Here is a 72,089-nt window from a genome sequence, read left to right on the forward strand (position 1 = left end):
TTTCCCTTTGAATTCTGTGATATTGGTAATGTTCCTTTTATTTCTGAGTAGACTAACTCTTGCTGTATTTGTTATGGCAGCATATTTTTATATCTTATCAACAAAGGCCATTAACTGAGAAGACTAGCCAACAAGTGCCAATCCTAACTCTGCTAGTGCCTAGTTACTTAGCAGAGCTCAGCTCAAGTAATTTCTCTATGTTACACAAATAGCAATGAAGATACTCACTGTACATTGTGGAGAGGCTACTGTGAAGATGGAGTTAGATAAAATGGTATTTGTTAGTTTCCAAATATTAAATATAAATAATTCCACTTAAAGTTTTGGAAGGATGTTCCCAAATTATGAGGTACCATAGAGGCCATCTGTCTTAGCATAGATTCAGCCTCAGAATCTCCATAAAATATTCCTAGATAGAAGTTATTCAAATGTATGTTAACATTTCCATGACAAAGCAATCTCTTTTTCCAGGGTGAATGTCCATATATGGATGATATGTTCATTATACTAGTTTTTGTTGATGTTGTCAGAGGTAACTGGAAAATTCTCTCTTTATTATTTTAACCTTAATTTTGTCTTTTGCCTTCAGAGGAAGATGAAATAGCATCTGACAATATATTTCAGTCACCCAAATACTTTCAACATATGAGATCAATAACCATGCATAAGTTCTCTGAGTTAATGCATAATTCTTTTCTTTTTTTTTATTCATATGTGCATACAATGTTTGGGTCATTTCTCCCCCCTTCAGCCCCCCTTCCTTACCTCCCCCGGTCCTCCCTCTCTTACCCACCCTAACCCCTCACTACCACGCAGAAACTATTTTGCCCTTATCTCTAATTTTGTTGAAGAGAGAGTTGAGGGCAACAAATGCTATCTAGTTTTTTGGGTGTCTTACCTATCCTCATACCTCGCTTTATCATGTGATCAAAGTCCAATCCCCTTGTTGTGTTTGCCCTTGATCTAATGTCCTAATATGAGGGAGAACATATGATTTTTGGTCTTTAGGTCCAGGCTAACCTCACTCACAATAATATTCTCCAGTTCCATCCATTTACCTGTGAATAATAACATTTCATTCTTCTTCATGGCTGCATAAAATTCCTTTGTGCATAAATACTACATTTTCTTAATCCATTCATCAGTAGTGAGGCATCTTGGCTGTTTCCATAACTTGGCTATTGTGATAGTGCTGCAATAAACATGGGTGTGCAGGTGCCTCTGGAGTAACCTATGTCACATTCTTTTGGGTATATCCCCAAGAGTGATATTGCTTGATCATATGGTAGATCTATGTTTAGATATTTAAGAAGCCTCCAAAGTTTTTTTCAGAGTGGTTGTACTAGTTTGCATTCCCACCATAAGTATAAGAGGGTTCCTTTTTCCTCTGAATCCTCACCAACACCTGGTGTTAGTGGTGTTGCTAATGATGGCTATTCTAACAAGGGTGGGGTGGAATCTTAGTGTGGTTTAGATTTGCATTGCCTTTATTGCTAGGGATGGTGATCATTATTTCATATGTTTTTTGGCCATTTGAATTTCTTCTTTTGAGAAAGTTCTGTTTAGTTCACTTGCCCATTTCTTTATTGGTTCATTAATTTTGGGAGAATTTAGTTTTTTGAGTTCCCTACATATTCTGGTTATCAGTCCTTTTTCTGATGTGTAGCTGGCAAATATTTTCTCCCACTCTGTGGGTGTTCTCTTCAGTTTAGAGACCATTTCTTTTGTTGAGCAGAAGCTTTTTAGTTTTATGAAGTCCCATTTATCTATGCTATCTTTTAGTTGCTGGGCTGCTGGGGTTCCATTGAGAAAGTTCTTGCCAATAGCTATTAGTTCCAAAGCTTTCCTACTCTTTCCTGTACCAACTTTAGAGTTTGGGGTCAGATATTAAGATCCTGATCCATTTTGAGTTAATATTGGTACAGGGTGATAAACATGGATCTAGTTTCAGTTTTTTGCAGATTGCTAACCAGTTTTCCAGGCAGTTTTTGTTGAAGAGGCTGTCTTTTCTCCATCGTGTATTTTTAGCGTCTTTGTCAAAGACAAGTTGGCTATATTGTGTGGCTTCATATCGGAGTCCTCTATTCTGTTCCAGTACCATGCTGTTTTATTGTTATTGCTTTGTAATAGAGTTTGAAGTCAGGTATTGTGATACCTCCAGCGTTGTTCTTTTAACTGAGTATTGCCTTAGCTATTCATGGCCTCTTGTGTTTCCATATAAATTTAATGGTAGATTTTTCAATCTCTTTGATGAATGTCATTGGAATTTTGATGGGAATTGCATTAAACATGTAGATTACTTTTGGGAGTATAGACATTTTTACTATGTTGATTCTACCAATCCATGAGCATGGAAGGTCTCTCCACTTTCTATAGTCTTCCTCCATCTCTTTTTTCGGAAGTTTATAGTTTTCCTTGTAGAGGTCATTCACATCCTTTGTTAAGTTTACACCTCAGTATTTGATTTTTTTTTGAGGCTACTGTAAATGGAATTTTTTTCATATATTCTTTGTCAGTTTGTTCATTATTAGTGTATAAGAATGCTAATGATTTTTCTATGTTGATTTTATATCCTGCTACCTTGCTATAGCTCTTGATGTTGTCTAGGAACTTTTGAGTAGAATTTTTTGGTCTTTAAGGAATAGGATCATATAGTCTGCAAATAGGGATATTTTGACAGTTTCTTCATCTATTTGTATTCCTTTTATTCCTTCTTGCCTAATTGCTCTGTCTAGGAATTCCAGTACTATGTTGAATAGGAGTGGAGATAGCGTGCATCTTTGTGTCATTTCTGATTTTAGAGGGAATGGTTTCAGTTTTTCACCATTAAGTATAATGCTGGCTGTAGGTTTGTCATATATAGCTTTGATAATGTTGAGGTACTTTCTTTCAATCCCTAGTTTTCTTAGAGCTTTTATCATGAAATGGTGTTGGATCTTATCAAAGGCTTTTTCTGCATCTATTGAGATGATCAAGTGGTTTTTTGTCTTTGCTTCTGTTAATGTGGTTTATTGCACTTATTGATTTTTGTATGTTGAACCACACCTGCATTCCTGGGATGAAGCCTACTTGGTCGTGATGAATGATCTTTTTGATCTATTGTTGAATTCGGTTTGCCATTATTTTATTGAGGATTTTTGCATCAATGTTCATTAAGGAGATTGGCCTATAGTTCTCCTTTGTGGAGTTGTCTTTGCCTTGTTTTGGGATAAGTGTAATACTGTCTTCATAAAATGTGTTAGGCAGTTTTCTTTCCCTTTCTATTTCATGGAACAGTTTATGGAAGGTTGGTATTAGTTCTTCTTTAAAGGACTGATAGAATTCAGCAGAGAATCCATCAGGTCCTGGACTTTTCTTTTTGGGGAGACTATTGCTGCTTCAATTTCATTTTGTGTTATAGATCTACTCAGGTGATTAATGTCCAGTTGGTTCAGTTTTGGATGATCATAAGTATCTAGAAATCTGTCCATTTCTTTATGATTTTCAAATTTATTTGAATATAGATTCTCAAAGTAGTCTGTGATGATTTCCTGCACTTCCATGGTGTTTGTTGTTATCTCCTCTTTTGCATTCCTGATTTTGCTAATTTGGGTTTTTTCTCTCCTCATTTGATCTGTTTACTTTTTTCAAAGAACCAACTTTTTGTTTCATTAATTCTTTGTATGGTTTTTTTGGTTTCTATTTCATTGATCCAGCTCTTATTTTTATTATTTCTCTCCTATTTGTTTTGGGATTTGCTTGTTCTTTTTTTTTAGGAGTTGGAGATGTATCATTAGGTCATTGATTTGGGATCTTTCAGTCTTTTTAATATATGCACTCATGGCTATAAACCTTCCTCTCAGAACTGCCTTTGCTGTGTCCCATAGGTTCCGTTAGGTTGTATTTTCATTTTCATTGACTTCCAGGAACTTCTTAATTTCCTCTTTTATGTCATCAATGACCCATTGTTCATTAAGCAATGAGTTATTCAGTTTCCAGCTGTTTGTCTCTATTTTTGTTGTTGAGTTCTACTATTACTGCATTGTGATCAGATAGTATGCACGGTATAATTTCTATTTCTTATTTTTGCTGAGGTTTGCTTTGTGCCCTCGGATATGATCTATTTTGGAGAAGGTTCTGTGGGTTAATGCATAATTTTTAACTATTTCTTAGATATATGATGGCAACTATCGTTAAAATCTGTATTTTTTTCTAAATTAAATTTTAATATTTATTTAAACTACTTTTATAAGTGAATTTTGTTGTTCAAGGTGGTTTACCATGCATATAGTAAGGTGGGCTGGAACTGTCTTTTAAATTCCATGAATATCTTTTATTAAAAGCCAACTCAATTTTAAAATGGAGCAGTTACTTTCCAATTAGTTCTTATAGGTATTCCTGTCTGTTGGCATAGAAAGGAAATTGACCTTTCTCTTACCATGGGCGAAAAGGGTCTGCAGCCGCAGTGAGCCAGCAGTGGTCACTATTGCATTGAATCCCCACTGCACGGGTGTCATACCACCTGGTCCAGACCACCCATGAACCTGAAGGCATATTCATCATTTTTCCACCCAGTATGGAAACTATTTTATCAGGTCCATGTGAAATTGACAATTTAAATAGGAGAAATTAATTATCATCTAAACTGTTAGAGTTTCCTCTTTCTACTTGGTTGTTTCAACTACAGCTGCCAATGACCCCTTTTCTTTCTTAAGTTCTATGTCAGTTCAAATCAGTCACTAAGTCCCACAAATGTTCCCTCTCTTTAGTATCTTTCATGTTAGTTTCTCATTATTTATAATCTCATTTAAAAGAGAGTTCCACTGCATGCATTTGAGTGAAGGAAGAATTGTCAAATAATTGAACAGACCAAATTAATAGATTGGAGCTCAGGAAGGTGCATGGGCAGCAATTTTACAGAAAACAGTCTCCTTACATTCACAGCAAGAGCAAGCTAAAAGTATAACTTGTTCAAATAATTATTTCATGATTTTGAATAGTACATTATATTTTTCCTTATTTTATAATATTGATCTGTACTACTGAAAGCATTTAGTACTAGCAGTGATGGAATGTCACCTTCTTGTTTTAGTCTTAAATATGTTCAAGTATTTTGACCAAATGTAACATTACAGACAGATTTTAGCTAGCATTACAGGCACATGTCACCATATAGTTTGTTGAGATGGAGTCTCTTTAACTTTTTGCCCAGCACCTCGAATGCTGATCCTCCCAATTTTCAGTTCCTGAGTAGCTGGTATTCAGGCAGATAGGCATAAACCACTGTGTCCAGCCTGACTTTGGTAATAATTCTTAATAGAGATGGGAATTTCCTTTCATTTCTAGTTTTCTGAGACTAAATTCTAACAGATATTTTGTATTTCAAATTTTTGTAAATCTTTTTTCTTCAACTATTGTTTGGATAAATTATATCCTTACATTTACACTAACTTTGGAAAATTGGTATAAATCATATAAGATCATGATTTCTCAGAACATAAATGTTTGAATTAAGTGAATGTTTCATTTGTAGACTTTCAGTAGATGTTAATAAGTACTCATTATATAGCACTTTCCTAGAAATATAATCATGATTATCAATGAAAAATATCATAGAAGATACAGTCTTCTGCTGAAGACAATCAAAAGATAATTATAAAATAATAAAAAGAGAAAGAGAATGATAGAGGGGGAGTTATTGTAATGGGGGAGTTATAGGTAATGTGGAAAACTGACAATGTAAGAAATATTAAGGTATTCCCACAGGAAATTATATTTAGTAAAAAACTTGGATAATAGAATGAAATTTGGTGTAAGAAAGAGGAAATCTACACAAGGTTGGTTTAAGCAAAGATTGGACTCAGTGTTTCTCAGGGAGCTAGTAGTCTGGTGATGTAGAGGGCCAATGATATGAGTAAGAATCTTTCAGGTAAATGGGAGATGCTGGCAGGTAGGTGAAATCTTGTTGGTTGGTTGAGATGGAGTGGTTCTAATGAAAGTACAACTACTCATTTGAGTAGGACTGTGAGAATAAAGTAAGGATGATGACACACCCAGAGATTAAACACAGGGAAGCATATTCTCCCTTCGACCTGGAAGGATGGAAAGAAAATTCAATTTGAGGGAAACTGGGAAATGTGGACAGGGCTAACTTGAGGGTTACTACTCCCAAAGATTTGGCTTAGGCAAGCAGAAAGTAGGGGTATAGAAATGGCCTGGGGGCTCTTTGATTCCATGTTTTCTGAACTCCTTTTTGTGTCTTTAATTGCTTCAAATATAGAACTTTAGTTGGAATTCAGCAAACAAATGCATCTGGAAGAAGTGATCCATAGGGATCAGCTTCCTCTGACACAGAGCAGAAAAGACATTTATGTCTAAGAATGTTAAACAATTCTTCATTCCTTTACCAGTCATTTGTACTTTTGAGAACTGCATTTAAAACTCGTTTACCCAGTTATTAGTTGTATAGTTTTGATGTTCAATTTTTGAACTCTATACATTTGAGATATTAGTCCCTCATCAGATGAATAACTGGTAAAGGTTTTCTCCCATTTTGTTGGTTGTCTTTTTAATCTGAGGATTGTTTCCTTTGATATGCAAAGGGTTTTTCATTTGATGCAATCCCATCTGTCAATTTTTGCTGTTGTTTTCTGACCTGTTGGAGTCCTATTCAGAACTCAGTCCTATTCAGAGTCCTATTGTTGCCTGTGTCTGTATCATTGATGTTTTTCCCCTATATTTTCCTCTAATAGTTTCGAAGTTTCAGTTCTTACATTAAAGTCTCTGAATTGCTTTGAATTTATTTCTTTTTTCTTTTGGTGAAACTGTGATTTGAACTCAGGGCCTTCAACTTGCTAGGCAAATGCTCTCACATATTAGCCATTCCTCTAGCCCTTTTTGCTTTAGTATTCTTTTTCAAGTAAGGTCTCACTTCTGGCATTGAATCACAATTGTCTTGCTTCCAGCTCCACATAGCTGGGATTACAGACATGCTCCACCATACCTCTCCTGCAGAACAGGGTGATAGATAGGGATCTAGCCTCAGTATTCAACTTTCTAGAAGCCAAAATGATTGCTGAGTAGTCGTTCTGCAGTTCCAGCAGTCACATCTCAGAGTTTGTGCTTGTCTACAACCCTGTCTGTACTTCATGATGTCAGACTTTTAAATTCTTATAAATCTTACATGTAGGTATGCAATGATATCACATGGCAGTTTTAATTTATATTTCCATAAGCAGCATTCTTGTAGTGATTGACATATCATGAATTACATATTTAATTATTTTACTCATTTTTTCCTACTGGACCAGATGATTTCGATGATTTCTAAGATAAGTTTGTATATGCTGGATAAGCTTGTTGTTATTAATATTACTGCAAATATCATGTCTAGTTAGTTAGCTTCTCTTTACATTACTTCATAGTGTCTATTAATGAGAGAATTTCTGTACTGTCTGTTCATTGAATTTCTCAATCTGTTTTTGAGCCATGAGTACTTTTTGTGTCATGTTTAAGAAGTAAAATATGATAATAAATTCCAATATTTTCTTAAATACCTTTATCATTTTTCCTCTCAAATTCATATTTACAATCAACTTAGAAATTTCATGTATAATACTGAGACAGAAAGAAATTTCAATTTTATTATGTAAATATGTAAAAACATAAAATTTACCATTTTAATCACTTTTAAATGTACATTTCAATGGTACCAAGTTTAACTGTCAACATTGTTTAACTATTGGCTCTACCCATTTCCAGACGTCTTCATCATCCCAAAGGGAAAGTCTTCATCGTCCCAAAGGGAAATTCTTCATCAGTTTCATTTTTATTATTTGATTTTCTAATTACCCCAGAACTATTCATTTATAAGATTGCCATTTCTTCATCACAAATGGGTTTTGACAATCTGGTCTTGAATCATGGCTATGTATTCATATGTCTGGGTCCTTCTTTCTGTTTTTCTGTTTGTGTATTTGTGTTTTCATGTAACACACTCTCAATCATTATTTTAGGAAGTCTTGATAAAATGGTAAAATAGTGTCTCCAACATTTTTCTCTTTTTTCTAGAGATTTTTAGAAAAATATTTCCCTTCCTATTGAATGCCCATTTTTTTCAGAATTAGCTTGTGATCGGTCACTGAAGATTCTTTTATTTTGATGCTGTATCATTGAATTTATAACTTATCCAAACATTTTTCATCCTCCCCTTCTCTTTTTTCCTTGATTAGTGCCTCCAGTGTCTTTTCTAAATCAGATTTATTTCTTGATTAATACATGAGAACATAAAGTTGTACATATTAATGGGTACCATGTGATATGTCAATCCATGTATGCATTGTGGAATGTTTAAGTCAGATTAATTGTGTCTCCTCAAGCATTTATCATTTCTTTATAGTAAAGTCTTTCCAAACCCTTCCTTCTTGCTTTCTGAAATGTTTTCATGGTCACCTGCTAAGCAATAGTACACCAGAGCTAAATATTCCTAACTAAGTGTTACTTAGTACCCATTGGTTAACCTTTCCCTACCCCATCTCCTATCCCCCAACTCCTCATAACCACTATTTTACTCTCAGTTTCTATGAGATCAACTTTTTTGTCACATTGCAGGTAGTTGAAATAAATGTATGCTCCCTATCTGGTGTTTGCCTTCAGTTCTATATTATTTTTCCAAATGGCCTTATGCACAAGCAGTTTTTTATTTGTTTATTTATTTATGTACTTATTTTTAACAGCATTAATGGTATGATTTATTTTAATTTCAATATACTATGTTAGCATGCAGATAATTTCTGCACTTAAAAGATACTTTTTGATGTGAGAGAGAGCAAGTTGGAAGAAAAAAGTAAAAACAGAGAGCAAAGTATAGTTTAAGGACCAGAGATAACTTTTCTTTGTGAGAGGAAAGAAATCAAAGTTCTTTTATGCAAGATAACTATGAACAAAATCTGACCCCATCTAGTATCAACTCCTGTCTATATTCAGGTCATTAGCTTTCTCAATAGAATGACAACATGAAGAAATCCTTTCTACTGATTCTACCAGGCACCTGCAAAGGAAGAAGTTCTTTAAAATAAGCTAACAAATTAACATTGTCAGTGGACCAAATATGAGGAAGATGTTGAATGCTGCCCCGCCTGTTCTCTAGAGGTTTGTTGTTGACTTTTAAAGATTTCACAGAAATTGGCTTCAAAGAAAATCATTTCTTGATTACTGTCTGAAAGATAGTTATGCACATTATCAACTAGGAAGGTGACTGAAAGATGAAGAATAGTTTTGAACCATTCTCTTATCCTGAATGGCTTGTCTGCCAAGAGAATGTCAAGAGACCCCATTCTTATTCTACAGCCTGGCCACATGGACAGGCTTCACCTAAGGTTTTCAAAACACAGATTCCACATCACCCATCTCCACATACAGTCTTCAGCTGTGAATAATATTCACTTGTTACACAACCATTCTTTCTGCCAAATCCTGACTTCTTGATATAAGAAGGGCAACTCCACTGGGCTGACACTGTAGTTGTTAATGAAACACATTCCAGTCTGAAGCTCAGCCATCACTCTGTGAGCCTACTGAATGACCCTGGTAAAGACGCCAACTGCTAGTCCAAAAGTGGTATCATTGACCCTTTCCAGAACCTCTGCTTCTCTGCTGAATGACAAAGTGGACATAACTGGTCTGATGATATCTCCTTTCACACAGGTCATGTCATCTCTGCAATTAGTTAATGCACAATGTCTCATGTAATATCCGTAATTTAATTTGGGATCCTCAGATACACACAGCTCTCTACCACATAAGACTTTAGCACCCTGTTCTTTTGCCAGTTTAACAAACCCAAGGACTAGCTCCAGATGTGGTTGATGATGAATGGACACACCCTTATTTCTTCAAGAAGGGGCTCTCCAATTTTTATCTTTTGGGTCTGTTTCACTACTTCTCTAAATTTATCAAGGATTTCCTTTCGCACAAATACTCTTGTGCATTACAGCAAAACTGGCTTTGTGTGAGGAAGTTGGTCATCAGTCCCTGCTTCACATTCTTTCTCCATATTGCAATCTGAGAAGATGATGAGATGAGATTTTTCTCCCAAGTTTCATGGTAACAGGTTTGATTCCTTTAGTTGACAACTCCATGACCTTCGTGCTGGTGGGCATGCTTCCAGTGAAGGACACCTTGTTCACATTGTGATGCTGGCACAGAAACTGGCCCGTGGTAACCCCTCCTTTGCCCATGTTGAAGAGCCCAGGAGGTACATCAGCCTCAGTGTAGATTTCAGCTAGGAGAAGGTTTGAAGATTCCACAGGCCAAAGCTGTTGGTGACTTCCAACATGCAGTCTGGAAGAGGTAGTTCCAAGCTCCTATCCCCACGCATACCCCAGTGGTTCTCATCTGCTGTAACCAAATGATACACCTTGGAGATAGAAGTGTTCACCAGCCATGGATCCAACTAAGTTGGCCTAGTATTCCAATCTCTGCCAGAGATTGTCAACATTTAAGTGGGCCTGGGAGATGGACTTACCATTGTTGATAGTCTCCACAGTAGCAATTTCATCCTTCCTCTCCCTTATTATCCTGGAATCCTCCAAGGGGATTTTTTATTCCATATTTGATAGACAGATTTTATACTTTCAACAGCCAAATTTACTTCCTTTTCCCCTGAACATGTGAGGCTGGTGGCTGGCTGAAATGTCTTCTGTGTGCACTGGCACCTCATTGTGGTAAATGAGCGGTTTCAACATGGTAAAGGTGTCAGGAAGTAGAGAGAGCACAAAGAGGCCAGCTCTGAGAAACTAGGAGGTCTTCACATGCAGTTTTAAAATCCAATGTGGCACTTTACAGCAGGAGCCACATAGAAAGAAGAAAAATAGGACGATGAACAAATTTGGGTTATAATACATACATATATGGAAATGTCACAAGGAAACTCCCTGCATAACTATATTGAACAAATAAAAAGTATCATTTTTCTTTTTCTTTTTTTTTTATTTACAAATACTGGAGAACAGGAGGCAGAACAGGACCTGCCTAGGGGGGTTGGTACCAGTGGGAGGTAGGAGGCGGTAGGGAAAGGGTGTAGGAGGATGAATGTGTCACAGATACTATGTACACATGTTTGTAAATGGAGAAAAGAGACCTGTTGAAACTATTCCAGGAATGGGGTGAGGGGTGATTAAGGAGAATGATGAAAGGGTGAATTCAAGTATTTGATATATTGTAAGAATTTTTGCAAATGCCATGTTGTACCCCCCTCAGCACAACAATAAACAATAAAATAAAATAAAAACCAATGAGGCTACTGAGGCCAATAGGAAAAGGGGAACAGGGACTAGAGAAAAAGTTAGATCAAAAAGAATTAACCTAGAAGGTAACACCCACGCACAGGAAATCAATGTGAGTCAATACCCTGTATAGCTATCCTTATCTCAACCAGCAAAAACCCTTGTCCCTTCCTGTTATTGCTTATACTCCCTTTACAACAAAATTAGAAATAAGGGCAAAATAGTTTCTGCTGGGTATTGAGGGGGTGGGGGGGAAAGGGAGAGGGCGGAGTGGGTGGTAAGGGAGGGGGTGGGGGCAGGGGGGAGAAATGAACCAAGCCTTGTATGCACATATGAATAATAAAAGAAAAAGAAAAAAAAACCAATGAGGCTTGTGATTTAGCTCAATGTGATACAGTATTTGTTTTGCATGCACGAGGTCCTGGGTTCAATCCTCAGCACTGGAACAACAACAAGAATGACAACAACAAAGACAGACAAATAAAAAGCAAAGATATTAATTCCCACTACCCAACTCAATATTCACAGCATTCCTCATGGCTTCCTGGTTACAAGAGTCCTTCTCTTCCTTTCATCAAAAGTGAAGTGCCAATGTTCCATTAAAATGTGCCAAAACTAGAATCATATTTCTACTTTGCTTCAAATTCCTAATATGCTTACTTTCATGGGTGGAAAGAGAAGGGTAAGAGAGAATAATCAGTGGTAAGTATGATCAAAATATATAATATTCAAGTATGAAGATGTCATAATGAAATCCAGTATTCTGTAAAATTAATAATAATGACAAAATTAGTAATAAAGTAAAGAGAGACAGAAATAAATTTAAAAAGATGACATCCTATGGGATGAGAAATTTTATGCTTTGATGGTGATCCACCCACATGTGTAATGACTGTACCCTGTGACCTCGCACCATGTACTCATGCACAGACAATGCCACAGCCTTTGAACCACTTGCAGATATCTCTGATGCTCTTTTTCAGGATTTTTGTCCAGCCACTTTCTTTTTCTTACAACTTCTTTGTTTCCATTTTTCATATAGAAATATGAAAGTTAATTAATTTCTACCTGTTTTCCAAAACCTGGATCAAGCATCCCTCATTTGGAAAGTTCTTTCTAATCTATATTAAATACTTGTTCTTTTCCTTTGCATGGTAACCTGATGACTTGATTCTAAGTTAGCATCGTATAGTAGCTTTTATCTTCTACCATTAAGTGGTCTTTTTGAGAGCAAGTTTACTGTTATGTCTCCATTTTCTAACACTCTGACTAAAAGAAGACAAGTACTCAAGCAATGGCTATGGAGTCAACCTGTGTATAATAATGGATGGATAAAGTTTACATGTTTAGTATTGGATTTCATTCAAGATATATTCATTGCTAAAGAGAAGTTAAAGGGATTAATAAGATGTGATCACAGGGTTTAATATGTCATTACCATATTATTAAATTTTATTTAATTACGTAACACTATTTCAAATCTGAATATGCTTTGATGGAGATACTTTAAGTATAAATGGATGAATTAAAATAACTTTCTCGTTTAACAACATTTACTGCATATAGATATGTGTGTGTCAGATCCTCAGCTAAATGTTAATGGTATAATTGTCATCTTTCACCACAAAGTTCAGAATCTAGGGTCATAGACAGAAATTTAAAAGTAATTATGTAATTAAAATTGTTTTTAGATGCTGTAAAGTAAATTAAAAAATATGGTTAATCTCAGGTTGAAAGTTTGGACAAGATTTCTGAGGAACAAAGTGCAAACGCAGTGGGATTGTGAGAAGAATATTCCTGTGTAAGAGAAGACCAAGAAATAATGCCCCAACATGGGGCAAAATTGAAATGTGACAAATATGAAACAAAAGAAAAGAAAATGCCAGAGTGGGAAAAATAGAGCTGGGACAAAACATGACAAACACTGTAGTCAGTATAAGAACTTTGCAATTTTTTAGACTCTAATGAGCAAACATGATGGAGTAAAGGCTGACATGGAAGCCTGTAGAAGTGGCTGGATGAATGGAAAGGTGGGTGAGTGGAAGACTGAAAATCTGATCCACGATGTCTTGAATGTTTCTAGAGTCACTATCAAGCTTTCTAGGCTAAAGAAGAATGCTGCACATTATGAGGATGATGACTTCAGGGATTATATCACGTTGTTCTCTTTGGCCATCTTGTTTTTAGTAAGTATTTCCTGGTGGGGCATGATGTCTCAAAGGACCAACGTGAGCCCTCTCTGGAGTGTGCAAGCATCCTTGCTTCATTACATTTACAGCTCCCTGATAAAGTGTGACTATGGCCTGGATACAAAGAGAGGAAGAGCCTCTTTATCTACCACAAATATGTCTCCTATTTCTAGATAGTATTTTTATTGTCAAAATTTCTTCAAAATTTCTAGGATATTGCATAACGTGGAAGGATAAATCTAAAATATATTTCCTATAATTCTGCTAGTAGAACTTACATGTTGATCAAAAGGAAATGTCCCTGTTTTGGGATTAGATAAAATGATGGTCTTGACTGGATTGGTAGCTAGTTATGAAAACAACTTTCTTACTTCGGAGACATCCTTCTGAGGTATTTGCATCAATTTTATTTACAAGCCATAAATATGATTTTAGTACATAGTTTTTTTTGACTTAATATCATTTTCAAATTTAGAATGGAGATTACTGAACTCTGGGGAGAGTAGGCAGTAGGGATGGATGGGGTAAACTGATCAAAGTTAACTAAGTTGTTGTGAAATGGGAACAAGAAGTTCTGGTTTGTTATTGCAAGTAGTGTGACTATAGATAACAACAATGAAATTTATGTTAATAACCCTAAAAAGAGAATTATGAAACTTTTCACCACAAGGAAACAAATGTTTGAGGAGACAGACATGTTTAACCTGATTTAACAATGTACACATGCACTGAAACATCACATTAATCCCTCCAATATTTACAATTTTGATGGTTTTATAAATTGGCTAAAATATATCTAAATTAAAAATATAAACTTAATTTTAGTATGTCTTTAGAAAATGTCTTGAGGTATTTTGATTTTAATTTTCTTTTTCTAGAGGTGGAAATAGAAACATAGAGATAAAACTTAAGTTCAAGGATGTATGATATGTTTGTAGCAGATTACATTGGATTAGTGTCACCATAGAGCATAGAAAAAGGAGCAGGGTAATGCATTTCTGAGAAAGAGACTAGCAGCTTGTTAGAAATTGGCTAATGAGGTGCTTCGGAAAATACCAATGCTTTGGTGAACTGATGGAAATTTAGGATCCTCTCATTCAGTTTTGTGGGCTTAAAATACTATATATTTAAACTGCATCTCCTTAACAGTGATGGGCACAGTGTTTAGATCAGATAGAAGCAGATAGTAGCAAAATGTCTTTGCCCATGGAGAATGCTTAAATTTGCATCATAATAAAATTTAATTTTTGTAACCCAACCCTTTCACAGTTCAATTTTCTTCTCCATCTTTTCATGCCACTTTTGAATAAGCAGAATTAGTTAATAAAAGAAAAAAAAACTAAAGAGAAAAACGTGTATGAATTGAGTTAGTGAGTGAGTACTCTATGCCCAAGGATCAGCTATGGGCATCACACTGGGCAGTTCAGAGAAACAAATACATGTACAGACTAAGTATTAACAGAAGTTTAATGATAGCTTTGAAGACTTCCAATATTCCTTTCTCCTATAAGTAACATTGAAGTGCTTTATAATGCCTAACCAGAAGGCGCTAATGCACATCAATTACACATATGCTTATGTATAGCTGGGTCCATCCTTTAGATGATAAAAGCATTCTCTGCACTTCTTTCCATATCCCACCTGTCCTCAGGTCTGCATCTGACCCAGAATCACTATCCTGAGATTAAACTGTAAACACTGGTGCTGTCCATTTCTCAGTTGGTCTAATTCAGTGAATATCCCCAGACCAAAAGCTACATCACAGCTTGTAGTTTCCAATGATTCTATTTTTAGTCCTTTCTCAGCATTGTTGTCAGCCCTTACTATTTATCACACATCTACCTGTTATTGGCACCATCTGTATCTTCCTATTGTAACCCCCTTCTCCACCTACCTCCAGATCAGAGCATTCAGATACATTTGCCTGAAATAGGAATGGATTTTTTGGGGGGTGAGATGGTGTCCTACTTACATTAACTTGGTGCAAACATCAGGCATTAAATATCTGAGGACTTTTCACAAGACCTGTGAAAAGGTCTGGAAGTTTGAAGCTATAAATAAAAATAGCAGTTCTCATCAAGGCAAGTAGTTTAGGAAAAAGTTAAAAGTTATGAATGTCACACTGAAGAGCTGACTTATAAGGGGGAGTGATCATGTACCAGTGACTACACATGTGCCATTTCCTACCTTTCAGTCTAAACCCACGAGATCTGCAGTGAGGAGTACTGAACTGGAAGCACCTTGGCTCATATCCTGGTTCTGTCACTACAGCTTCTTGGGGATATCACATCTCCATTCTCAGACTCAATTTCTTTCATCTGTGATAGTAGGAATATGGATACCATCAAACTTATTGTGGAGATAATGAAATATGTTTATGAAAATCATACCTCCAGAGCCAAGCTGGCCACCTGGTGAGTCCTCTGTAAGTATCTTCTCTGATTTTATCATGGTCAGCAGAGTCCCTGGCTCTACTGTTGTCTCAATGTTCAGATAATCATATATTTACAGCAAATGTGATCTCACTTCCTTATGACAACATATCTGAAGTGCACAGAGAAATCTATGGAAATATCTAATTCTAAGGACACAGAATTATTTCCCAAGGTGAACGAGAGGGTCAGTGATCACCCTGAGAGCAGATCCCTTACTTCAGTTTTCAGTGTTCATCGCTGGAATCCCTAGATGGCTACACATAGATCACAGTTCTGGCATTCTCTCTGGATAAATGCATTATAAACAGGTAGGTAGGTGACAAGGCTTTTGACCGTGAAAGTCATGTCTTTTCATTTCATATCCTTAATATGTAGCATAAGGTCTGAGACATAGTTTGTATCCAATAAATATGGATAATAATAAATAATACAAATGGATAGAGCAATAGAAATAATAGCCAATAAGAAATATTTAAATAATAGCCATTTCTCTATACACAAAGTTAAAAATTTGGCAAATACTGGGCATAGTGTTAAATGCCTGTAATCCCAGCACTCTGGAGGCTTGCAAGTACCATGCCAATTTGTGCTACATAGTGAGACCCTATCTCAAAAACAAAATACAGAAAAACTAAAACAAGCAAAAAGCTTAGAAAAATTATCTTCAATATGTTTAAAATTGAATGAAATAGTATGTGAAAATTAAATATATCTCTGTATAGAATATAAAATAATGTAAAACTTTTCATTTTTGTTTTTATTCATGTGTATAAACACATACATACACACTTCATTTATTTTGACACTTGATCTTATGCATAGCAGTGCAGTCTTTGTGTATGCTCACTGAAGTAGCACTGAGCTTAATGTGGTTTTCAAGTGTCTGAGAAATATCTTTTATACACATGTCTTTAAGCACTACTCCTCATTGATTTTGGTATGGGGCATACATACATTTTGAAATAGTGCTGTGTTCATTATGGCTTGTGAATAGCTCTCATAGGAGCATCTTTTTACCTTGCAATTAAACATCTCTCTAAAGGCATTGCATGTATTGCCCATATCCTTTCAGAGAAATAATTCTGCTCACTAAACAGAATTCATTTAACAAACATTTTTGAAGAATATGGTAGATATTAGTGGCATAAAGATAAATAAAACATTGTATTCCATATGCCTTGTGTTAATATTGCATAAGTAAACAGATTTTGTCATAGAAAGTGAATGGAAATGTGACTTTTCTTTGAAGATTTGTTATTTGAATAACATCTGAAAGGATGCGTAAACATGTCCAGTCAGATACAGTGAGTGTATATTATGAAAAGACTTGGCAATGAAAAACCATGGCTTAAGTTTGGGAATTGGGTCTGGTTTTGTGTGGTTGGGAATAATGGGCTCAGAAGCAGGCAGAACAGGCTTGCACATGATGCTTAGGCACTATCATTGAAGTGCTTGAAAGCCATATGAAGGCTTTTTGACTGTACCGTTTAATACTCCAAGACATACACCAAACACACTGTTCACACACGTGTCTTGTCTCTACCATAGGAGAGGCACTCTCTCATCATATCTCCCCACTTCCTACAGGATGAGAAGAGCCACTCATCTCCATATCACCAACAGAAGCACAGTGGAATCCTGTAATTCGTTCAGGGAACACAGGTATGACCCCTCAACAAGGCTTGTACTTTCCAAGTAATGTCTACTAACATTTATGATCCTTGAGAAAATGATTTTAATTTGCATTCAAAGTGCCTTGTTCTATTACATGGTACAGTCAATACATGCAATAATTGCTCCCCAGGTTTAGTTCCTGTTTTGTCTTTGACCTCAATAACATACTTCTTTAATTCTGTATTCAAGCAGTGCTTTATGCCAAGGCTGCATTCCTTCTCATCCTTTTGAGCAAGATATAGGAACTGTCCTGTCTCATCCCAAACTCTCACCCTACAGATTGCTCACCCTCCTGTGTATTATTGCAATGCAAGGATGTTAACATGTGCATTTTGACATATGCCATCATGAATCTACTTATTCATGCATTTGGTATATTCTATGAGTGTACTGTATTCTTATAGTTTTCATAGTTCCAACGTTTCCTATAATATTTCAATGCTTTTACATTGAAAAAATTGATGTTGATAAAATTGGGGAAAACTTCATTCCTGGTTGTTTTGTAAATTTTGATTTATCCTAAAGGTATATGGAAAATCTAAAGCCACCAGATTGGATATGACACATGGTGGGATAATCAAGGATAGCACAGTGATATTCTGTATTTTGACCTATTCTCTTCATATATTTCCAACTATTTCTCAATACCTAGCTCTGAATAGTCAAGGGTTTGACATAAAATCCCTGGTGTTTCAGCCTGATGTGATTTCATCTCAGGAATGAATAATCAAAGTAAGGGTAATGTGGTGGACTAACGACAGTGCCTTCCCGGGGTTCGTTCTGGTTGGTTTTTCAGACCGGCCTCACTTAGAGCTGGTTCTTTTTGGGCTAATCTTGATCCTTTACCTTATGACCCTTTTTGGAAATACTGCCATCATTCTAGTGTCCCTCATGGATGCTAAGCTCCATACTCCCATGTACTTCTTCCTCTCCCATCTTTCCTTCCTGGACCTCTGCTTTACCAGTAGCATAATTCCTCAGCTTCTAGTCAACCTGTGGGGCCCAGATAAATCCATCACCTATGGAGGCTGCGTGGTTCAGCTGTATGTCTCCCTTGCATTGGGATCCACTGAGTGTGTCCTCCTGGCTATGATGTCCTATGATCGCTATGTGGCTGTCTGCCGTCCCCTCCATTACACTGTCTTAATGCACCCCCGTCTCTGCACAACCCTGGCGTCTATGGCATGGCTCAGTGGAGTGGCCACTACTCTGGTACAATCCACTCTCACAATGCAGCTGCCTTTCTGTGGGCACCGCCAAGTTGATCATTTCTTTTGTGAGGTTCCTGTGCTCATCAAGTTGGCTTGTGTGGATACCACTTTCAATGAAGCTGAGCTCTTTGTGGCTAGTGTCTTATTCTTGGTGCTGCCCTTGTCACTCATTCTGGTCTCCTATGGTTATATTGCTCACGTGGTTCTCAGGATTAAGTCATCCACTGGACGACAGAAAGCATTTGGGACCTGTTCTTCCCACCTCACGGTTGTCATCATCTTCTATGGAACCATAATTTTCATGTACCTGCAGCCAGCCAAGAGTCTATATAAGGACCAAGGAAAGTTTGTTTCCCTCTTTTACACTGTGGTAACCCCCATTCTTAATCCTCTTATTTATACTCTGAGGAATAAGGAAATGAAGGCAGCACTGAAGAAAATTCTTGGAGAAAATTATGATTGAGTGGGACTTTCTGATTATCAACAGACAATTTGGGAGAGCCATGTTAAGATTTTTCTTTTAATGGATAATGATTCAGGAAATGACTGTGTCATGTTCTTGACCCTGCAAATGAGTTTCTCTAGAAAAATTTTTTAAATGGAGCTTGGATTTCAGATTTGGACATATTGAGTGATCTGAATATTTTGGATATCCTTGAGTCCCTTTCATATGGGGTTGCATATTAAGCAACATAAATTAAAATGAGATTGCTCTTCTAGACTGCTTACTATTTATAATTTGTTCTGTTTCATAGTTTTAATCAGATATTACTAAATGAATATTACTATAGTTTTTCCTTTGCAGAGATTGAAATATTTTGTGTTTAAATAAATAATGCAAAGTGCAAATTCTAAACTTCATTAACTATGTTTTTTCCTTTCGACTAACCATGGATTCCATTTGGGCTCCATTGCATACTGAGCTGACCTCCATGGGTGCACATCTTAGAAGTGTCTGAGCTTTTGTATTTCTCTCTTCACTGTGTTTTTGACCATAGCAACTCCGTTATGACTTACTTTTAAAACAAAATCTTTACACAGGTGACTCGCAGATTTACATTTCAGCGTAGGCATTTTCTGCCTATATCCTCATATTCAACCATGCTCATTCAACTGTTCTGCCTGTGTACAGTAAGAGCAACTTGAAATATCACATCTCATCTAAACTACAAGCTCCTATTTCTGTTTTTTTCTTATGATTTTTAGTATATGTATCTCTGGCCCTTTCTCTCACCTGATTTATGTAACATATGCAAATTTGTGAACCATACATTTATTGTATCTTACTTGACTCACTTCCTTTCCATTTTAACCATCATCTGTCATGGGGAACCCTGACCTGGCCTCCCCACTAGATAAGGGGCACTCATTTAATGACTTAATAAGCACCTCTTTCATACCTTTGTTCTTCCATACATTATGAAGTTTGTACAATTTTTAGTATCTTGGAACTTAAGTGTCTCTTAAGAACTGTATTAATTTATTCAACAATTATCGAGATATGGGCACAGATTTTACAAAAATCAGTACCTACACTTTTACAGAGTTTATACACTAAGGGTCCAACTCAATTTTTGGTAGCTTTTCTCTATGTGAAAGCATCTATTATCAGATGATCAAAGTCAATGTTATGGAAAATGTTACCCTAATTTTTAGCAAGTTATTTATAAAATTAAATCTGTATCAATTGAACTAAAAGAGTAATAGCTACACATTCTTCTTTTCTATGGATTATTGGCACTAAATTGATAAAGGTACAAAGCAACATTATCTGGGCAGTGACAATTCACTTTGAAGAAGGATGACAAAGTTTTTATTATACTCTAAATTACAAGTATATTAATAAGTGCAAGAGAAAGGAAGGAATCTATGGGTGACATTTAAAAGGATGGTATCTTGTAACTGAACTCAAATATTCTTCAAATGGTACTACTCAATCAACCCAGAAGACACCGCCTTTGAAGTTAGTAGATTTATCCACGTGACATAGTACAATGTGGTTGGAAACAGAGTTCTTCTTTGTACTGAAGAGGCCACAGAGTATCTCTGAACTGCAAGTAAAATGGGACTTAGTGACCTAGACAAAATATATCACACAGGAAAATGAATCAATTAATCAAGATACAGAGTTTGGAAATTGTTGGCAAGCATGATCACACAGGCAATGAAGGGAAAATGAGGACACTTGATTTTAAATAATAGTAAAACAAAAGTTAATTTTGTTTTACTATTTTTTAAATAATTTTTGAATTTAAAAAATTTTAAATAATAAATTTTAACATGTTATATTAAATTAGTTTTAACTGGTACATAATCACAAAAATTGTATATTTTGATGAGTTATCATTTGATGTGTCAAATTTTTTTACCCTTCTTCAAAAAAGTTGAGGTATCATAAGAGCAGAAAGTAGGAATAGGAACAGAAGTATTAATTCATCTTTGTGAGCATGTATAGGGGCAATTTAGTATGGCAGGAGTAGCATGGCATACTAGATGGAAATGATGACTGTGGGGCATTTTTCCACGACACACCCAGAATACTGTGCTTTAGACATTTTCATCAGTTACATTTCCATGGAGGAAAGATGGTAATTCTCTAATCCTTCTGGGACTTAATGATGTCATGTCAACACTCAGCCATTTCTCCTTCAGAGCACACACTCTCCTGACTGAGGAGGTTGTCCCTGGAGTTTCTCACACTCAAATGATTTTTTTGACGTATGGAGGGACTGGAGTGGCTCACTTTCTTCTGACACATTGCCAAGCAAACTCCATCCCCTAATTTAGAAGCCACAGAACTTGGTCATTTGAAGGAAGTGGGTCCATGCTATGTCACAGACTGCATGTATAGTATGGCATCTTCTTCAGCTATTGCAGATTAAGCCCCTACAGAAGCAGCTTCTAGCCTCTGTGATACTACGCCAGTGTGCCACACTCCCAGAAGATGGTTTTGACATCTTCACATAGCCTTCCCAATAGAATAGAACAATCAGGTATTATCATCCTACACTTACTGAGGTCTGTCTGATTCATGTGGTAGTCAATCACAGGACTCCATGCTTCACTTTCTCAAGACACCAAATGTGTGTCTTAGTTTGTTCTTTCTTGAACAGCGCCAGTGTCTCTGGGACCTTCACCTGGGAATGTCAGCTTATTTCACTCAGTTCACGGGCATGTGGAGATACGGTGGAGAAGGAAGTAACTCTCAAGGGTTGAAAGAACGTTCTTGGCCAGGAATAGGTATGTAAACAGAAGTTACCAGGTCGAGTCATGATGGTCATCTGTATGTTTTATTACATGCAAATGGTGATATTAAAGTGATCAAATAGAATTATGAAATCTTTGTATTTCAAATTAGTCCTTTCATGATTTTTCTATTTTAGAGCATGCCTTCCTTCCTTCCTACCCAGTAAGAGTGAGGCCTTGCCTTTAAACTCTGGTGCTGAAAATAAAAAGGTAAAAACTTGTTAGCTAATAGTGTTTATGACTTTTGGCCTAGAGTTATCTTTATTTTGCTTGAAAGAGAAAGTTGTATTTAAGACTAGTTTCACATTTGTGTTTTGTTGTTGGATTTTGACAATGAAAAAAGAGTCTGCAAGAATAAAGTTTAAGTTACTGTCACATTTTATCCCCAGTAGAAATGCCTTCCTAGTATATTCCTGTCATTTGCTGTACTGTCTCATTCAGCATGGTGAATTAATTTGCTGTGAAGTGTCACATATAAACGTCATATAAAATATATGAAGCCAAAAGGTAATTAAATGTAAAGTTACATGTAATAGTGTGAAATAGATAGTCATAATAGACCGAAGCATCTAATTATAAAAATGTTTATTTTTATTTTGTTAGTTGTGTGACATTTGTGAGTTTTATGATTTACTCTCTTACTAAAAATAAATATATACTTGGACACACATACACAAAAGAATAGAGTGAAGGATGAATGATTCACAGTAATATTTGTATTTTTAAGTGTATTTTAAGAAGCATAATAATTTATGGGCTCAGTATGGTATGCACTTTCAATGCCCATACTTTAAACACAGTGACATATTTATGATTGACTGAAAAAAATCAACAATAGATAGGAAGGACAATATAGGGGTTTGCATCATTTACTGACTCGTGTTGTGTTTCTAGAGTACCAGGATCATGAGTGGGCATGATCTGAGTAGGTTGGGGAAGATATGAGTGCAAGCGTGTGATGAGCTGCACAGGGTATCCATCAAGAAAAGGGGGCAACAGATACTGATGTTCCAACCAGGAAGGACACTGTGTAGCAGGAAAACATTTGGAAGTTTGCAATATTTTAAGAGATATTTTTGGGCCAGAAGTACACTCAAGTTTTATCATGACTATCTCAGTTTTGAAAGGTAGAAAATAATCAGTGGGTGGGAATTCAGGAAGGAATTGGACAACTGTATCTTCAAGGTTTTAGAGGATTCTATATCATGGGCTGCCCTGGGGCCATTGTGTATTGGTTCAGGAAAAAGTCCAAATAGATCCATGTGAGGAGATCATTTCAGCTTCTGGTTCCAAAGGTCTGCTCTCACAGTGGTTTAGAGTGCATATCATATACATGTGAGATAAAAAGAATAGGTTGCACAGAAAGAAGAAACAAACTCAAGGGTGCATCAGCATTTAGGGAATGCTGGAAGGAAAATTAGTTAGACCTTTGGTTTTGGTATTTTTAATGTGCTATTAGATTCTCCCCCAAGGTTTAACATAGTGATTTTAAGAATCATAATCCATGATTATTTTGTTAATTTAAAAAATTTTAGATGTTATTTTTGTTTTTATTTTCCCACACTTGAGTAGCTTTTGTATGTGGTATTTTATTTCCCAGAGCTTGCTACATTTTTTACCTAGTTTTCCCAAGTTTAGTGATTTGTAGGATGGGTTACAGAAAAGGACTTTGTGATGGGTGCAGTGGCATATGCCTGTAATCCTAGCTACTTGAGATATAGAGATAAGGAGAACCTTGGCTAGAGGTCAACCCAATGAAGAAAGTTAGTGAGACCCCATTTCAACAAACAAACTGGACATGGTGGCATATGTCTGTAACACAGCTTTGTGGGAGGAGTAGAATAGGAGGATTGCATTCCAGGCTGGTCTGAGGAAAACTTGTGAGATCCTATCTGAAAAATAACTAAAACAAAAGGACTAAGGCATGGCTCAAGTAGTAGAGTGCCTGCCTAGTAAGCATGAGTCCCTGAGTGTCAGCTCCAGTACTGCCAAGAAAGAAAAGAAAGAAAGGAAGGAAGGAAGGAATAAAGAAAGAAAGAAGGAAGGAGGGAGGGAGGGAGGGAGGGAGGGAGGGAGGGAGGAAGGAAGGAAGGAAGGAAGGAAGGAAGGAAGGAAGGAAGGAAGAAAAGGCTTAGTGCTCTGTATTCATGTGATTTCAAGTGGCAACTTATCAGACACATAATTTGTGGAATATGTGATAAAGGCTTATAAGCATTCCATAATTTTAGGAATATTCCTGTTTATACTAATATTCTCTTATTTTGGTGAACATAGCAATACTGCATCCACTAAAGCAATATTTATATCCTAAAAACTTGTTTCTTAGAACTGATTTAAAACTGTGCAATGTACCTTGGAAGATATTTTCTCTGAGTCCACTCTTGGGTATTCACCAAAGCTCATCATTGAAAGGCCAGAGGACATTTTGCAGGGCACGGATATGCATGACCAAGAGAGGGAGTAACAGGAAATGTTGCACATGTATTTGAAGAAAATGAAATTATAAAGGAAACACTTGACTCAGTAATAGACAGACAATTGTGTAGTACAATGAAGAAAGCTGGGGACAGAGTGTGGGATAGTAAGGAGGATGCTTCAGGGTGTTTCCATTTTCTCATTGGAAGCTTGTTAAGGAGAGTCTATGTGGCTGTGACTCCTAGTAACCACATTATTAATTTACTAGTGCTATTAATAAAGCCATATTAAACTGGATGATAGAATCACACATGTTTGAGGCAGGTCCATTTTGGCAAAAGATCAGGCAGTTCACAGTGGTAGACCTTTTCATTTGTTCATCTGATAATGATATCAACTATATACTAAGTGACTACATCTGTTTTATGCACTCCAGGGAAAACAAAAGAATTATAAATAAATAGATATAACATGGGTGAATGACTTTTGAGAGGTTATTCTGTTCTGAATGCTCTATGGGCCACAAACTCATGTTATGTATGCTCCTTGGCTTTATGAATTACACAAACTATTGTGATTAACACACATACAATTTACACAAAAGCAAACAAAGCAAAACAAACAAAAAACATTAAAAAACAAAATTATTTCCTTATCAAGTTTTCTTCTTTTTTTGTGGTACTGGGGTTTGAACTCAGGGCCTTATATTTATTATGCAGGTATTCTACCACTTGATCCACTCCACCACCCTCATCAAGGTTTCTAAACTATGTACTATGAACAAAGGTTAGGGAGTGTACAGTGCTGGGGATCAAACACAGGACTTCATGCAGACTTGACAAGCACTCTGCAACATGGATAAATTCCTAGCATATAAAAGACCATACATTGAGAGAAGAATCCTTGTAAAATGTGGGCAGAAAGGAAGGAGTGACCTCTTTGCAGTTACATCAAAGCCATATTTTCATAAATCTTTATTGGAAATCAAGCATCTCTTTAATTACATACTTACAAAAAAGGTCCCAATTTTGAGGTCATGTTTATAATGCAAATTATTCCAGGAAGTAGAAGTTTATGATTGTACCCTAGAAATAATATTTCTTTATTAAAAACTACTTTGGGTACCAGAAGTATTTTGGGTCCTCATAAAAAGAAGCAAGTAAAAAAATAAAAACAAACAAGAACTGAGAGAAGGAAGAGGAAAGAGACAGAGTACTGAAGGAACAGAGGCAGGGAGTCAGAAGAAAAGGATTAAGACACAGCTGTCATCACTTACTTAGTATGTGCCTTTGAGCGGCCAGGTCACATAAGCTCTCAGGAGTTGGTTTTTAATTAATGACAATAATATATGCTATATTTCAGTCATGTAACCTGATAATAGATTTTCAAATATTGGATATGATTATGTAGTTGGTAAGTACCGAAGTTAAACTTCAGGTTCCTGTCTCTAGACAGAATTACCTGAGTTTCTACTTTTCTGTATCTAGAAAGACAATAATGTACAGAGGTTAATTTTATTAGATTGAAAGGATGATTTATTTCTGAGCATCAGAGGATAGGTAAAAATTAAGAGGTATATTGTACATTTCTTCAGAATACACATATTACAAAAATAGATAAATATATAAATAGATGATAGATAAAAAAATATATAAATATCTTCTAAATCTGTAATGTACCATATGTTTTTTGTGGGTAATTGTCACTTACTGACCTTCTGTGATATGTCATCATTCTCAGCTATGCCTCAGCCTTCAAGATCATACTTTGTATATGGGGATGGTGAGGAGTGCCAATGAGAGCAGCTTGACAGGTTTCATTCTGTTGGGATTTTCTGACCATCCTCAGTTGCAGAAGATTCTATTTGTAGTCATCCTGATCTTGTATTTACTAACTATTTTGGGGAACACCACCATCATTTTGATCTCTCGCCTGGAATCCAAGCTACATACACCAATGTATTTCTTCCTCTCCCATCTCTCTTTCCTAGACCTCTGTTTCACCAGCAGTGTTATTCCCCAGCTGCTGATAAACTTGTGGGATCCCATTAGACCCATCAGTTACGGAGGCTGTGTAGTTCAACTCTATGTCTCCCTCGCATTAGGATCCACTGAGTGTGTCCTCCTGGCTGTGATGTCCTATGATCGCTATGTAGCTGTCTGTCGTCCTCTCCATTACCTAGTCTTAATGCATCCCCATCTCTGCATGACCCTGTCATCTGTGGCATGGCTTAGTGGAGTGGCTACCACTCTGGTACAATCCACTCTCACCATGCAACTACCCTTCTGTGGGCATCGCCAAGTGGATCATTTCATCTGTGAGGTCCCTGTGCTCATCAAGTTGGCTTGTGTGGATACCACTTTCAATGAGGCTGAGCTCTTTGTGGCTGGTATCCTCTTCCTGATAGTGCCTGTCTCATTCATTCTGTTCTCCTATGGCTACATTGCTCAAGCAGTGTTGAGGATCAAGTCAGCTGCTGGGAGAAAGAAGGCATTTGGGATCTGCTCCTCTCACCTCATAGTTGCCATCATCTTCTATGGAACTATCATCTTCATGTATCTGCAGCCAGTCAAGAGTCAATCCAAGGACCAAGGAAAATTTGTTTCACTCTTCTATACTGTGGTGACCCCCATTTTTAATCCTGTTATTTATACTCTGAGGAACAAGGAAGTGAAGGCATCACTAAAGAAAGAATTAGGGAAGATTCTGGGAGTAAATTTCACCTGATTGTTAAAATAATTTTTAAAATGATACTGCAGTGAACATCTTTTGTGTGGAAAAATGGTATAGCATGTTTTTAAAAAGAGATTTTTTTTTTGATTCAGAGAATTATTTATTTATTTATTTTCCTTTTATTATTCATATGTGCATACAAGGCTTGGGTCATTTCTCCCCCCTGCCCCCACCTCCTCCCTTACCACCCACTCCACCCCCTCCCTCTCCCTCCCACCCGCTCAATACCCAGCAGAAACTATTTTGCCCTTATTTCTAATTTTGTTGTAGAAAGAGTATAAGCAATAATAGGAAGGAACAAGGGTTTTTGCTGGTTGAGATAAGGATAGCTACACAGGACATCGACTCACATTGATTTCCTGTGCGTGTGTGTTACCTTCTATGTTAATTCTTTTTGATCTAACCTTTTCTCTAGTTCCTGGTCCCCTTTTCCTATTGGCCTCAGTTGCTTTTAAGATATCTTAAAAGCCAGTACCATGCTGTTTTTATTCTTATTGCTTTGTAATATAGTTTGAAGTCAGGTATCGTGATACCTCCAGCATTGTTCTTTTGACTGAATATTGCCTTGGCTATTCGTGGCTTCCTGTGTTTCCATATGAATTTCAAGGTAGATTATTCGATCTCTTTAATGAATGTCATTGGAATTTTGATGGGAATTGCATTAAACATGTAGATTACTTTTGGGAGTATCGACATTTTTACTATGTTGATTATACCAATCCATGAACATGGGATATCTCTCCACTTTCTATAGTCTTCCTCAATCTCTTTCTTCAGAAGTGTATAGTTTTCCTTGTAGAGGTCTTTCACATCTTTTTTTTAGGTTTACACCTAGCTATTTGATTTTTTTGAGGCTATTGTAAATGGAATTGTTTTCATACATTCTTTGTCAGTTTGCTCATTGTTAGTTTATAGAAATGCTTATGATTTTTCTATGCTACTTTGCTATAGCTATTGATGATGTCTAGAAGCTTCTGAGTAGAGTTTTTTTGGGTCTTTAAGGTATAGGATCATGTCGTCTGCAAATGGGGATATTTTGATAGTTTCTTTCCCTATGTATATTCCTTTTATTCCTTCTTCTTGCCTAATTGCTCAGGCTAGGAATTCCAGTACTATGTTGAATAGGAGTGGAGATAGTGGGCATCCTTGTCTGTTTTCTGATTGTAGAGGGAATGGTTTCAGTTTTCCTCCATTAAGTATAATGCTGGCTGTAGGTTTGTCATATATAGCTTTTATAATGTTGAGGTACTTTCCTTCTATTCCTAGTTTTCTTACAGCTTTTATCATGAAATGGTGTTGGATCTTATCAAAGGCTTTTTCTGCATCTATTGAGATGATCAAGTGGTTTTTGTCTTTGCTTCTGTTAATGTGGTTTTTTACGTTTATTGATTTTCGTATGTTGAACCACCCCTGCATCCCTGGGATGAAGCCTACTTGGTCGTGGTGAATAATCTTTTTGATGTGTTGTTGAATTCAGTTTGCCATTATTTTGTTGAGGATTTTTGAGTCAATGTTCATTAAGACAATCGCCTATAGTTCTCCTTTTTGGAGGTGTCTTTGCCTGGTTTTGGGGTAAGTGTAATACTGGCTTCATAAAATGTGTTAGGCAGTTTTCCTTCCCTTTCTATTTCATGGAACAGTTTAAGGAGGGTTGGTATCAGTTCTTCTTTAAAGGTCTGATAGAATTCAGCAGAGAATCCATCAGGTCCTGGACTTTTCTTTTTGGGGAGACTCTTGATTGCTGCTTCAATTTCATTTTGTGTTATAGATCTATTCAGGTGATTAATTTCCTCTTGGTTCAGTTTTGGATGGTCATATGTATCTAGAAATCTGTCCATTTCTTTAAGATTTTCAAATTTATTTGAATATAGGTTCTCAAAGTAGTCTCTGATGATTTCCTGGACTTCAATGGTATTTGTTATTATCTCCCCTTTTGCATTCCTAATTCTACTAATTTGGGTTTTTTCTCTCCTCATTTTAGTCAGGTTTGCCAGGGGTCTATCGATCTTGTTTATTTTTTCAAAGAACCAACTTTTTGTTTCATTATTTCTTTGTATGGTTTTTTTGGTTTCTATTTCGTTGATTTCAGCTCTTATTTTTATTATTTCTCTCCTCTTTGTTTTGGGATTTGCTTGTTCTTGTTTTTCTAGGAGTTTGAGATGTATCTTTAGGTCATTGATTTGGGATCTTTCAGTCTTTTTAATATATGCACTCATGACTATAAACTTTCCTCTCATTACTGCCTTAGCTGTGTCCCATAGGTTCTGGTAGGTTGTGTTTTCATTTTCATTGACTTCCAGGAACTTTTAAATTTCCTCTTTTATTTCATCGATGATCCATTCTTCATTAAGTAATGAGTTATTTAGTTTCCAGCTCTTTGCATGTTTTTTTTCTACTTTTGTTGTTGAGTTCTACTTTTACTGCATTGTAATCAAATAGTATGCATGGTATAATTTCTATTTTCATATATTTGCTGAGACTTGCTTTGTGCCCTAGGATATGATCTATTTTGGAGAAGGTTCCATGGGCTGCTGAGAAGAATGTATATTGTGTAGAAGTTGGATGAAATGTTTTGTAGACATCAACTAGGTCCATTTGATCTATTGTATATTTTAGATCTTGGATTTCTTTATTGATTTTTTTTTATTTGGAGCTTTCCTGCTCCTGGTTGCTGGGCGTGCACTTCCACTCCCACCAGAGGCTCTCCAGCCAGGCCAGCTTGTTTATTTACAGTATCTGGAAGGATTCCTTTCCCCCAATCTTCAGCGCTCAGTGCACCTCACCCTCTTTCCTGTGTGTCTTTATTGCTCTTATTGCTTATTACTCAGTTTCTCTTTTTTTCCCAGGGAGGTGGTTGGTCTGTCCAGGGGGCTATGCTGCTCTGGCCCAAGCTAGTCTGTGGGAGTACCGCATACTGCAAAGCTCACTTGGTCCGTGTCTTCCCAAGCTGTCTGGGCGCCAGCAACTGGCTACCCTGGGGCCCTCCTGGTTTCTCCATTTAATGTAAAGTGGAGATTCTCTGCGCCGGCTGGAGGTGTGGAGGGGTCAAAGTTATGCCTCCTCTCAGTTATTATGCCTGCAAAGTGTGTCTTCAGCGTCTCTCCAAGATTTCACTATAGGAGGCTCACTTTCTGCTTCCTCCCTCTAGCCACCATCTTGGAATCCTCTGAACCCAACATTTAAAGAAGGTAGACAATAGGAAGAAATTGCCACAGCATCAGTCACTCTAAGAATTTTCTTCAGATAATTTTAGTATCAAGTTCCTTTGGAGCAAAGAAGGATGCTTATAGTTAAACCAAGTTATGACCAAGTTATGTGTTTTCCAAGGCACAAGTAAAGGAATTAACTTTAGGTAAAAGAAAAATGTTCCTTACCGTGTCTGGAATAAAGGAAGAAGTGTATAATGGAAGTAAGTTCTTTTAAATCTACATCAGATAAATCTTCATATTTTCTATATGAAGAGTTCACAGGATGATATTAAAGAGAGAAAAATCCTTCACACTAGGGAAATAAGTGATTCATTCTTTCTGGATCATCAGGAGAAGTTAGTTTTTCTACTAATTGTATACTGAGGTCACAAGCTTTCCCAGAGGACAGAATAACCATCAACAGTGGCACTCCCATTAGCTTGCCAAATCTGCCATTTCTGATTCACTTTTCTCTCCATGTTTTTATTACCACTAAAATAGTCCCTCAAGGTAAGAAAATTAGCTCATGATACATGTTAGATATTGTGTTAGAAACATGATTCTTAAACATTATTCTGAGTTGTTTGCAACTCAGTTGTGTGTCTGAGAAACTTGTCCAATACAAAATAACAAAGCTAAGAAAATATTATATAACTTACTTCCTGAATGTGGGAAAAATAATGACAAGTTTAAATAGCCTTGATTGTAAGAATTCAATCTGCTGGAGTCTAAATTGAATACATATTATTTTGAGAGTTTTTTTAATAAAAATTAATATCAACCAAAGAGTTTCCATTACTTTTTAGTTTGTCCTATCATTAAGGGTATGGCGTTACTGAGTGAGGTAGGAAAAGTCTCTGGATTTTAGTTTTTATCAAATTGTGGATGGGACAATTTTTTGGTATTCCTTATAAGTACAAGTTGATATCATGCAATTAGTATAACTGATTAACATATTTGAATTAAGCTAAATTTTATTTATAGAAACAACATAACTGATAGATAATGGATATATAAGTATTGATAGATAGCCAGAAAGAGGAAAAATGAGAGAAGTATACATTCAATTCCATAATACCATAACTCCATAACTCAAGTGAAATACTCAGTTCCAGGTGATTTCATCCTGTTGTTAAAAAATGTTACTGATCAGAATTTTCATAAAGAAAAGGAGCATATATAAGTTTTCAGCCAAAAAGGGTACAGGTAATAAGCCAAGTGCCATGCACCAGATCAAATGGAAAGATGCTTTCAAGGCATCTCAAGAATCAACAAAGCCATAGCTATCATAATCTCAAAGATTAGAATAACAAATGTGTTTCAAAGACCTTCATTTAATAAATGAGACCCAAAGAGCCCTGAATGCTCAGCAAGACCAAGGGATTAATTCTCACATGTTTACTGAGCAAGTCACTCACAATTCAATGCAGCTGTAGTTCAAGAAAGCCCAGGAATAGAACACACTAGTGGCAGACTTTGATATTGTTCACATGATGCTGACTTTGAAGGTATGCAAAGATACAAAAGTTATGGGACCATAGACGCTTCCACCAAAATTTCTAAGGAAAATCTGGGAGACCAGGTGGTATGGTGCAATGTTGGCTTCCCTGCCAGCTTCCTCTGAGGATGAAGCCTGGAGCCATATGAGTGAAGCTGCATTGGAGATCCTAGGAAGAAAACAGTTGCTAGGAAGATGGAACACTTGCTGAGGTAATATGCAGACAGTGAGCAGAGCCAGCCTAAGAAGAATTGCTGTATGGGCTGTAACAGCCATGGAGGTGGGGTTCTCCAAGCCCTTGGGAGTCCACATTTGATCACAGTGTGTCTCAGATTCTAGACATTGAGACTTAGGGCTTAGTATCTGCCCTGCTGATTTCAATCTAGTTTTGATCTGAGCCCTTCTTCTTATCTATCCCTTTAGGTATAGGAATGCTTATCTTCTGCATGACCCACCATTGTATCTTAGAAGTATGTAACTTTCTCTTTTTTTTTCATTTTTAAAGGGGTTCAAAGCTAAGAGTTTTTCTTGATTCTCAGAGATTTTTGAACTTGTACTTTTGAGCAGTGCTGGAACACTTACGACTTTGGTTATCTGGCAATGAAATTAATAATTTTTTCATTACGATATGGACATGGGCCTTTGGGGGACAGAGGTGGTATGCTGTGGTTTAGATGGTTGGTTTTCAGCAAGTTAATTAAATTTAGAACTTTGGTAACATTTCCCAAGGGCAACTTTAATGAATATTTCAGTACTTTTCCCTAAGGAAATTTAATGAATTAGGTTGTAGTTGTAAATGAGTACTTTAAGTTATAGTTCAGCATACTTGTGTTCTTTTTTGCTTTAAAGAGCTTCCCTTTTACTATTGTGGACTTTAATATTATTTTTTCTATTTATATACCTATTGATTCAAAATCATAGCTGGAGGTACAGTTGGGTTTTCTGGAGCAGAGCTGGAGAATTTTGTGAACCAAGCTGCATTAAAGGCAGCTGCAGATAGGAAAGAAATAGTTATCATGAGGAATTAGAGTTTTCCAATAGTAAAATTCTAATGGATACGTTTTTCTTTGTTTTGTTTTTTCTTTCTTTTCTTCTTTGCCTTTTCCATTCTGCTAGAGAGTAAATTCTCACTCTTTTTGGGGATTTGGTTAGATATCCTATCAAATAGCTAAAGACTCTAGCAGCTTCAAATTTTATCTTCCTCTAAATTTCATTGTCTTGAATGTACAATATTTGTAATAATTTGACAAAGTTTCAATTTCAGAATCAACAATTGCTAATAGGGAGTAGCATTTTCATGGTAGTACCCATTTACCATTGATACAGAACTCAGTTTTTACTGCAACACATTCATTACTATTTAATTTTTCTTAGACTTTTAACTCATATGAAAACAGAAAGATTTAAAAACAGAATGTTGGCCAGATAGTGTAGGTTAGTGGTAGAGTACCTGCCTTATATGGCAAAGCACTGGAAAACCAAAAACTAAAAACAATAAAAGAACAGAGAAAAAAAGAAAAAGAAAGGAAAAGTTATAGGAGTATGAAAATATATTCTTGAAAATAGCATCACAATTTGGTCTCTTAAAGAACAAAGACTTCAATATTTGGGGGGTCTGGAGGCCAAACAAATAAACAAACAAAAAGCATAGTTTATACAATTATATTGATGTTTGTGATAGGGTACTCATGCATTTCCTCCTGAGGAATATTACTAATAAAAATGATTTTTAATTTTACCTATTCTGTTCAATTTTAATTTTAAATCTTGGATTGGCTTAGAAACACGTTAATTATGACATTCTTGCTCAATTGGATGGTTATTTTCTAGAAATAGAATAATTAAGCTTTTCCTTTTGATATGATTAACATGATGGCTTTTAGAGTTTTGATTTATAGTTAAATTGTACTAATTTTTATGTACCATAAACTAAATTCTAATCATTTAAAAAATATTATTCCTTTTTTTTTGGTGGTACTGAGTTTGAACTCAGGACCTCAAACTTGAAAAGCAGATGATCTGCTGAGCTATTCCACCTGCCTTTGTTTGTGTTGAGTATTTTCAAGACAGGGATTCCTGAACTGTTTGCCTAGCCTGGCTTTGAACCACTGGGACAACAAAAACAACTAAATGGCAAAATCACCACATACCTTTCCATATTAACAATGAATGTTAATGGCCTCAACTTCCCAATCAAAAGACACTGATTGGATTGAAAAGGAAGCCCAGATAATCTGTTGTTTACAAGAAACCCACTTTACAGACAGAAACAAACATTCCCTTAGGGTGAAAGGGTAGAAGATTTACCAAGCTAATGGCCCCCAAAAATAGGCAGGAGTAGTAACCCTTACATCAGATAAGGTAGAATTCAAACCTAAAATACTCAGAAGAGACAAAGAAGGTCACTTCATACTAACTACAGGGGCAATACATCAAGAGGAAATAACAAATGTTAACATATATGCCCAATGTTGGTGCACCCAACTTATTTAAACATACACTAATAGATTTAAAAACACAGAAAGACCCCAATGCAGTGATGGTGGAAGGTTTCAATACTCCTCTGTCACCATTGGATAGGTCATCCAGGCAAAAATTCAACAAAGAAACTCTAGAATTGAATGACACCATAGATCAAGTGGACCTGACAAACTTCTACAGAGTATTCCATCCTACACAGCACAATATACATTCTTCTCAGCAGCCCATGGAACTTTCTTCAAAATATTTCAGGTCACAAAGCAAGTCTTAACAAATATAAGAAAATTGAAATTAACCCCCTGCATACTGTCTGACCACAATGCAATAAAACTACAACTCAACAACAAAAGAAACAACAAAAAATACACAAACAACTAGAATCTGAATGCAACATTGCTCCATAATCAGTAGGTTATTGAAGAAATAAGGAAATAAAAAAGTTCCTGGAATTTAATGAGAATAAAACCACAACCTGTCAGTACATATGGGACAGTGCAAAGGCAGTCACAATGGGAAAGTTTATAGCTGTGGATGCATATATTAAAAACACAGAAATATCTCAAATAAATGACCTAATGCTGCACCTAAAACTCCTAGAAAAATAAGAACAAGCTAAACACAAACTAGCAGGAGAGAGATAATAAAAATAAGGGCCAAAATCAACAAAATAGAGACCAAAAACACATACAAAGAATCAATAAAACAAAAAGCTAGTTTGTTGAAAAGATAAATGAAATTGACAAACCCCTGGCAAGTCTGACTAAAATGGGGAGGGAAAAGATTCAAATTAATAAAAGGCACCTGCATGCCCATGTTTATTGCAGCACTATTCACAATAGCTAAATTATGGAAACAGCCAAGATGCCCCAATACTGACAAAAGGATTTAGAAAATATGGTATTTATACATGATGAGATTTTACTTAGCCACAAAGAAGAATGAAATTTTGTCATTCATAGGCAAATGGATGGAATTGGAGAATATTATCTTATGTGAAGTTATACAAGCTCAGAAGGCCAACAGCTGTGTGTTATGTGGATTGTAGACCTAAAACAAATGCAGCAGTATTATGGGACTCTGATCACACTTGTGCAAGGGAGACATAGTGCAAGGGAAGGAAACCAAAAACTTGAATGTGGTTGATGTGCTCCCTGTACAGGAATAAATATAGAAAATCTAAATTAACCAGAGCCACCATGAGAAGCAGACTAGGGAGGAGTGAAGAAGACTGAAAGAAGTGAATCAACTGGAGTTGTAATACACATATGCATGGGAACAACACAGGGAAACTCTCTGTGTAGCTATCTTTATCTCAAACTAGCAAAACATCACATTTCTCATTTTATCTTCATCTTTTATATTTTTTTCTACAAAATGCAGAACAGGAGGGCAGAACAGAGTCTGCCCTGGGGGGGAGGGGTTTAGGGAAGCTGGCACCAGTGTTGGGAGGGGAAATGGGTAGGAAGATGAATATTGTGCAACAATGTGTATGCATATATATAAATGCAAAAATGAGACCTGTTGAAACTGTTCCAGGAATCAGTGAAGGAGCATGGGGGAGAGAATTGGAGGGGGAAATTCAAGTATAATATATTTGATACATTATAAGAACCTTTATAAATGCTACAATGTACCCACACCCCACACAACAATTTAAAAAATGAAGATAAATACCTAGGAATAAACATAACAAAGTAAGTGAAAGACGTCTGCAAGGAATACTATAAATCATTGAACAAAGAAATTGAAGAAAACTAAGAAGATGGAAACATCTCCTACACTCCTGGGTTGGTAGAAATAATATTGTGAAAATGGCTATATTACCAAAACCAATCTACATGTTCAATGCAAATCCCATCAAAAATTCTAATAACATATATCACAGAGACTGAACAATCAACCTTAAAGTTCATTTGGAAGCACAAAATCTATATATAGCAAAGCAATACTGAAGAAAAAGAGCAATGCTGGAGGGATCACAATATCCAACTTCAAACTATACTGCAGAGCCATAGCAATAAAAATGGCTTGGTACCGGCATAAAAACAGATATGAAGGTCAGTAGAATAGAGTAGAAGACCCAGATATGATTCCATGCAGAAACACCCAACTGATTTTTAACAAAGGCAAACAAAATATACCATGGAGAAAAGACAACCTCTTCAACAAATGTTGCTTAGAAAAATGGATATCTGCATGCAAAAAACTGAAACTACATCCATGCCTTTCACCCTGTATAAGAATAAACTCAATGTGGATTAAGAACCTTAATATAAGACCTGAGACTTTGAAGCTAGTGCAGGAAAGAGCAGGGAATACACTGGAATTAATAAGCATAAGCAATGAATTCTTAAATGGAACTCAAATGGTTCTGCAACTAAGAGAAAGGATTGAAAAAATGGGGCTACATGAAATTAAAAAATTTCTGTAACAACAGAAGAAATGGTCTCTAAATTGATGAGTTTGCCTAGAGAATGGAAGAAAATGTTTGCCAGCTATACAACTAACAAGTGATTAATTACCATAATATCTAGGGAGCTCAAAAAACTGAATTCCCCTCCAAAAATCAATGTCCCAATGAAAAAATGGGCAAATGATCTGAACACAAAACTTTCAAAGAAAGAAATCCAAATGCCTAAATGACATATGAAGAAAATGTTCAACCTCTCAGGCCATAAAGGAAATGCAAATCACAACCATGTTAAGATTCCACCTCACTCCAGTTAGAATGGCTACCATAAAGAGCACAAACAACAATAAATGTTGGCAAGGATGTGGGGAAAAGGGACTCTTCATACACTGTGGTGGTAATGTAAATTAGTACAACCACTGTGGAAAACCATATGGAGGCAGTTATAGAACTGCCATAAGATCCAGCAATACCACTCCTTGGGATATACCTGAAGGAATGTAAGTCAAATTACAATGAAGGCACCCTTACACCAATGTTTATCACATTATTCACAATAGCTAAGCTATGGAAATAGCCAAAATGCCCTACTACTGATGATTGGGTTAAGAAAATGTGGTATTTATATGCAATGGAATTTTATTCAGCCATAAACAAGAATGAAATTTTGTCACTTGCAGGTAAATGGATGGAACTGGAGAACATCATCTTTAGTGAAGTTAGCCAGGTTTGTAAGGCCAAAATCAGCATGTTTTCACTCATATGTGGAATATAGACCTAATACAAATGCAGCAATATTATGAAAAACAGGTCACACTAAGGGAAGGTCACATTTGAGAAGAGGATGGTAAAAGAAGGAATTAAGAAGGTGGATATGGTTGGTGTATTCTCTATACAAGAATGAATATAAAATTTTTAAACCTGTTAAAACTACCATAAGAAGGGGGCTAAAGTAGATAGAAGAAAAATAGAGATGAACCAATCCAGATTATAGTACACATACATGGAAATGTCACAACGAATTCCTTAAGCAAACAAAAATGTCTTTTTTTTTATTTACAAAATTGGAGAACAAGAGGGTGGAACAGGTCCTGCTTGGGTAGGGGAGGGGAGGGGGTTGGAAAAGTGTGTTCATGGTGAAATGGTGCAAATACTGTGTACACATGTATGTGAATGGAAAAATGATACTGTTGAAATTATTCCAGGAATGGGGGAGGGGGAATAAAGGAGAATGGTGAAGGGGGTGAATTCAAGTTTGATATATCTGATATATTGTAAGAATTTTTCTAAATGTTATAATATACTCCCATCCAGCACAGTAAAAAATATAAAATAAAATTGTTAACCTAAGAATGAATCTAACTACAATGCTTTATTGTTTTTTGTTTTTTGTTTTTTATTTTATATCAATCCCAAAGCAGATAATTGATTTGCAAAACAGAATGAGTTTCACTGATTCAATACTTTTCTCCCTTTTTTTATCTTGTTCTTATTTTTTGTTGTTGCTTATTTGAGATAGAATTTCACTTTGTAGTCCAGGCTGTCCTGGATCTTGTGATCCTTCTGTCTCAGCTTTCCAAGGGCTTGGTTATAGGTGTGTGCCACCACCACTCCTGACATTTAAGCATACCATTTTAATGTAGTTGTTACTTAAGTTTTTATTACTTTGTTACTTTGTTACTTTAAGTTTTTATAGGGCCTAAAAAAGAAGTTTAAAATTGATAACAAAAGCCAGACCATTACAGCATACCATGAATTTAGTCATGCTATTACTACATATTACACAAAGGATGCAATGCCTATAAAACAAGCTACAATCATGTCGTGAGGGCCAACACTTGGAAACACTTGGACATGTACACTTTTTATAGGTATGATCATCCCTGTCTCCCCCACCTCTACCTCTTCATTATTGGGAACTAACTTAGAGGCTTGCACATGCTCATGAAGCATTGTACCATTGAACCAAGTTCCAAGTCCCAGTTTCTTGTAGTTTTTTACTTACTTTCAAATAGTCTTCCAGAAGGTTATGTAAGAAAGTATTAATTAATTTCTTATGGTTTTGATGTGTCTTAACTTGCTGAGCCATTTTGCAGTCAAATATGTTCGTGAAATTTTTCTCTAAAGAAAGAATATTTTGTTAATGTATGTCAGATGTTATATATTTGTGGAATGATAGTGAACTTTAATTCTTATTTTATTTTTATTTTTTGGTGGTATTGGGATTTAAACTCAAGGTTTTTTGTTTGCTATGCAAGAACTATACCACTTGAGCCATGTTCCCAAGACCTATAAGTCTTATTTTTTTTTTGATCACTGGAGTTTGACCTCAGGTTTTTTTGCTTGCTATGCAGTGCTGTACAACTTGAACCATGCCCCCAGACCTTAATTAATTTTTAATGCTATTTTTCTGCTAGACCAAAGGAGAAATTAGGTGTTATAATGACTACTTCCATTGTTTTTCCATGATTTCTCTCAGTTGGTACATATTTCATTGTCATACCTTTCTACTATATGATATTTAAAAGTGCTTTATACAACTGGGTGAAAAAACAATCCTATCCCAACATCATTTACTCATTGTTGATAACATGCACTTTTGCTATATAAAGGATTTTCCTTATTTAAAACTGATGGTTTTGTCCTCAGTCACTTGATGACCATCTATCTCTATTAAAAATGTCCTTCAGCTTCAGTGTCATCATATTAAAATATTATCTATGGTGAGAGTTAAATGATAATTCTGGTTTTGAATGGAGCTACTTCATAATTATATCTGACTAGCTTTTTACTATTCAGTTTTCTAAGTATCACTGTTGCCTGAGAATGACCATGGGAGGAAGAGTGGCAGAAGAATAGACCACATTACAACAGGATGATTTTTAAATAATGCCTTTGTGTCAAATATGTTTGTTGATTTGAAGATATTTGCAAAAAATTACTGCTTCCCTCAGGCTGTACTGGACCCCAGCCCCATGCTAGATCCACACACCACGAGGATCCCCACACCTCCAGCCACACCAGGCCCCAGGCCCCCACCAGATCCATGCCTCACCTGGATCTTCACCTCCTGGGCCATGCCAGATCCATGCACCACCGGGATCCCTACCCCTTGATCTCCCCACCCCCCAGGCCCTCCTGGGCCCAAGATCTGTGTGTGGGATGACCAGAGCCACACTCTGCTGGGATCCCCACCCCACTGGGATCCCCGACCCTCAAGGCAGGCACCAGCTTGGTGTGAGACAGCTGCATTCTCCAGCCTACTGGGATCCCTGCCTTTCAGGCAGAGCCAGGCCCCAGCTCTACAGGCTTTCAGGATAACCACTCCACAAGGCTCCCACTCAGGCCACCACCAGAGGACTCTAAACCTGCCTAAGAGACAAACAGAGACAGGACTGCATGTTAAAGGAATAACATCAGAAAAACTAAGACTGCAATTCTACTGTTCCAGAACTGGTGATTTTTTTTCTCCCTTCTTTAAGGGCTTAGCTGCCTGGTTTGCTGTTTGAACACCTACCAACTCTCCCATTTTTTCTCTTTTCTCTCTTCCTTTTATCTTTCCTTCTCTTTCTCTTTTTTATCCTTCTCTCTTGGTTTTGTTAGTATTAATATTGTTACCCAGCTAATACTAAATTACTAGGGACAGAAATGGTACCTAGTAGAAATATGGGAAGAAGAAAAAGGGATGGAAACCATTCTCCCCCCCAAAATTAAGTAGTACAGGATTTAGAGCAAAATGAAGAAAATGGATACCCAGATCCATACTCCAACAAAACAGAGATAAATTATACCAAGGAACCCAATGAAGCCCACAAGAACACTCTGAAAGAAGAAATCCTACAAGTAGTGAGAATTTCATAGAGATGTTATTAGATATAGTCAACAAAAACATACAGGAGGCACTCAAGAAATTCCAAGACAACAAAAACAAAGAATATGAGAAAACCCAGAAACAAATAAATGAAATCATAGAAGCCCTAAATAAACACCAAACTGAAACTGAGATCTCATAAACAGAGAGATAAATGAATTAAGGGCAAAAATTGACAATATTAAAGAGAAAGTAACCCACGATATGGAAAACCTCAGAGAAAAGAATGAAACAGAAATACAAAACAAAATGGAAGGCCATTCCAGTAGAATAGAACAAATAGAAGACAGAATTTCAGAACTTGAAGGTGAAAATGGCAATAAAAGGAAAAAATGAAGAACTATTAATTAAACAACTCAAGACCTGTGAAAAGAAAATGAAAGAACTCACTGAATCTATCAAAAGACCAAACCTGAGAATCATGGGCATTGAAGAAGAAGAGGTACAAGCAAAAGGAATGTTTAATATATTCAACAAAATAATAAGAGAAAATTTCCTAAATCTAGAGAAAACTATGTCCATTCAGGTTCAGGAAGCCTCCAGAACACCAAACAGAAATGACCAAAATATAACTACAAGTTCTATTTTCTATTCTCTGAACAACAAGTTCAGAGAATAGAGAAAGAATATTGAAGGCTGTAAGAGAGAAAAAACAAATAACATACAAAGGTAAACCCATCAAAATCACAGCAGACTTCTCAACAGAAACATTAAAAGCAAGAAGAGCATGGAGTGAAGTCTTCCAAGCACTGAATGAAAATAACTTCAATCCTAGGATACTCTACCTAGCAAAACTATCATTCAAAATAGGTGGAACAATAAAAGTCTTCAATGATGAGCAGAAATTAAAACAATATATGACCACCAAGCCACCACTACAAAAGATTCTCCAAGGAATTATGCACACAGAAAATGAAAGCAAACAAAACCGTGAAAGGGTAGGTAATACCAAAGCACAGGAGAAGAAAAGGCAAGAAAGTAAAGAATAACATTGATTCAGCTACACATAATCAAACTCTTAATCCACAAAGACAACTACATGACAGGGATCACCACATATTTAACAATACTAACAATGAATATTAATGGACTAAATTCCCCCTATCAAAAGACACCGATTGGCAAACTGAACTAAAAAGGAAGATCCAACAATCTGCTGCCTACAGGAGACCCACATTACTGCCAGAAATAAGCACTGACTAAGAGTGAAAGGCTGGAAGAAGATTTACCAAGCCAATGGTCACTGAAAACAGACAGAGGTAGCAATACTAATCTCAGACAAAGTAGACTTCAAACCTATGTTGATCAAAGGAGATAAAGAAGGACACTCCATACTAATAAAAGGGGAAATACACCAAAAGGAAATAACAATTATCACACCCAATTATACACCCAATTATATACACCCAATTTCATCAAACATATTCTGAAAGACCTAAAACTATATATAAATCCCAACACTGTGGTAGTGGGAGACCTTAATACTCCTCTATCACTAATAGATAAGTCATCCAAACAAAACATCAATAAAGAAACCTTACAACTAAATTACACCAAAAATCAAATGGACCTAGCTGATGTCTACAGAATGTTTCATCCAACTTTTGAACAATATAAATTCTTCTCAGCAGCCCATAGAACCTTACCAAAATTGATCATATCTTAGGGCACAAAGCAAGCTTCAGCAAATAGAAAACAGAAATAATCCCATGCATTCTATCTGACACAATGCATTAAAACTAGAAATCAACAACAAAAACAGCAGTAAAAAACATTCAAACAATTGGAAGGTGAACAACACAATGCTCAATGATCAATGGGTAATTGGTGAAATAAATGAGGAAATTAAAAGTTTCCTGGAAGTTAATGAAAATGAAAACACGACCTACCAGAACCTATGGGACACAGCAAAGACAGTCCTAACAGGAAAGTTTATAGCCATGAGTGCATATATTAAAAGGACAGAAAGAACGCAAATCAATGACCTAACACTACAGCTCAAACTCCTAGAAAAACAAGAACAAACAAATCCCAAAACAAGCAGAAGGAAAGAAATAATTAAAATAAGGGCTGAAATCTATGAAATACAAACAAATGAAAAAAAACATACAAAGAATCAATGAAACAAAAAGCTGGTTCTTTGAAAAAATAAATAAGATTGACAGACTCCTGGCAAACCTGACTAAAATGAAGAGAGAAAAACCCCAAATCAGTAAAATCAGAATTGCAAAAGGAAAGATAGCAACAAACACCACAGAAATCCAGGAAATCATCAGAGACTACTTTGAGAGTCTATAATCTAATAAATCTGAAAATCTTGAAGAAATGGACAGATTTCTAGAAACTTACAAGCTTGTTGTACCTCAATAGATCTACAACACAAAAAGAAATTGAAGCAGCAATCAAGAGCCTCTCAAAAAAGAGAAGTCTAGGACTTGATTCAGGATTCACTGCTGAATTCTAACAGACGTTTAAAGAAGAACTAATACCAACCCTCCTTAAACTGTTCCATGAAACAGAAAGGGAAGGAATACTGCCTAACTCTTTTTATGAAGCCAACATTACTGTCATCCCAAAACCAGACAAAGACACCTCCAAAAAGCAGAATTATAGGCCAATTTCCTTAATGAATATCGATGCAAAAATCCTCAATAAAATAATGGCAAACCAAATCCAACAACACATCAGAAGGATCTTACAGCATGACCAAGTCAACTTTATCCCCAGGATACAAGGGTGGTTCAACATACGCAAATCTATGAATGTAATATAGCACATCAATAGAAGCAAAGACAAAGACCACTTGATCATCTCAATAGATGCAGGAAAAGCCTTCAAAGAGATCCTACACCACTTCGTGATAAAGGCTCTAAGAAAACTAGGAATAGAAGGACTGTACCACTACATTGTGAAGGCTATATATGGCAAACCTACAGCCAACATCATTCTTAATGGTGAAAAACTGAAATTGGAACTAGACAAGGGTGCCCACTATCCCCATTCCTATTCAACATAATACTGGAATTCCTAGCCAGAGCAGTTAGGCAAGAAGAAGAAATAAAAGGAATACAAACAGGTAAAGAAAATGTCAAAATATTCTTATTTGCAGACGATATGATCTTATACTTTAAAGACCCAAATAACTCTTAGACACCATAAAAAGGTACAGTAAGATGGCAGGATACAAAATCAACTTACAAAAACCAGTAGCTTTTGTATACACCAACAACAACAAACTGAGAAGGAATATATGGAAACAATTCCATTCACAATAGCCTCAAAAAAATCAAATACCGGAGATTCCAAGATGGTGGCTAGAGGTAGGAAGCAGAAAGCGAGCCTCCTATAGTGAAATCTTGGAGAGACGCTGGAGACACACTTTGCAGGCATAATCATTGAGAAAAGGCATAACTTTGACCCTTCCACATCTCCAGCCGGCACAGAGAATCTCCACCTCACGTTAAATGGAGAAACGAGGGCCCCTGGGGCTGCCAGTGGCCGGCACACAGATGGCTTGGGAAGACGCGGACCAGGTGAGCTTCACGGTACCGCGGTACCCCCACAGACAAGCCTGGGCCAGAGCAGCATAGCCCCCTGGACAGACTGACCTCCACCCAGGGAAAAAAAAGAGAAACTGAGTAATAAGCAATAAGAACAATTAAGACACGCTGGAAAGAGGGTGGGGTGCCCTGAGCGCTGAAGATTGGGGGAAGGGAATGCTTCCCAGGACTGTAAATAAACAAGCCGGGCAGGTCGGAGAGCCTCTGGTGGAAGCGGGGTGCACGCCCAGCAACCAGGAGTGGGGAAGCCTGTGAGAGTGGCAGAGGGAGGAAAACTCCACAGGAGAGGAGGGAAGACCCACTTCCCACGTGAACTGTAAGTAAACATGGCAGCCGGCAGGAGCAGCAGCACCACCCAGTAAGCAGAAGCAGGAAAGCTTGTGAAAGTGGCAGTGGGAGGAAAACTGCACAGGAGAGGGGGGAAGACCCACCTCCCACATGAACTGTAAATAAACATGCAGGCCTGACAACATAGGTGCAGTGTCACATTTCCAACTGCTTGGAAAGGGGAAAGACTGTAGCAGAGGCTCCCACATAGGAGAACTCTGAACAAACAAAGCCTGTGGGACCAGGTGAGTGCTAAGTTCACCCCAGAGATCTGCAAAAATAATGCTGCCAGCTATAGCAGGCTGAGAGCAGCAGGCAGGCAAGCCACAGCTGCAGATACCATTGTGAGAACTGACTCCAGGCTCTTTTTTTTTTTTGCATTTTCTTCCTACCTTTGATGAGAGAACAACCGAATTACACCTGCAAGCCAAAAAACTTACTGAAACTGTATTGCATTTGAACTTGGGACACTTGGTGGGGCTGTGTGTGTGTGTGTGTGTGTGTGTGTGTGTGTGTGTGTGAGTGTGTAGTATTGTTCTACTTTATGCATCCCCTTCGATGAGACAACTACAGAACATCTGAGGCACCAACTCCAGGACTGGAGATTGAGACCGACACCCAAATTATTAAGACTGAAACTGCATTGTATATAAACTTGGAAGTTTTTTGTTTTTTGTTTTCTTTTTAATTTTCTATTTTCCATTTTATTTTAACTCATTTTTATATATAGATATTTCTTTCATTTACTTATTTTTTATTTTTTTATCTTTGATTTTCAATCCTCTCTCTGTCTCTCTAATGTCTGTTCAGCTTACTGTCAATTAGTACACTAACACTCCCTGTTTATACCTTTGAAACTCTCTTGTCTGATACCTTGTTCTGCTTTCTCACTCTTGTCTGTATATTTGTTTTCCGCTTTTCTTTAACTTCTTGCTTTCCATCTCAGCTGACCCTTCCATTCTAAATATTACCATGGATATTATTACAAGCTAGAAAATACGTAATTGCACACAGTACAGGGACAGTAACAACACCAACTACAATGATAGGAAGACAGAAAAAAACAGGGAAGACAGAAAAAACAGGGAAAACAGTTTCCCCACAGCAAAAAATTAGTACAGGAACCAGAGGGGAATGAAGAGAACAGAAACTCAGATCCAGACTCCAACAAAATGAAGATAAACTATGCCAAAGGACCCAATGAAGCCCACAAGAATAATTTAAAAGAAGACATACTACAAGTACTCAATGGGAATTTTATAGAGATGATACTGGATAGGGTCAAGCAAAATGTACAGGAGACACCCAAGAAATTCCAAGACAACAAAAATAGAGAATTTGAAAAAGCAAAAGAAGAAATATAGGAAACCATAGAAGCACTGTATAAACACAAAGTGAAAGACAGAACACAATGAATAATGGATAAATGAACTCAGGACAAAAAATAGACAACATTAAAGAGGAAAACTGTCAGGATATGGAAAACCTGAGAAAAAAGAATGAAACAGAACTGCAAAACAAAATGGAAGGCCAATCCAGCAGAATAGAACAAACAGAAGACAGAATCTCAGAATTTGAAGATGAAATGGTAATTAAAGGAAAAACCAAAGAACTATTAAACAACTCAAGACCTGTGAAAAGAAAATGCAAGAACTCACTGACTCCATCAAAAGACCAAACATGAGAATAATGGTCATGGAAGAAGGAGAAGAGGTGCAAGTGAAAGGAATGCGTAATATATTCAACAAAATAATAACGGAAAATTTCCCAAATCTAGAGAAAGATATTCCCATACAGATGCAAGAGGCTTCCAGGACACCAAACAGACCAGATCAAAATAGAACTACTCCACGACATATCATCATTAAAACAACAAGTTCAGAAACTAAGGAAAGAATATTGAAGGCTGTAAGAGAGAAAAAACAAGAAACATACAAAGGTAAACCCATCAAAATCACAGCAGACTTCTCAACAGAAACATTAAAAGGAAGAAGAGCATGGGGTGAGATCTTCCGGGCACTGAATAAAAATAACTTCAACCCCAGGATACTCTACTCAGCAAAGCTATCATTCAAAATAGATGGAGCAATAAAAGTCTTCCATGATAAGCAGAAACTAAAACAATATGTGACCACAAAGCCACCATACAAAAGATTCTGCAAGGGATTCTGCACACAGAAAGTGACACCCAACTTAACCATGAAAAGGCAGGCAGCACCAAACCACAGGATAAGAAAAAGCAAGACAGTAGAGAGTAACATCAAGTTAGGTACACACAATCAAACCTTCAAACAACTAAGATAACTAAATGGCAGGAATCACCACATACCTATCAGTACTAACACTTAATGTTAATGGACTTAATTCACCCATCAAAAGACACCGTTTGACAAAATGGATTAAAAAAGAAGATCCAACAATTTGTTGCTTACAGGAGACTCATCTCACCGACAGAAATAAGCATATGCTTAGGATGAAAAGCTGGAAGAAGATTTACCAAGCCAATGGCCCCCGAAAACAGGAAGGAATAGCAATACTTATCTCTGACAAAGTAGACTTCAAACCTACATTGATCAAACGAGATAAAGAAGGACATTCCATACTAAAAAGGGGAAATAGACCAAAAGGAAATAATAATCATCAACCTGTATGCACCCAATGTCAACGCACCCAATTTCATCAAACATACCCTGAAAGACCTAAAAGCATATATAAATGCCAACACAGTGGTTGTGGGAGACTTTAACACCACATTATCATCAATAGATAGGTCATTCAAACAAAAACTCAATAAAGAAATCCAAGATCTAAAATATGCAATAGATCAAATGGACCAAGTAGATGTCTACAGAACATTTCATCCAACCTCTACACAATATACATTCTTCTCAGCAGCCCATGGAACCTTCTCCAAAATAGATCATATCCTAGGGCACAAAGCAAGTCTCAGCAAATATAAGAAAATAGAAATAATACCGTGCTTACTATCTGACCACAATCCAGTAAAAGTAGAACTCAACAACAAAAGTAAAGAGAAAAAACATGCAAACAACTAGAAACTAAATAACTCATTACTTAATGAAGAATGGATCATCGATGAAATAAAAGAGGAAATTTAAAAGTTCCTGGAAGTCAATGAAAATGAAAACACAACCTACCAGACCCTATGGGACACAGCTAAGGCAGTAATGAGAGGAAAGTTTACAGCCATGAGCGCATATATTAAAAAGATTGAAAGATCCCAAATCAATGACCTAATGAAACATCTGAAACTCCTAGAAAAACAAGAACAAGCAAATCCCAAAACAAATAGAAGGAGAGAAATAATAAAAATAAGAGCTGAAATCAACGAAATAGAAACCAAAAAAACCATACAAAGAATTAATGAAACAAAAAGTTGGTTCTTTGAAAAAATAAACAAGATCAATAGACCCCTGGCAAACCTGACTAAAATGAGGAGAGAAAAAACCCAAATTAGTAGAATTAGGAATGCAAAAGGGGAGATAACAACAAACACCATGGAGGTACAGGAAATCATCAGAGACTACTTTGAGAGCCCATGTTCAAATAAATTTGAAAATCTTAAAGAAATGGACAGATTTCTAGATACATATGATCATCCAAAACTGAACCAAGAGGAAATTAATCACCTGAATAGACCTATAACACAAAATGAAATTGAAGCAGCAATCAAGAGTCTCCCCAAAAAGAAAAGTCCAGGACCTGATGGATTCTCTGCTGAATTCTATCAGACCTTTAAAGAAGAACTGATACCAACCCTCCTTAAACTGTTCCATGAAATAGAAAGGGAAGGAAAACTGCCTAACACATTTTATGAAGCCAGTATTACACTGATCCCAAAACCAGGCAAAGACACCTCCAAAAAGGAGAACTATAGGCCAATCTCCTTAATGAACATTGATGCAAAAATCCTCAACAAAATAATGGCAAACCGAATTCAGCAACACATCAAAAAGATTATTCACCATGACCAAGTAGGCTTCATCCCAGGGATGAAAGGGTGGTTCAACACACAAAAATCAATAAATGTAATAAACAACATTAACAGAAGCAAAGACAAAAACCAGTTGATCATCTCAATAGATGCAGAAAAAGCCTTTGATAAGATCGAACATCATTTCATGATAAAAGCTGTAAGAAAACTAGGAATAGAAGGAAAGTTCCTCAACATTATAAAAGCTATATATGACAAACCTACAGCCAGCATTATACTTAACATAGAAAAATTGAAACCATTCCCTTTAAAAGCAGGAACCAGACAAGGATGCCCACTATCTCCACTCCTATTCAACATAGTACTGGAATTCCTAGCCTGAGCAATTAGGCAAGAAGAAGGAATAAAAGGAAGACAAATAGGTAAAGAAACTATCAAAATATCCCTATTTGCAGACGACATGATCCTATACCTTAAGGACCCAAAAAACTCTACTCAGAAGCTTCTAGACATCATCAATAGCTATAGCAAGGTAGCAGGATATAAAATCAACATAGAAAAATCATTAGCATTTCTATACACTAACAATGAGCAAATGGAAAAAGAATGTATGAAAACAATTCCATTTACAATAGCCTCAAAAAAAATCAAATACCTAGGTGTAAACCTAACAAAAGATGTGAATGACCTCTACAAGGAAAAATATACACTTCTGAAGAAAGAGATTGAGGAAGACTATAGACTTGGAGAGATCTCCCATGTTCATGGATTGGTAGAATCAACATAATAAAAATGTCAATACTCCAAAAGTACTCTACATGTTTGATGCAATTCCCATCAAAGTTCCAATGAAATTCATTAAAGAGATTGAAAATCTACTGTTAAATTTATATGGAAACACAAGAGGCCATGAATAGCCAAGGCAATACTCAGTCAAAAGAACAATGCAGGAGGTACCACAATACCTGACTTCAAACTATATTACAAAGCAATAACAATAAAAACAGCATGGTACTGGCACAAAAACAGACATGAAGACCAGTGGAACAGAATAGAGGACCCAGATATTAAGCCACACAACTATAACCAACTTGTCTTTGACAAAGGAGCTAAAAATATACGATGGAGAAATAGCAGCCTCTTCAACAAAAACTGTTGGAAAAACTAGTTAGCATTCTGCAAAAAACTGAAAATAGATCTATGTATATCACCCTATACCAAGATTAACTCAAAATGGATCAAGGATCTTAATATCAGACCCCAAACTCTTAAGCTGATACAGGAAAGAGTAGGAAATACTCTGGAGTTAGTAGGTATAGGTAAGAACTTTCTCAATGAAACCCCAGCAGCACAGCAACTAAGAGATAGCATAGATAAATGGGACCTCATAAAGCTAAAAAGCTTCTGTTCATCAAAAGAAATGGTCTCTAAACTGAAGAGAACACCCACAGAGTGGGAGAAAATATTTGCCAACTATACATCAGACAAAGGACTGATAACCAGAATATATAGGGAATTTAAAAATCTAAATTCTCCCAAAACTAATGAACCAATAAAGAAATGGGCATGTGAACTAAACAGAACTTTCTCAAAAGAAGAAATTCAAATGGCCAGAAAACACATGAAAAAATGCTCACCATCTCTCGCAATAAAGGAAATGCAAATTAAAACCACGCTAAGATTCCACTTCACCCCTGTTAGAGTAGCCATCATCAGCAACACCAGCAACAACAGGTGTTGGTGAGGATGCGGGGAAAAAGGAACCCTCTTACACTGTTGGTGGGAATGTAGACTAGTACAACCACTCTGGAAAAAAATTTGGAGACTATACTTAAAAAGCTAGACATTTATCTACCATTTGATCCAGTAATACCACTCTTGGCAATATACCCAAAAGACTGTTACTCCAGAGGCACCTGCACACCCATGTTTATTGCAGCACTATTCACAATAGCCAAGTTATGGAAACAGCCAAGATGCCCCACCACTGATGAATGGATTAAGAAAATGTGGTATCTATACACAATGGAATTCTATGCAGCCATGAAGAAGAACGAAATGTTATCATTTGCTGGTAAATGGATGGAATTGGAGAACATCATTCTGAGTGAGGTTAGCCTGGCCCAAAAGACCAAAAATCGTATGTTCTCCCTCATATGTGGACATTAGATCAAGGGTAAAAACAACAAGGGGATTGGACTTTGAGCACATGATAAAAGCGAGAGCACACAAGGGAGGGGTGAGGATAGGTAAGACAACTAAAAAATTAGCTAGCATTTGTTGCCCTCAATACAGAGAAACTAAAGCAGATACCTTAAAAGCAACTGAGGCCAAGAGGAAAAGGAGAACAGGTACTAAAGAAAAGGTTATATCAAGAAGAATTAACCTAGAAGGTAACACCCACGCACAGGAAATCAATGTGAGTCAATGCCCTGTATAGCTATCCTTATCTCAACCAGCAACAACCCTTGTTCCTTCCTATTGTTGCTTATACTCTCTCTACAACAAAATTAGAAATAAAGGCAAAATAGTTTCTGCTGTGTATTGAGGGGGAGGAGAGGGAGGGGTCAGAGTGGGTGGTAAGGGAGGGGGTGGGGGCAGGGGGGAGAAATGAACCAAGCCTTGTATGCACATATGAATAATAAAAGAAAAAGGAAAAAAAAAACGTACAAGAGTCACTCAAAGATTCCAAGATGGCAACTAGCGGGAGGAAGCAGAAAGCATGCTTCCTAATGTAAAATCTTGGAGAGATGCTGGAGATACACCTGGCAGGAAAAACCACCAAGAAGAAGCAAAACTCTGACACCTCCACACTCTCAGCCTGCGCATAGCATCCCCACTCCATGTTAAATGGAGATACCAGGAGGGCTCCTATACCACCAGATGCCAACTCCTAACCTGCTTGGCAGACCCTCAGGTAAATAAGTGGCACACAGTACTCCCAAAGAGAACTCTGGGACAAATCAGCATAGCCCCCTGGACAGACTGACCCCTGCCCAGGGAAAAAAAGGAAAAAAAACCAAACTGAATAATAAACAAGCAACTGAAAAAAAAACACATAGCAAAGAGGGTAGGGTGCTCTGAGCTCTGGAGAATTGGGGAGGGGAACTCCCTCACATGAACAGTAAATAAACAAGCCAGCTGGAGAAGGCAAGAGTGGCAGCACCCACCCAGCAACCTTGGAGGTGGGGAAAACTTGTAACAGTGGCTGTTGTGTGGAAAGCTCCACCAGAGTGGGGGGAGGAGCACTCCTCCATGTGAACTGTAAATAAACAAGTCGGCCAGATAAGGCAAGTGTGGTGCAACCTCCCCCAGTGTGCTTGGAGAGGGAAAGGTGTCTAAAAGCGGGGCAGCCCCCATGCAAAGTGTAAATAAACAAGCCAACTGGAGAAGGCAGGAGTGGCAGCACCCACCAAGCATCCTTGGAGTGGGGAAAGCTTGTAACAGTGGCTGACATGTGGCATGCTCCACTGGAGAGTCGGGAGGAGCACATCCCCACACGATCTCTAAATTAAAAAAAAGACTGCAATTGCAACAGGTGGGTAGGGCTGTATACTCGAGAAAACAAAAGGGGCATGTGTCCAGGAGAACTCTAAATAAACAAAGCCTGTGGGGTTAGGTAAGTGTAGAGTTCATTCTTGAGATATGCAATGAATAAAGCCTGCAGCAGCAGCTGTCTGACAGGAGGTGGCAGATGAACCACAGCCTCATATAGACATTCACAAAGCTGTCTCCAGACTCTTTTTTTTTTCCTTGATGAGACAATGACAAAACTACTACTCAAACACCAACACCAGGACTGGATGCTGAAGGGTTGATACTGTATTGCATTTGAACATGGGATTTTTTTTTCCCCTTTGATGAGACGACAACAGAACTACTACTCAGACACCAACACCCGGACTGGGTGCTGAACGAATAACACCAAAACTATTAAGACTGAAACTTTATTGCATTTGAATTTAGGGAATTTTTTTTAATATTCTCTCTGTCTCTCTAATGTCTGTTTAGCACAACATTGATTAGTACACTATTTCTCCCTGTTTATATTTTTGGCTGTGTTTTTTCTTCCCCTATTTTCTTTACCTTCTTTCCTTTCCCTTTCCTCTCACCCTTCCATTCTAGATATCATAACAGTTGCTATTACAAGCTAGACAATAATGAATTACACAAAGTACAGGGACAATAGCAACAGCAAGGATAATGATGGGAAGAAAGAAACCCACTTTTCCCCAATAATAAATTAGTATAGGGACCAGAGGGAAATGAAGAAAACAGATACCCAGATCCAGACTCCAACAAAATAAAGATAAACTATGCCAAAGAACCCAATGAAGCCCACAAGAACACCCAGAAAGAAGAAATCCTGCAAGTAATCAATGAGAATTTTATAGAGATGACACTGGATATGGTCAACCAAAATGTGCAGAAGACACTCAAGAAATTCCAAGACAACAAAAATAGAGAATTTGAGAAAGCACAAGAACAATGGACAAAGTAGACTTCAGCCCTACACTGATCAAAAGAGATAAAGAAGGACATTCCATAATAATAAAAGGGGAAATACACCAAAAGGAAATAACAATTGTCAACCTATATGCTCCCAATGTCAATGCACCCAATTTCATCAAATATACTCTGAAGGACCTAAAAGCATATATAAACTCCAACACAGTGGTTGTGGGAGACTTTAACACCCCATTATCATCAATAGATAGGTCATCCAAACAAAAAATCAATAACGAAATCCTAGATCTAAAACATACCATAGATCAAATGGACCTAGTTGATGTCTACAGAACATTTCATCCAACTTCTGCACAATACCCATTCTTCTCAGCAGCCCATGGAAACTTGTGCAAAATAGATCATATCCTAGGGCACAAAGCAAGCCTCAGCAAATATAAGAAAATAGAAATTATGCCATGCATTCTATCTGACCACAATGCAATAAAACTAGAACTCAACAACAAAAATAAAGACAAAAAGCATGCAAACAGATGGAAACTGAATAACTCATTGCCTAATGAAAAATGACTCATTGATGAAACAAAAGAGGAAATTAAAAGTTTCTTGGAAGTTAATGAAAATGAAAACACAACATACCGGAACCTATGGGGCACAGCAAAGGCAGTCCTGAGAGGAAAGTTTATAGCCATGAGTGCATATATTAAAAAGACTGAAAGATCTCAAATCAATGACCTAATGATACATCTCAAACTCCTAGAAAAGGAAAAACAAGCAAATCCCAAAACAAATAGGAGAGAAATCATAAAAATAAGAGCTGAAATCAATGAAATAGAAACCAAAAAAACATACAAAGAATTAATGAAACAAAAAGTTGGTTCTTTGAAAAATTAAACAACATTGATAGGCCCCTGGCAAACCTGACTAAAATGAGGAGAGAAAAAACCCAAATCCGTAAAGTCAGGAATGCGAAAGGGGAGATAACAACAAACAACATTGAAGTCCAGGAAATCATCAGAGACTACTTTGAGAACCTATATTCAAATAAATTTGAAATCTTGAAGAAATGGACACATTTCTAGATACTTAGGAAAAGCGCTTGGTTCTTCCTATTATTGCTTATCCTCTGTCTTCAACAAAATTAGAAATAAGGGCAAAATAGTTTCTGCCTGGTAGGGAGGGAGTTGGGGGGAAGAGGGAGATGGCAGAGGGAAAAGGAGGGGGTGGAGGGAAGGGGGAGAAATGACCCAAACTTTGTATGCACATATGAATAAAAGAAATAAAAAAAAGAGTCACTCAAAGCATTCCAAGACACTAAAAATGAAGAATAATAGAAGACACAGAAACAAATAAATAAACTCATAAGAGCCCTAAATAAACACAAAAATGAAACACAAAACACTAATAATAAAGAGATAAATGAATTAAAGAGGAAAATTGACAATATTAAAGCTGAAATGACCCATGATATGGAAAACCTCAGAAATAAGAATGAAAGATAGATACAAAACACAACAGAAGGCCACTCCACCAGACTATAACAACCAGAAAACAGAATATTAGAACTTGAAAATAAAAATGGAAATTTAAGGAAAACCTGAAGAGCTATTAGTCAAACAACTCAAGACCTGTGAAAGGAATATGCAAGAACTCAATGACTCAGTCAAAAACCAAAACTGAGAATCATAGGCATTGAAGAAGGAGAAGAGGTGCAAGCAAAAGGGATTCATAATATATTCAAAAAAATAATAACAGAAAATTTCCCAAATCTAGAGAAAGCTATGCCCATTCAGGTACAGGAAGCCTCCAGGATGCCAAACAGGTTTGACCAAAATAGAATTATCACACAACATATTATCATTAAGACAACAAGCACAGAGAATAGAGAAAAAATATTGAAGGCTATAAGAGAGACAAAACAAATAACATACAATGTGAAACTCATCAAAATCACAGCAGATTTCTCAATGGAAACTTTAAAAAGCAAGAAGGGCATAGAATGAGGTATTCCAGGAACTGAATGAAAATAGCTTAAACTCTTGGATATTATAACCAGCAAAACTATCATTCAAAATAGGTGGAAGAATAAAAGTCTTCCATGATAAGCAGAAACTAAAACAATATATGAGCACCAAGCCACAACTACAAAAGATTCTTCAAGGAATTCTGCAAAGAGAAAATGAGAGTAAACAAAACCATGAGAGGACAAGCAGTACCAAACCACAGGAGAAGAAAAGACAAGGAATCAGAGAGTAACATTGATTCAGCTGCACACAATCAAACCCTTAAACAACAAAAACAATACATGACAGGAATCACCACATACTTATCAATACTAACACTGAATGTTAATGGTCTTAACTCCCCCATGAAAAGATATCATTTGGCAAGCTGGATTAAAAAGGAAGATCCAACAATCTGTTGTTGACAGGAGACTCATCTCATTGACAGAAACAAGCAATAGCTTAGGGTAAAAGTCTGGAAGAAGATTTACCAAGCCAGTGAGCCCCAAAAACAGGCAGGAGAAGCAATACTTATCTCAGACAAAAGACTTCAAACTTACATTGATCAAACGAGATATAGAAGGACACTCCACACTAATAAAAGGTGAAATGCACCAAGAGGAAATAACAATTACCAACCTATATGCACCCAATGTCAGTGTACCCAGTTTCATCAAACATACTCTGAAGGACCTAAAAGCATATATAGAGTCCAACACAGTGGTACTGGGAGACTTTAATATTCCCCATATCCAACAGATAATTCATGCAAACAAAAAACCAATAAAGAAATTCTAGAACTAAATCACACCATAGATCAAATGGACCTAGCTGATATGTACAGAATATTTCATCCAATTTCTGCACAATATACATTCTTCCCAACAGCCTATGGAAACTTCTCCAAAATTGATCATATCTTAGGGCTCAAAGCAAACCTCAGAAAAATATAAGAAAATAGAAATAATCCCATGCATTCTATCTGATCACAAGGCTTTAAAACTAGAACTCAACAACAAAAACAACAGTAAAAAACATGCAAACAATTGGAAGCTGAACAACACATTGCTCAATGACCAGTAGGTCATTTAGGAAATAAAAGAGGAAATTAAAAGTTTCCTGGAAGTTATTGAAAATGAAATCATGACCACCAGAACCTCTTAGACACAGCAAAGGCAGTCCTAAGAGGAAAGTTTATAGCCATGAGTGCATATATTAAAAGGACAGAAAGATCTCAAATTAATGACCTAACGCTACATCCCAAACTCTCAGAATGAAAAGAACAGGCAAATTCCAAAACAAGCAGAAGGAGAGAAATAAGAAAAATAAGGGCCAAAATTAATGAAATAGAAATGAAAAAAAATACAGAGAATCAACAAAACAAAAAGCTGGTTTTATGAAAAAATAAACAAGATTGATAGACCCCTGGAAAATCTGACTAAAATGAGGAGAGAAAAAAAACAAAATCAGTAAAATCAGAAATGCAAAAGGGGAGATAACAGCAAACACTACGAATATCCAGGAAATCATCAGAGACTACTTTGAGAGTCTATAATCTAATAAATTTGAAAATCTTGAAGAAATGGACAAATTTCTAGATACTTATGGCCATCCAAAATTGAACCAAGAGGATATTAACCACCTGAATAGATCTACAACACAAAATAAAAATTGAAGCAGCCATAAAGAGCCTCCCAAAAAAGAAAAGTCCAGGATCTGATGGATTCTCTGCTGAATTCTATCAGAACTTTAAACAAGAACTAGTACCAACTCTCATTAAACTTTTCCATGAAATAGAAAGGGAAGGAACACTGCCTAACTCATTTTATGAAGCCAGAATTATACTCCTCTCAAAACCAGACAAAGACACCTCCAAATAAGAGAACTATAGACCAATCTCCTTAATGAATATCAACACAAAAATCCTCAATAAAATAATGGCAAACAGAATCCAACAACATATCAGAAAGATCATTCACTATGACCAAGTCAGCTTCATTCCAGGGATGCAGGGATGGTTCAACATAGGCAAATCTATAAATGTAATACAGCATATTAATAGTAGCAAAGACAAAATAACTCGATCATCTCAAGAGATGCAGAAAAAGCCTTTGATAAGATTCAACACTACTTCATGATAAAAGCTCTAAAAAATAGAGAAAATGTACCCCAACATTGTAAAGGCTATATATGAGAAACCTACAGCCAACATCATACTTAATGGAGAAAAACTGAAACCACTTCCTCTAAAATCAGGAATGAGGCAAGGGTGCCTACTATCCCCACTCCTATTCAACATACTACTGGAATTTCTAGCCAGAGCAATTAGGCAAGAAGAAGAAATAAAATGAATACAAATAGGTAAAGAAAATGTCAAACTATCCTTATTTGCAGATAACATGATCCTATACCTTAAAAACCAAAAAAACTCTACCCAAAAAATCTTGACACTGTAAACAGCTACAGCAAGGTGGAAGGATACAAAATCAACTTACAAAAATCATTAGCTTTTCTATACACCAAAAACGAACAAATTGAGAAAGAATATATGGAAACCATTCACAATAGCCTCAAAAAATTGAAATACCAAGGAGCAAACTTAACAAAGGATTTGAATGACCTCTATAAGAATAAACTACAAACCCCTGAAGAAATAGATTGAGGAAGACTACAGAAGGTGCAGAGATCTCCTATGCTCATGGGATGTTAGAATCAACATAGTAAAAATGGCTACACTACTTGTTTAATGCAATTCCCATTAAAATTCCAATGACATTCATCACAGAGATTGAAAAATCTACCCTAAAGATCATTTGGAAACACAAGAGACCATGAATAGCAAAGGCAATACTCAGCAAAAAGAGCAATGCTGGAGGTATCACAATACCCAACTTCAAACTATATTACAAAACACTAGCAATAAAAACAGCATGGTACTGGCACAAAAACAGACATGAAGACCAGTGGAACAGCATAGAGGACTTGGATATGAATCCACACAACTATACCCACCTCATTTTTTACAAAGCTTCCAAAAACAGAAAATGGAGAAAAGACAGCCTCTTCAACAAATGTTGCTGGGAAAAGTGGTTATCCATCTGCAAGAAACTGAAACTAGACCCATGTTTATCACCCTGTACTAGTATCAACTCAAAATGGATCAAGGACCTTAATATCAGACCCAAAACTCTGAAGTTAGTACAGGAAAGAGCAGGAAACATTCTGGAAGTAATAGGTATAGACAAGGACTTCCTCAGTAGAACCCCTGGAGCTCAGCAACTAAGAGAAAGGATGGACAAATGGGACTACAAAAAACTAAAAAGCTTATGCACAGCAAAAGAAATGGTCTCTAAACTGAAGAGACCACATACAGAGTGGAAGAAAATATTTGCCAGCTACACATCAGACAAAGGACTGATAACCAGAATATACAGAAAGCTCAAAAAACTAAACCCTCCCAAAAATCAATAAACCAATAAAGAAATGGGCAAGTGAATGAAACAGAACTTTCTCAAAATAAGAATTCAAATGGCCAAAAACATGTGAAAATATGCTCACAATCTCTGGCCATAAAGGAAATGCAAATCAAAACCATCTCCCTGTTAGGATAGCTATCATCTAACATTTATGTCCTCAGTGAAAAAGAACTAATGCAGAAACTTTACAATGACAGAGGCTAATAGGAGAAGGGGATCCGAAACTACAGAAAAGGTCAGTTGGAGAAGAATCAACTTAGAATGTTACACATATGTACATGAAAGTTATGCTAGGAATGTCCCTGTATAGCTATCCTTATCTCAACTATGAAAAACACTTTTTCCTTCTTATTTTTGTTTATACTCTCTCATTAGCAAAATTAGAGATATGGGCAAAACAGTTTCTGCCTGGAAAAGAGGGGCAGGGGAGTGAGGGAGGGTGCAGGGGGAAAGGGAGGGGATGGGGGGAAGGGGGGAGAAATGACCCAAACACTGTATGCACATATGAATAAAAGATATGTTAAAAAAATTAAAATGAAGGTTATGACATGCATCTGGGAAATCAGCATTTGGAATGCCCATAAATGTAGTAACATTACAAAAGCAATTATAAATTCAATTTAAAGTTCATTATTGATTGTAAATTCAGTGTACCCAACCAGAGACATTTTCATTACTAGCTAGAATGAATTCAAGAGTGCTGAGCAAATGGTATTCATAACAAGGTAGAACCCTACTGAGGTGAACTCAATCAATCACTTGCTTATTGAATCACAGATTATTTCTGCATTTAATGAATTTTATTAAGTTTAGCTAGTAGGAATACTATAAAGACACAGAACCTTCTTTTAAGAAACTCAAATCTAATGGAAACACAGAGCTAAACTTTCAATATAGTGTGATAAGTATGACTACGGAAGACAGCGAAGGTCCAGTGGGGACACAGAAAGGGAAGGCTTCACAGAGGAATGGTGTTTGAATAGGGTTATAGAATAAATAGGAGTTTGCCAAATGGGTGAAGTGGTGCTATGAGAATGAGGAGGTTATTCCGGGAAATGTCACATGATATGCAAAATATACATATGAATAAACAGTCTGATTCACAAAGTTGAATGACCATCAGGAATCAGAGAGTGACCATATTAGCTTGCAGAAGGCCTTAGCCCAAGAATTCATGCTATACTCCAGCCAAGGAAACAATGTCCTACATTAACAGAAGGGAAATGCTCCCAGAACTGCTTCTCACTCACAACACAAGTGCTATCCTGTATATACACATCAGCTGTTACAGTGAGGATATTGGCTGCGAAGATCATCTCATCCATTCACCCCTAGGACTACATCCTCACAAAGCAACCTTCTGATTAAGACTTACTTGGTTTCCCATATAGATTTATCTGAGGGAGTTGGGTGAGGCAAATCTAATGATTCTCCCACCCTTTCAGAGTTGGATAAGGAGAAGGTTCAGCAAGAATAGACTAACACCAGAGATAAGCACCAAAGGCTCCTTTTGAGGACAGCCTTTATGTGATTATAGACATTTCTGTGAACTGTGAATTTGTTAAGATGGTTTTCTAAGCACCATGAATCAATGTTAAATTTTATTAAGTTTTCATGCAACTATGAAGATAATCATAGTTTCTCCTTTATCCTGTCAATATGGTAAAATATAGTGATTAATACACAGATGTCAAACTAACCTTGAACTCGAATTGAACTCAACATGGCTGTGAGTCATACCTTTTACATAATGCTAGGTTTGGTTATAATATTTACTTAGGAATTTTGCTTTCATGTTCATGGACACTACTGGACTGTAATCTTCTTGCTTATAACATGCTTGTCCAATTTTCATGTCAAGATGATGTTGCTACATAAAACAGCACTTGGGAGACACAGGCAGTAGGATCTCAAATTCAGGGCCAGCCTGAGACTCTGTCTTACAAAAGAGGAGTTTGTTGCATATTGCATTATTTCTTCTCTAAGTATTTGGTAGGATTTCTTGAAGTTCTTTGAACCTGGAGTCTTCTTCATCATAAGATATTTAGTTAATAACTTATTTAATAATTAAGTGACTTCAGATTTTTATGTTACTTTTTTGTATTTTTTTAAGTGGTGTTAGCGTCTGAACTCAGGGCCTCATGCTTTCTAGGCAGGTACTTTACCACTTGAGTCACTTCACTAGCCTATTTTTTTTTTATTTTTAAAGAATTTATCTACTTTACCTTGTTTTTTTTAAATCATTGAATTAAAATTGAAATTGATGTCCTTTAAAGATCCCTTGAATGTTTGTAAGATTAAAATTTCAGCCACTTTTTACATTCTTGGTTTGATTATGTCTTCTCAATTTTTTAAAATAAGGATTGCCAAAGCTTACCAATTTTATTAATATTTTCAAATTGTGGTTTTATTGATTTTTTGGTTTCATGAATATCTTTTCTTTGCCTTCCTTTGGATTTAATTTGCAGTTATTTTTCTACCTTTTTGAGATAAATTCTGATGACTTTAATTTCTAAACTTTTTCATTTTCTAACATGTGAAACCAAACCTATGAACTTTCTTTAAGTAAAGTTTTAGATGTACCAAAAAATTTATATGTAGCATTTATTATTAATATTGAAATATTTTAAACATTCTTTGTGATTTCTTATTTATTCTGTAAATTATTTAAAAATCTATTTCTTAATTTCAAAATACATAAGACTTGTCTAGTTATCTTTTCATTAGTACTTTCAAATTTAATTGCATTGTGAACAGAGAATTCATTTAGTATTAAGATATACTTTTAAATTTGTTGAGACTGGCTTTAAGGTTCTATGATCATTTTAAAAATGTTTTTGTGTTTATGAAAAGAAGTTATGTCTGTAGTTTTTCAGCTATGGATTACATATGTCAAGTAAGACAGGCTTATTAGTTATGTTATTCAAATCTTTTTATCCTTAGTGATATTTTTATCTGCTTTTTCTAAGACAGAAAGATGCATTAACATTTCCTACTATAATTATAGATTTGTCCTCTTTGTAGTGCTGCTAACATTTCATTTATATATTTTGAAACTTCATTAATAGGTATGTATTTAGAGTAGTTATATCATCCTGGAAAAATTTAACATTTCATCATAATGAAAACCCCTTTATCTATAAAAAAAAAAAAAGAATAGCTATCATAAAAAACACCACCAACTACAGGTGTTGGCAAGGATGTGGGGAAAAAGGAACATTTGTACACTGCTGGTGGGAGTGCAAGCTGGTTCAGCCACTCTGGAAAACAATATAGATGCTTCTTACAAATCTAAACATAGATTTGCCATATGATCCAGAAATCCCACTCCTAGGGATATACCCAAAGGAATGCGACTCAGATTACTCCAGAGGCTCCTGCACACACTATTCACAATAGCCAAGTTATGGAAACAGCCAAGATGCCCACTACTGACAAATGGATTAAGAAAATGTGGTATTTATACTCTATGGAGTTTTACTCAGCTATGAAGAAGAATGAAATCTTATCATTAGCAAGTAAATGGATGGAACTAGAGAACATCATTCTGAGCAAGGTTAGCCAGGCTCAGAAGACCAAAAATCATATGTTCTCCTTCATATGTGGGCTTTAGATCTAGGGCAAATGCAGCAATGTTGTTGAACTTGGGTCATACACTAAGGGGAGAGCACATATGGGAGGAATACGGATAGGTAGGAAATCCAAATCTTGAAAATGTTTGATGTCCCCACTGCAGAGTTGCTAACACAGAAACCTTAAAATGAGAGTGGTCAAGTTGGGAAGGTGACCAGGAACTAGTGAAGAGGTCAGGTAGAGATGAATCAATTTGGGTTGTAATACATTTGTGCATGGAAGCAATGTTAGAAATCTCTCTGGATAGCTATCTTTACCTCAACCTTCAAAAACCTATGCTGTTCTTGTTATTGCTTATGTCTTCTCTTCAACAAAATTAGAGAAAAGGGCAGAACAGGTTTGGCCTAGAAGCGAGGGGAGTGGGGAAGAGAGGGAGGGAGTGGGAGTGCAGGAGGGAGAAATGGCCCAAACAATGTATGCACATATGAATATTTGAATAAAAACAAAGAAGGATCTTCCCCGTTTTTGGCTTGAATGTCTTTTTTTTGTTGTTGCTGTTCTTGTTGTTAGGTTTATTTTTCTCAATGTTGTTGATCCAGCCCATGCTGCACACATGCTAAGTAAGTGCTCTTTCACCAGGTCATGCCACCTAATTCATGTTTTATGCTCTTTTGTCCTGTGAATAAGGAATTTTATTTTATTATATAAAATAATGTACTCCACCACAACATTTCATACATGTACATAATTTATATTTACCTCCCTTGTTAACCTTGGCTTCTTTTGCAGAGCCGTTATTTTAAATACTGATGAATTCCTATTTATGTGGTTATTTAAATTATGGATTTTAATTTTTGTGTCATCATTAAGAAACCTTTTTCTCATACAAGGTCACAAAGCGTTTTCTCTATTCTTTCTTTGAGAAGTTTTGTAACCTTTGTTCCTATATTCAGATCTGGTGTCCATTTTGAGTTTCCTTTTGTAAATGGCCTGAGGCATTGTTATGAGTTCATTCTGTGCATATGGTTATCTAGTTCTTCCAGCACCAAGTGTTGAAAAGTCTTTCCTTTCTCCACTGCACTTACTATCATGTTTTTGTCTAAAATAAGTTGGTAATTTGTCTCTGGGTCTTTTTTTGTACTTTCAATTGGATTCCATTTATTTATCTGGCTTTCTTTATACCATTGTCACATGTTTTGGATTACTATAGATTTATAATATGGAAAATACATCCTCCTATCACTCCTATTTTGTTGGTTTTTTGCTGTTATTTTGGCTACTGCAGGTACACTGCTTTTCCATATGATTATTTTTGGCAGTGTTGCTGGAAATTAAAACCAGGGCCTTATGCATTCTAGACAGGCACTCTAACACTCCATAGCTCTCCCATAGGTTTTTACAATCAGATTTTTGATTAAAAATAACACTTCTATCCTTTTCCTAACTGGCAAAAATGCAATGTCTTTCTTATTATTGCTTATGTCTTCTCTTCAACAAAATTGGGAAAAAGGGCAGAATGGGGGTGGGGGTTGAGAAGGAGGGAGCAGGGGGCAAGGGGAAGAAATTGTCCAAACAATGTATTCACATATGAATAAATAAAGAAGAAAAAAAACACTTCTGATCTTCAGGGAATTAGATATTAGATTGGAGAGAATTAACATATAAATAGTAAATCTTTTAACTACTGAATAAAATTTATATCCATTCATGTAGGTAGCATTTAATTTTCCCAGCTACATTTTGTAGTGTTTTTCCTTTGTTGGTATTTATTTTGTGGCTTTTAGTGTATAAATCTTTCCATGTTTTATCAGGTTTGTTTTTTTAATTCAGATATTTTGATTGTTTTAAATAATAGTTAAAACCCCAAGAGAGCCAACAAAAAAATTTATGCTAAAGCTGTAAATAGTATTTTGTTTCTTATTTTATAAATTTACTTTTAGACCACGTATAGTAATTGTGGGATACAGTGTGATACTTCACTTCTCATGTACAATGTGGAATGGTCAAATGAGGGTGACTGGCATATCCATCATCTCAGACACTGATCATTTCTTTGTTATAAGAACATTTTAAATCCACTGTACTAACTAGTTTGAAATTTTTAGCTAATCACTGATAACCACAATTATCTTACTCTTTTATGGAATATTAGAAATGACTCCTATCCAACTGTACCTACATGTCCTTTAACCACTTTTTCTCCAACCTACTTCTTTCATAATCTTCATAGACTCTATGAATCACTAGTCTATTCTCTTCATGTGAAAGATGGAATATTTAGCTAGTGGCTTAGAAACCTATAACTTTCATTGATCTCCTAAAAGTTTTTTATTTCATTGGTTTTCTTAATTTTATGTTTGATATTTCTTGGTCTATTTTATTTTATCTTTGATGATATTGCAGTCACTTTGGCTGTCCACTTCTAAGGACACAAAGAGCAAAATCAAGCCACTAGCAAGATTTAGTGTGTGGTGAGGGCGAGTTTTAGAGGTCATATCATACATGGCCACAATTTTCCTGTGTCCTCACATGGCAAAAGTAGTGAAGGAAATCTCTAGTGTCTTTTTTCATAGGAGCACTAATTCCATTCATAAGCACTCTGCCTCCATTACCTTATTATCTTAAAAGGTCCTAGTTCCTAATACCATCACTCTGTGGTGGATTTAAGCATGTGAATTTTGAAGGCAGCCATATATTCAGCATACAGTAAATGTTCATTATTTTCTTTGTTCTGCTTGCTTTGCACTTACTTTGTTCTTTTTAGGTTCTTAGCATAGGTGCCAATGCCATTGATTTATGACACTTCTCACAAAACATTCAGTTGTCAAAAATTTTCATTTAAGTAATGCATTAGCTACGTTCCACAAATTCTGATTTATTGTATTTTTATTTTCATTCAGTTCAAAATTCTTTCTATGTTCTTTTTCTTACCTTTATGACCTGGGACGGTTTAAGTTTCTAAAATTTGAGTGTTTTACAGCATTATTTTGTTATTGATTTCCAATTTGATCTGTGATCAGTGAAAATATTTTGCATGCAACTCACGTTATAACAAAAGAACTTGTACACCTGTTTATTGCAGCACTATCTGCAATAGCCAAGCTATGGAAACAATCAAGATGCCCCACATCTGATGAATGGATCAAGAAAATGTGAAATTTATACACGATGGAATTTTACTCAGCCACAAAGAAGAATGAAATTTTATCATTCACAAGTAAAAGGATTGAACTAGAGAACATGATCCAAAGTGAAGTTAGCCAGGCTCAGAAGAACAAAAATCTCATGCTCTCCCTCATATGAAGATTATAGACCCAAAAGAAATGCGGTAATATTATTGGACATGGTCACACACTAAGGGGAGAACACACACAGGAGGAATAGGGAAAGGAAAGGAAACCTAAAACCTGAATGTGGTTGATTTGCCTATAGTAGAAGAGCAAATATAGTAATCTTAAACTGACAGAGGTCACTATGGGAAGGGGACCAAGAAGTAGCAAAGAGGTCTGGTAGAGATGAATCCATGTGGGATGCAATACACCAGTGCATGGAAGCAATGCTAAGAACCTCTCTGTATAGCTATCTTTATCCCAAACTAGCCAAAACACTATGTCTTTCTTATTATCTCTTATGTTTTCTCTTCAACAAAATTGGAGAAGAGGACAGAACAGGATCTGCCTGGAAGCAGGGCAGGAGCTGGGGAGGAGGTGGCATGAACAATGTACACATATGTAAGTAAATGTAAAAATGACAAAATGAAAAAGAAAGAAAAATATTTTGCTGGATTAAATTATATTGACTTAATCTTTTCACTAAGATTTATTGTATGGTCTTAAAATACATTCTGATTTGTTAAGATACACATGTTGCTTAAGTCTAGGAAATGCTTGCTGATTGTCTGTGTATTTGTTCTGTCACTGACTAAGTGGTATTATAATCTTAAATGATGCTTGAGTATTGGTGCAGTTCTTTTTGAGATTCTATCAATTTTTGCCTTTTGTAGTTTGAAGTTATTATTGGGTACATGAGTAGGCTCATGCATCCTCATGATTAACTGATCTTTTATCAGAATGAATTGATTTTGTTGCCGATAGTTTTTATTATGGAATCTGTATTGATTCCATAGACTTTCTTTTTAAAAATGTTTTATTAGCATATATTAGTTGTACAGAAGGATTTCATTGTCACATTTCCATATATATTTACAATGTACCTTGGCTAGATTCATCCCCTTCTTCACTCTCCTGCAACCACATTCCCTCTACTTAAAATAATTTCAACAACTTTCATCATCCTGTTTTCATACAAGTATATAAAGTACATCAACCATATTCACTCTCCTCCATCCACTCCATTCACAACTCTCCCTTCCAGTAACACCCACCCTCTAACAGGACATGATTTACATTCTACTCTTTCATTTTTTAAGCATCTATTCATTATTCAAAGAAACTTCACCATGGCATTTCACTCATGAATATATTGTGCTTTAATCAGATTAAAAACCTTTATTATTCTCTCTCCCTTCCCCCCTAAATATATATATTCTTTTCAGACTTTTTTCATCAAATGTCAGCATGCAATATTTTTCCATCTTTTTAAGCAACTTTTCTCTTCATATTCAAAGTGTATTCCTGATAGCAACCTATAATTGTATGTTACTTTAATTTTAGCTAACACCACAATCTGCCTTTCATTTGCAATTTTCAGACCATTTTTATTCATATAGGGTTGGCTCTTCATTAATGGAAGCAGGGGTTGGGGAGGTTAAGTGTGACAAACTCCTGGCAGTCAAAATTTAGATAGATAGATTATGTATCCAAAAATTTAACTACTGATAACATGCTATTAACTGGAAACCAAACTGATAATACAGAAAGCTGATAATTTTGTATGGTTAAATGTATAGTATATGGTGAAAATACCTAAGAACTTTCAGAACTCATTTTTATCACTGTAGGCAATACAATAAAAGTCTTAAACTATTAATGAAAAATGTTTATAAAACATTTTTTAAAACATGAGGAGAGAAAAAACCCAAATTAGTAGAAACAGGAATGAAAAAGGGGAGATAACAACAATCACCATGGATGTCCAGGAAATCATCAGAGACTATGTTGAGAGCCTATATTCAAATAAATTTGAAAATCTTAAAGAAATGGACAGATTTCTAGATACATATGATCATCCAAAACTGAACCAAGAGGAAATTAATCACCTCAATAGATCTATAACTCAAAATGAAATTGAAGCAGCAATCAAGAGTCTCCCCAAAAAGAAAAGTAAAGGACCTGATGGATTCTCTTCTGAATTCTATCAGACCTTTAAAGAAGAACTGGTACCAGCCCTCCTTAAACTGTTCCATGAAATAGAAAGGGACGGAAAACTGCCAAACACCTTTCATGAAGCCAGTATTACACTTATCCCAAAACCAGACAAAGACACCTCCAAAAAGGAGAACTATAGGCCAATCTCCTTAGTAAACATTGATGCAAAAATCCTCAACAAAATAATGGCAAACCGAATTCAACAACTCAACAAAAAGATTATTCACTACGACCAAGTAGGCTTCATCCCAGGGATGCAGGGGTGGTTCAACATACGAAAATCAATAAATGTAATAAACCACATTAACAGAAGCAAAGACAAAAACCACTTGATCATCTCAATAAATGCAGAAAAAGCCTTTGATAAGATCCAACACCATTTCATGATAAAAGCTGTAAGAAAACTAGGAATAGAAGGAAAGTACCTCAACATTATAAAAGCTATATATGACAAACCTACAGCCAGCATTATACTTAACAGAGAAAAACTGAAACCATTCTCTCTAAAATTAGGAACCAGACAAGGATGCCCACTATCTCCACTCCTATTCAACATAGTACTGGAATCCTAGCCAGAGAAATTAGGCAAGAAGAAAGAACAAAAGGAATACAAATAGGTAAAGAAACTGTCAAAATATCCCTATTTGCAGACGACATGATCCTATACCTTAAAGACCCAAAAAAACTCTACTCAGAACCTTCTAGACATCATCAATAGCTATAGCAAGGTAGCAGGATATAAAATCAACATAGAAAAAACATTAGCATTTCTATACACTAACAATGAGCAAACTGAAAAAGAATGTATGAAAACAATTCCATTTACAATAGCCTCAAAAAAAATCAAATACCTAGGTGTAAACCTAACAAAAAATGTGAATGACCTCTATGAGGAAAACTATAAACTTCTGAAGAAAGAGATTGAGGAAGACTGTAGAACTGGAGAGATCTCCCATGCTCATGGACTGGTAGAATCAACATAGTAATTCTATACTCCCAAAAGTAATCTACATGTTTAATGCAATTCCCATCAAAATTCCAATGACATTCATTAAAGAGATTGAAAAATCTACTGTTAAATTTATATGGAAATACAAGAGGCCATGAATAGCCAAGGCAATACTCAATCAAAAGAACAATGCTGGAGGTATCAAGATATCTGACTTCAAACTATATTACAAAGCAATAACAATAAAAACAGCATGGTACTGGCACAAAAACAGGCATGAAGACCAGTGTGGAACACAAAAGGGGACCCAGATATGAATCCACACAACTATAACCAACTTGTATTTGACAAAGGAGCTAAAAATATATGATGGAGAAATAGCAGCCTCTTCAACAAAAACTGCTGGGAAAACTGGTTAGCAGTCTGCAAAAAACTGAAACTAGATCCATGTATATCACCCTATACCAAGATTAACTCAAAATGGATCTAGGATCTCAATATCAGACCACAAACTCTAAAGTTGATACAGGAAAGAGTAGGAAATACTCTGGAGTTAGTAGGTATAGGTAAGAACTTTCTCAATGAAACCCCAGCAGCACAGCAACTAAGAGATAGCATAGATAAATGGGACTTCATAAAACTAAAAAGCTTCTGTTCATAAAAAGAAATGGTCTCTAAACTGAAGAGAACACCCACAGAGTGGGAGAAAATATTTGCCACCTACACATCAGACAAAGGACTGATAATCAGAATATACAGGAAACTTAAAAAACTAAATTCTCCCAAAACTAATGAACCAATAAAGAAATGGGCAAGTGAACTAAAAAGAACTTTCTCAAAAGAAGAAATTTTAATGGCCAAAAAACACATGAAAAAATGCTCATCATCTCTAGCAATAAAGGAAATGCAAATTAAAATCACACTAAGATTCTACCTCACCCCTGTTAGAATAACCATCATTAGCAACACCATGAATAACAGGTGTTGGTGAGGATTCGGAGAAGAAGGAACCCTCTTACACTGTTGGTGGGAATGTAAACTAGTACAACCACTCTGGAAAATAATTTGGAGGCTACTTAAAAAGCTAAACATGGATCTACCACTCTTGGGGATATACCCAAAAGACTGTGACACAGGTTACTCCAGAGACACCTGCACACCCATGTTTATTGCAGCACTATTCACAACAGCCAAGTTATGGAAACAGCCAAGATGCCCTACCACTGGCGAATGGATTAGGAAATTGTGGTATCTATACACAATGGAATTTTATACAGCCATGAAAAAGAACGAAATGTTATCATTTGCTGGTAAATGGATGGAATTGGAGAACATCATTCTGAGTGAGGTTAGCCTGAACCAAAAGACCAAAAATCGTATGTTCTCCCTCATATGTGGACATTAGATCAAGGCCAACACAATAAGGGGATTGGACTTTGAGCACATGATAAAAGTGAGAGCACACAAGGGAGGGATGAGGATAGGTAAGACACCTAAAAAATTAGCTAGCATTTGTTGCCCTTAACGCAGAGAAACTAAAGCAGATACCTTAAAAGCAACTGAGGCCAATAGGAAAAGGGGACCAGGAACTAGAGAAAAGGTTAGATCAAAAAGAATTAACCTAGAAGGTAACACACATGCACAGGAAATCAATGTGAGTCAACTACCTGTTAGTTATCCTTATCTCAACCAGCAAAAACAATTGTTCCTTCCTATTATTGCTTATACTCTCTCTTCAATATAATTAGAGATAAGGGCAAAATCGTTTCTGCTGGGTATTGAGGGGGGTGGGGGAGAGAGGGAGGGGTCAGAGTGGATGGTAAGGGAGGGGGTGGGGGCAGGGGGAGAAATGAACCAAGCCTTGTATGCACATATGAATAATAAAACAATTTTAAAAAGTCAGAAAAAGGAAAATAAAGTTAGAGTCCACTATCTGTGATAAACAAAGGTGTGAAACACTAAAAGTAATTATTATCAAATCAAATTAAATGTTCGCATTAAATTTATCACATATCATGATCAACTGAGATTAATCCCTGTGATTCAAGAATGGTTTAAATATACTCAAATCAGTAAACATGATATATTACATCAAAAGAGTGAGATGACCATGTGATAATTTACATGAATGAAGAAAACTGAGTACTCTTTGGTTTTAATTTCCTCATGCATGCTCAACTCTCTCCACTTTTGTTTGTTTAAAAATTCATTATTTTTGCCATCATTGCTAGAATTTAATTTAGGCTCATTCTACAATTATTTCATTCTTGTTACTTGGAACAGTCCTAAGGTGCTTTCAGTTGAAAGGCTGGTTGATGTAAGCAACGTTGGTATTGAAAGCCAGTGGAAGACCCATTTTTGTTTTTCAGGGTTTCATGGTTCCACTTTCCAGCTTCTACAGTATTCAAAATACGACAATGCTTTGTGAAAGGAAATCATCTGAGCCACTAGCTTTCTATGCTGAGAGGTCTTTACTTCTAAGTGCTAGACAAAAGGGATATTCCCTCAGACTTTTAGAAGTTGTCCTTCTAAATGCACAGTATCAGAAGCAGTTTAAAATTCAACAAGTGCCTGTTGGAAAAATGGCTGTGCATTGAGGCCTCTCAAATTTCCATATGTTCACTCCAGCTTTGCATGACTGCTGAAAAGAAGAGCCACTGTGATCATAGAGGCAGAAATTGGAGTGATTCAGCCTCAAGTCAAGGAAGGCCTTTGGCCAACAGAAGCTGGAAAATGCAAGGAGCAGATTCTCCGAAGAGCCTCTGGAGGATCCAGAGACCAATGAACACCTTGATTACAGGTTTCTGGCTTTAGGAATGTGAAAGAAAAAACTTCTGTTGTATTAAGTCACTCCATTTGTGGTAAATTGCTACCACAGCCTTAAAAACTTAGTACAGTGAATTTACCCTATCATATACTAAGTTTTATTCATGAAACTAATGTGTGAAAAAACTGAAAAAAAATTCCTCTAGCTGTTTAGTCAGAAATGAATGAATATATAAACTCAGCCATAAAAATTTTTCATAAAAATTTTTCACCATATAGATAATCACAATTATTTCAACCTTTCATGTGGAAAATATTTGTGGAAGAAAACGTTAATTCCAACTTTTTCTCTCCCGGGCTGGGATGTAGCTCAGTGGTACAGCGCTTGCCTAGCATGCATGAGGCCCTGGGTTTGATCCCAGCACCAAAAAAAAAAAGGAAAGACAAAAAAAAAAAAAAAACCTCTCTCCAACTTTTTCTCTCCCTAACCCAATGAAAGACAATTCAATGTCCTGGTTGTGAGACTCCCTTCCTCAACTTTCATCACCTAGTTTATTCCTCAGCCCACTTTTATTGGCTGGTGTCACTTTTAACTAGAAAACTATCAAGTGCTGTTCCTTGCAAACATCAGTAACTGATTTTTGTCTTTACTCCAGTGACTAGTGGGAAATATTTGTTATTTGTCACTAGTGACTATCTCGTTCCTTTTCTTGTTTGGGGGATTTTTTTGTGATATTGGGGTTTGATCTCAGGGTTTTCACTTGCTAGACAGGCCCTCTACGTTTTTGCCAGGTCTCCAATCTTTTTCTTAGTTATTTGGGAAATAAGGACTCACTTTTTGTTTAAGAGGGCACAACCCTTCTATTTATGCTTCATGCTGTCACTGGAGTGAAAAGCATGTGCCCCAACACCCAGCTTTTGTCCTTTGAGATGGAGTCTCACAAACTCTTGTGCTTAGGTTGGCCTAGAAATGTGATCCTCTCAATCTCAGCTTCCCACACAACTTGGGATGACAGGTGCACACCACCACCCCCAGCTACAGTTCAGATGGGAGTCTTAGGAGCCATTTGC

General features: G+C 36.3%; 3 protein-coding genes and 1 pseudogene across 3 annotated transcripts in view; 3 read left to right on the forward strand and 1 right to left on the reverse strand.

Annotated features, from left to right (window-relative positions):
• Positions 1 to 92, forward strand: part of LOC109674986 (olfactory receptor 2B8-like) — a 1,068-nt gene extending 976 nt beyond the window's left edge. The window contains exon 1 of the mRNA XM_020151837.2: positions 1 to 92. This exon is cut by the window's left edge and continues 976 nt beyond it. The gene's annotated coding sequence lies outside the window, so the exon portion shown is untranslated.
• A 9,268-nt stretch (positions 93 to 9,360) lies between these two features.
• Positions 9,361 to 10,678, reverse strand: LOC109674982 (4-trimethylaminobutyraldehyde dehydrogenase-like; annotated as a pseudogene).
• A 7,625-nt stretch (positions 10,679 to 18,303) lies between these two features.
• LOC109674985 (olfactory receptor 2G2-like) lies at positions 18,304 to 19,236 on the forward strand. The gene has a single exon (XM_020151836.2). The coding sequence runs from the start codon at positions 18,304 to 18,306 to the stop codon at positions 19,234 to 19,236; it is 933 nt and encodes a 310-aa protein (XP_020007425.1).
• Positions 19,237 to 26,207: 6,971 nt separating this feature from the next.
• LOC109674984 (olfactory receptor 2G2-like) lies at positions 26,208 to 27,161 on the forward strand. The gene has a single exon (XM_020151835.2). It carries the CDS (start codon positions 26,208 to 26,210, stop codon positions 27,159 to 27,161), a length of 954 nt encoding a protein of 317 aa, XP_020007424.2.
• Positions 27,162 to 72,089: the final 44,928 nt, after the last annotated feature.

Source organism: Castor canadensis, chromosome 15, assembly GCF_047511655.1.
Source record: "Castor canadensis chromosome 15, mCasCan1.hap1v2, whole genome shotgun sequence".
NCBI classification, from domain to species: Eukaryota; Metazoa; Chordata; class Mammalia; order Rodentia; family Castoridae; genus Castor; species Castor canadensis.

Coding starts and splice junctions, on each gene's coding strand:
- LOC109674985 (XM_020151836.2), top strand. CDS start 18,304: ATGTGGTGGACTAACGACAGTGCCTTCCCGGGGTTCGTTCTGGTTGGT.
- LOC109674984 (XM_020151835.2), top strand. CDS start 26,208: ATGGGGATGGTGAGGAGTGCCAATGAGAGCAGCTTGACAGGTTTCATT.